At 46.1% G+C, this 62,348-nt stretch overlaps 2 protein-coding genes and 1 long non-coding RNA gene across 3 annotated transcripts; all 3 read left to right on the top strand.

The window, feature by feature from the left end:
• The first annotated feature begins 11,858 nt into the window (after window positions 1–11,858).
• LOC136551293 (FBD-associated F-box protein At4g10400-like) lies at window positions 11,859–13,931 on the top strand. Its single transcript, XM_066542865.1, has 3 exons — window positions 11,859–12,890; window positions 12,978–13,112; window positions 13,247–13,931. The coding sequence occupies exons 1-3, from the start codon at window positions 11,964–11,966 to the stop codon at window positions 13,607–13,609; spliced, it is 1,425 nt and encodes a 474-aa protein (XP_066398962.1). The 5' UTR covers window positions 11,859–11,963; the 3' UTR covers window positions 13,610–13,931.
• A 6,264-nt stretch (window positions 13,932–20,195) lies between these two features.
• LOC136551292 (uncharacterized) lies at window positions 20,196–21,115 on the top strand. The gene is made up of 3 exons (XR_010782522.1): window positions 20,196–20,350; window positions 20,453–20,575; window positions 20,818–21,115. It is a non-coding gene; the product is annotated as an uncharacterized lncRNA (long non-coding RNA).
• A 19,157-nt stretch (window positions 21,116–40,272) lies between these two features.
• On the top strand, window positions 40,273–49,326 carry LOC136549590 (F-box/LRR-repeat protein At3g26922-like). Its single transcript, XM_066540928.1, has 5 exons — window positions 40,273–41,235; window positions 41,323–41,354; window positions 46,342–46,441; window positions 46,580–48,839; window positions 48,935–49,326. The coding sequence occupies exons 1-4, from the start codon at window positions 40,324–40,326 to the stop codon at window positions 46,949–46,951; spliced, it is 1,416 nt and encodes a 471-aa protein (XP_066397025.1). The 5' UTR covers window positions 40,273–40,323; the 3' UTR covers window positions 46,952–48,839; window positions 48,935–49,326.
• Window positions 49,327–62,348: the final 13,022 nt, after the last annotated feature.

The raw sequence follows: 62,348 nt of genomic DNA, 5'->3' as shown, positions 1-62,348 counted from the left end.
ATTGAGCACGCCTTTAAGCTGGCCCGACCTCCCCCAAAGGTAAATGATGCTTCCTTTTAACTGTAGAGTCATGTTGTAACAAGAAATTGACTGTTGTCCCCGTTTTGTGTCTTAGTGTAATGGTCGTGACCGGGCAGCAGTGTTTGTGTCGCCTCCCCCCGGTGTGGATTGGCCGCAAGCTGCCGGCACAGCCGCCCAGACCAGCGCCAGGACCGACGACGTCCACTGGGTAGCACTCGAGGGTGTGGAGGATGCATCGACCAGAGCCGCTGGCAAGTGTACGGCTGCCAACAAACGATGCCAAGCCATCTTCCCCCTGTCAGACGACGAAGCAAAGGATGCGGACATCTTCCGTCTCATCCCTCGAAAGAGGAGAAGATAAATGGGGTCGACAGAGTAGGGTGGCTCCTCTGTGCCAGCAGTGATCGCATCACCGACCACTGCAACATAGAGGACAAGCGAGGGAAACGTCGAGCATCAAACCCCAACGCCTGTACCGGAGGTGGAAAGAGTTCCGGTGGAACCTGTCGAGCACGCGGAGCAGGGGCGGTCGAGGAGACGCTCCTTCGCCACATCATTCCATGCTTCGAAGCTATAAGTATCTATATCTTTGATGTAAGCTTGTAATTTGCATTGGATACTATTATCTTCTGAACTTGTCTTTGATATATTAGGTCGGCGTCCACCGAGAACCCCGACCAGCTAGCCGGGTGTGGCACAACTTCGCCAGCAATGGCGGGACAAACTGCCCAGTAGCCAACCGTGGAGGAGCCAGTAGGAGGAACTCCGCCGGGACCTCAGCAGGCGGACGACCAGACGTCTGTCCTCGAGCGGCTGGTCGAGAAGACAGCCGAGCAGAGTACAAGTGCTTCGAGCACAAACCCTGCTGAGGTGAATACTTTGGCGCCAAGGGAACCGGATCTAGCCGAGGAGTAGTAGCCAGAAGTGGCACAGAGCACTCTTGCCGACGCGACGGCTCGTGGAAAAGCCATGGTGGTCGCGGAGTCTACAGACTCTAGACCAGCGCTACCCCCTGAACAGGAGGCAGAAGAGGAGGAAGTAGAAGAGGTCTTGGGCCATCCCCAAGATAAGCGACAACATGTATATGTGTCGCGCTGGCGGAATGACGAATGGGTTATGCACGAAGAAATCCTAGAGGTCGAAGAGACCCTAAGAGTCGAATGAGCAGCCAAGCGTCTGGTGACAGAAGTCCAGGTATGTTTGGCTCGACCACTTGACCCTGTTATGTAGTCGATCTATCTGACTTAGCTTATTTATGTGCAGGACTTGATGAAGACCGTGAAGTACCGAAAGAGGTGCTTCAACCAGATTGAGGGGATCACGACGAATAATAAAGAACTGGTGGCCGAGGTGGAACACTTGCGCTGCCAACTTGAAACCACCGACCAGAAGAGGACAGAGCTGGAGGCACAGAACCAGAACCTGGTCGGCCAGCTTAATAACAAAGAGCGGGAAAGAATAAGTAAGTTGTCACTTTTATCACAGCAAGTGTGTAACATGTATCGTTGTGTTGTTGGTAGTGACAGCTGTAATGCATGCTTAGAAGCTGAAGTAACCCGCCTTCAAGAGGGGAATAGCTGCGTGACCGTGGAGTGCGGTCGTCTGAAGGAAGACAACGAGAAACTAGCACACAGCTAGTCTCAACTCCAGGACCACACCACCAAAATGAAGGAGGAACTAAAAAGTAAGTATTCCAGATCACCTTTCTCATTCTGTTGCCCACCTTGTCTTGTCGTGTCATTACATTTGATGTCCTGTACTGTGTTCAGTTTTGAAAGTCAATGCCAAGAGGCACCTAGAGGCTGTGATCAAAGAGCGTGACGACTGGAAAGCACGATGCCTCAAGGCCACCGAGGAGCGGGACACGTGGAAGAACCGGTGCCAAGAAGTGGCAACTGGCATTGTCCTCGTCCTCGACCTTATCGACCCGGCGCTCATAGAGGAAGAGCAAAAGACGCCCTAGCTCGGACTGGTCGAAAGATGCAGATAAGCATGGGGATGGTTCCAAGAGTTTGTGAAGGAGGCGGGTGAGTACACGGGTGCCCATGTACTAAGCATGGTATGTGCTCACTGCCCCCTGATCGATCTCAAGCGCCTGGAGGCTAGGTACCCGAAGGAGGTAGACCCAGACAAGGCGGAGGAGCTTCAGACGGCCTAGCTGGACTTGTCGGCAAAGATAATTGGCGATATTAACCTGTGTGGAGGTGGGACAGCACCTGTACAGGGGACACCATCGACAAGTCAGCTAGAAACGTCGTTAGTCGCAAGCCAACCAACGAAGCCTACGGTCTTGACTAGCCAGGCACTGGTGGGGCCATCCCCTTCAGCTTGACTAGCACAAGAGTCCCCGAGACTCGAGTAGGATATCGGAAGCGGCGAGCGGTAAGTGCCACGCGCCCCGACCAGCCAATGTAATAGGCTTAGAGCTGTAGAAGGAGGACATAGTTGTGTTATTGTAAACTTGAGCCTCTTTAGGCAAGCTTGTAATAACGTAACTGTATATCATTATAAGCTTGTTTGCTTTGTATAAAACGTATTTAAGCTTGAAACTTTTGCTTGGTGTAACTAAGTGAGAACATGTTAACGTTCTATTTAGTTGTACCATTTTGCTCGACACATCATCTCGAAAAGTTTGTGCGGCCTTAGTTTGTTGTGTGGTCGAAGTGTGAGGTACGGTGACCTGTGCACATGTAGACACAGACAAGTCAAACCAAGGGGGCCTGCCAATCACCCGTAACATAGAGAGCGGATCCCATGCACGCATTGGGAAGAACCGGAGACAGGTCCTGCTCCAAAAACCGTAGAAGGGGTGGTGGTCGGCTTTTACTGGCTAAGTTAGAATAACCATAAAATTCAAAGTGACACATTAGAGTGGTCGGAGAAATCATAATTGCTTTATTGAAGTAAATCGAAAGTATAAGAGGAGTACATATCTCAGTAGTTAAGCATAGAAACGTCTAAGCTTGTCGATGTGCCACGAGTTTGGTACGTCCGTACCGTCCAGGTGAGCTAACCTGTAAGACGTTGGTCGTGTGACTTCCTTGATCATGAAGGGTCCCTCCCATGGGGTTGCGAGTTTGTGGACACCAGCCTGGTTCGTCTTCCACTTCAGGACTAAGTCCCCAACCACGAAGAAACGCTCTTTAACGTTCTTGTTGTAGTACCTGCGCAAAACAGCAAGGTATTTGGCCGTGCGTACACAAGAATCGAGCCTTTTCTCTTTGGCGCTGTTCACTTCTAGCTCCCGTACTTCATTGACCTTGCCTTCATCGAAGTTCTCTACTCGTGCTGATCGGAAAGCTATATCTGGTGGGATGACTGCCTCAGCGCCGTAAACCATAAAGTATGGTGAGACGCCGGTGTTACGACTGGGCTATGTCCTGAGGCCCTAGACCATAGTTGGTAACTCTTTGAGCCATATTCCGGGAGCTTTGTCATTTTCTCTATACATCCTCTTCTTTAATGCGTCCAAGATCATGCCATTTGCCCGCTCGACTTGTCCATTAGCTCTAGGGTGCGCCACCGAGATGTATTTTACTACTATGCTCCTTTCATCGTAGAAGTCCCAAAAAGCGTTCCTAGTGAACTGAGTACCCAGATCGGTGATGATGCTGTTGGGTACGCCGAAATGGTGGATGACCTGGTCAAGGAACGTAACAGCCTTCTCTGAGGATGCCTGTACCAGAGGCATGTATTCTATCCACTTAGAAAATTTGTCAATCAGCACGAAGACACATGTCAATTTCCTAGGAGCCGGTTTGAAAGGCCCGATCATATCTAGTCCCCAGCATGCGAAGGGCCAAGAGGCTAGAATCGTCTAGATCTCATGTGCTGGTATGTGGATTCTCTTAGCAAAGAACTGACAACCCTCATAGTGGCGGACTAGCTTCTCTGCGTCGGCTACTGCTGACGGCCAATAAAACCCTGCTCGGAAAGCCTTACCGACCAGTGTTCTTGAGGCCGCATGGTTGCCACAGGAGCCAAAGTGGATTTGGTCCAGGAGATGTTTGCCTTCCTCCTGGGTTATACACTTCATCAAGATTTCCTCCTTTGCGTTTTTGCGCCATAACTTGCCATCGACAAGCAGATACTGCTTACTGCGGCGCATCAGACGCTCGTTTTCTATTCGATCAGTATAACCGCTGTCATCTGTTAAGTACTTGATGAAAGGTGTTCTCTAGTCTGGCTCATGAGTGGTCAAAGGCGGCTTGGTTGTGCTCGGTGCTGGAACCGTAGCCACCAATTGCTGGTCTGGAGCTTTGTCGACTGTGGAATCTTCTTCTTCGATGGAAGGCGTGAGCAGGTCATGGACGAATACGCCATGTGGGATTTTGGCTCGGGATGATCCTAACTTTGACAGCGCATCCGCTGCTTGGTTCTTGTCCCGGACCACGTGTATGTACTCGATGCCATAGAACCTGCCTTCCAGCTTTCTTATCGATTTGTAGTATGCGTCCATCTTTTCGCTGGTCGTGTCCCAGTCCTTGTTGAGTTGGTTGATGACCAGAGCCAAGTCTCTGTAGACATAGAGACGTTTAACACCAAGCTCAACTGCAATGCGTAAACCATGCAGGCATGCTTCATATTCGGCGGCGTTATTAGATGCCGGGAAATAAATCCTGAGGACGTACCAGAGCTGCTCCTTGGATGGTGATACAAAAAGAACTGCTGCTCCCACGCCGTCGATGTTGAGAGAGCCATTGAAGTACATCATCCAATATTCATCGGACCCCGAAGAGGTAGGCGTGCTTAAGTCTGTCCACTCAACGATGAAATCGACGAGTGCCTGAGACTTGATTGCAGTACGGCTTGCAAATTCCAAGGAGAAGGGGCATAGCTCCATTGCCCATTTGATGATGCGCCCATTCGCATCCTTATTGCGAATGATGTCCCCCAAGGGGTACTCAGTCATGACCACCACACGATATCCATCGAAGTAATGTCTCAACTTTCAGGATGTTATTAGTATGGCATAGAGCAACTTCTGAATCTGTGGGTACCTAGTCTTGGATTCGTTGAGTACCTCACTGATGAAATAAATTGGCTGCTGTACCTTATAGGCATGGTTCGGCTCATCGCGCTCGACCACCATGCTAGTGGAGACCACCTGATTGGTTGCTACAATGTAAAGTAGGAGAGTTTCGTCTTCTCTGGGAGCAGTGAGGACCGGAGGTGATGTAAGGTATTGTTTTAGCTGCATGAAGGCAACGTCTGCTTCCTCTGACCACTCAAACTTCTCGGATGCTTTGAGCAGTTTGAAAAATGGTAGCCCTTTTTCTCCTAATCTTGATATGAAACGACTGAGAGCAGCCATGCATCTGGTAAGCTTCTGGACATTCTTCACCTTTTTGGGGGGCTTCATGTCTAAGACAGCTTTGACTTTCTCCGGATTAGGGTGTATGCCGTTGTAACTGATGACGTTGCCTAGCAATATACCAGAAGGAACACCAAAGATGCACTTCTTTGGGTTTAACTTCCCATTTGAATGTATTGAGGGCCGCAAAGGTGCGTTTTAGGTTGTCAACAAGGGTATGTGCTTCCTTGGTTTTGACAACTACATCATCCACATAGGCCTCTACAAGGTCGTCTTTTATCTCGTCTGTGAGGCAGGCCTGAATGGCGCGTTGGTATATAGCCTCGGCGTTCTTGAGCCCGAACAACATAGTCATGTAGCAGTAGGCGCCGAAAGGCATGATGAAAGATGTCTTGATCTGATCGTCCTTTTTGAGAGCGATCTTGTGATAACCAGAGTAGCAATCGAGAAAGGAAAGGAGCTCGCAATCGGCGGTTGAATCTACGACCTCGTCTATGCGAGGTAAGTCGAAGGGGTCCTTAGGGCAATGTTTGTTGAGATTAGTATAATCAACACACATTCTCCATTCATTATTCTTTTTGCGTACAAGAACCGGGTTGGCTAACCACTCTAGATGATACACTTCTTTGATAAATCCGGCTGCCAAAAGCCATGTCACTTCTACCCTAATTGCCTCCTTTTTGTCGCGAGCGAATCGTCGTAGCTTCTGCTTGATAGGTTTGGCCTTGCTGTTGACATTCAAGGAGTGTTCGATCAAGTTTCGAGGTACACCGGGCATGTCGGCAGGTTTCCATGTGAACACATCCATGTTGTTCCTCAAGAACTCGATGAGCGTGCTTCCTATTTGGGATCCAGGTTGGCCCCGATAAGGGCCGTTTTGCTGGAATCGCCGTCGACCAGCTGGATCACCTTGTGCTCCTTTGACTTGATGTTCTTGCGTGGAGCCTCAAGCTCTGGGATCTCCAGGTGGTCGGCTGAGGTCTTCCTAGCGTCAAGCATGGTCTCGGCCATGTGAATAGAGAGGTCGTGGGCCTCTACTATTTTGAAGCTGTCATCCTCGCAGGTATAAGTTGCGTATACGTTGCCCCTGAGGGTTAGAACTCCTTTCTCGATAGGCATCTTGAGCACCAGATACCTGTAATGAGGTATGGCCATGAACTTGGTGAGCGATGGTCGACCAAGAATAGCATGGTAGGTGCCGTCGAAGTCAGCGACCACGAAGTTGACGTAGTCGGTGCGGAAGTGGTCCGGAGTCCCAAATTGCACATGTAACATGATCTGCCCGAGAGGTGTAGAGCTCTGTCCGGGGAGAACGCCCCAGAACTGTGCCTCGTATGGCTTGAGGTCCGCCTAGGCTATTTTTAGGGCAGGCAGGCTGTTCTTGAATAGTATATCGATGGAGATGCCGCCGTCGATCAGTACTCTGTTGAACTGAACCTTGTTGATACAAGGATCGAGGACCAGGGGAAAACGTCCTGGTTCAGGTATGGCGGCCCATTGGTCCTTCCTACTGAAGTAGATTTTGCGGTGAGACCACGGAGGGAGCCGCGGATCGGTGAGAAGGTTGTCGGTGTTTGCCACGTTCAAGCAAGTGCGGGCGAGCAGCTTGCGTTCTCGTTTGGTCTCAATGGACACCTTGCCGCCGATGATGGTGTGCACGCGATTGGTTGGCTTGACGTATTTATGACAAGGGTCTGCATCGTCGTCATTGTTATCTTCATTGCGCTGTTCCCCTGCGTCGTTAGGCTTGTCGGACGTATCCGGAGCCTGTTGACGCGTGTAGATAGTCTTGAGGATGCGGCAATTCTCCATGGTATGGTTTGACTTAGGATGGAGCTGGCAAGGCCCCTTCAATGCTTTGGCGTAGTCGTCTTCGTAGTTACGACGTCCACCGCCCTTTTTCACGGTATTGACCTCACCATCGTCTTCCTGAGCACGCTTGCTCCGGTAATCGTCACGGCGGTTGCGTCGCTAATTACATTGGTCGCGGTGGTCATGGGAGTCATTGTGCTGGTTGCAGCGGTCAAAATTGTCGTTTCGACCATGATTGCCGCGGTAATCGTCGTGGTGTGGAGGGTGGTCGGAGCGTGGAACCCTTGCTGCTTCTTCAACAATTATCTTTTTAGCGTCGTCGACGTCCGCATATTTCTTAGCGGTGGCCAAGAGCGCTGTGACTGATTCAGGTCTCTTCCGGAGGAGCTTGTCTCTTAAGGCGTCATGGAAGCGGAGGCCAGTGATGAAAGCCTCGATTGCCTCATTGTCGGAGATTGATAGGACCTTGATGCGCATCTCTGAGAAACGCTGAATGTACTCACGTAGTGGCTCGTCTCTTCGATCTCAGATCCATTGTAGATCATACTTGTTGCCTGGTTGTTCACAAGTAGCGATGAAATTATCGATGAAGGCTTGCTTAAGCTCCTGCCAAGAATCAAAGTAGTTCGCCGGCAAGCTAACCAGCCATTGGTGACCTGCATGACCAACAGCGACTGAGAAGTAGTTAGACATGATGTGCTCGTTAGCCATGGCTGATCTGCACGCGGTTTCGTAGAGCATGACCCATAATTCGGGGTTTTCCTTGTCGTCGTACTTCTAAAGTTTCTCGAGTTTGAAATTCTTGGGCCATATGACTTGGCGAAGGTGTGGAGTAAACTGCTTCAGACCCGGCGGGCCGTGGGTGGTGTCATACTCCATACGACGATGGCTTTCGTAGGATGCTCGATCGTCGGCTCTCTGGTTGATGCGAGCGCGCAGATCGCATCCACCGAGGTAATGGCAGAGATCGTTATTGCCATCACGGCGATCTCGATTGCCATCTGGATTAGCCCTGCGGCCGTGATTATCGTGGCGATTGTCGCGGTTGTCCCGGCGGTCATTGTCCCGACGGCGGTTGTCATTCTGGCCATCATCATGGCCATCGTTGTCGCACGAGACACGTTGGTTGAGTGGCTATGAACGACTTGGGCGCTGACGGCTATGGCTTGACTCGACTGATACGGATGGAGCCCGAGCTTGGTTTGCAATCTCCGCAGTCTAGGCCATAGCAGCCATCAGATAGGCTTGTATTTCGTCATGAACTGCTTGGGTTTCCGGGGTGTTCGGTAGCCGTTGCATTGTTGCCATGGCGATGGCTACGTTGGCACTTGGAGTCCTGAAGACTTGTTTGTCTCCCACCCTGTCGAAAGCATCGTTGAGGTCTCATGGCTAGACCCTTATGCGCCGTGCCTCCTGGTCTGCTTTGGCTTCAATTTGCCGGTGATTAAACTGGTCAATGTTGTGTGCTTCACGTGCAGTCCTTTCTTGTTCTGTTTCGCCAACTGCCGGTGGTTCATCATTGCTGACAACATTGATCAACCCTCCTCGCCTTGGCGGGAAAGACGGGAATTGCGGGAACCCCGGGCGTGATCCGGGATATCCAGATCGTATTCGACGCCTTCATCTCTATGATGCTGGAGCTTGGTGTGGACGGAGGCATCAGATGCGGTGCCAGACGAGGAGTTGGAGTCACCCTCTTGGACCGTGTGGACGGATCCTTCACGATAATCTTCAATCCGGATCATGTTGACGAAGTTGCGTGGCTTCGGCCGAGGTCAGCGCATAAAACACAGATCCGAGCGGCGTTGTAGGTTGTACGCGTAGCTGGAGGCAGTGTTTCATAGGCCATAGGGCTGGATCTGGTGGTTCTCCGTCGAGGCTTCGTACTCGGAGGGTCAGAGACCCATTGCGAAGGTCGGCTGGCGACGAGTGGAGCGCCCCTCAGGAGTAGATATGACCACGAGATCTGTTCCAAGTCGTGTGGGACGACTGGTCCGAGCTGGTCGGGTAGATCTATTGTGGGGAGTGGTTACCTACTCATTAGGTTAACTTTGAATCGTACTTACTAGAGCTAGGGTTTCAGCGAGTTTGGTGCCGACCCGATCGATGGAATCAAGCAGGTCGGTGTTGTCGATCTGCTTCCCTTCATAGCGGGGAAGCGGATGACGGGTTGTTGGCATGGCTAAAGGTGACGTACGCATGGTCGAAGCCAGATGTACCGTGGTCGGAGCCAGATCCATCGTGGTCGAAGCCATATCCATAGTGGTCGGAGCCGTATCTGTAGTGGTCAGAGCCATATCCGTTGTGGTTGGAGCCGTAGCCGATGCAGGTGAAGTAGTGGTCGGCGCGGACTGAATCCACGCCTCCTCCATGGTCATGGCGATGGCATCGTCGGAGCCGGTGGTCCAGGTGATCTGGCCGACGGTGAACGTGAGGCCGTTCGACGTAGCCATGGAGCCGGAGGTGATGACCATCTTGTTTGCTTGGAGAGCAGTACGCACACCCCCTACCTGGCGCGCCACTGTCGACAAAATATGGTCGGCAGTCTACCTAGGGGTATACCCAAGGTAGTAGATTGTTGGCAGATAGATGCGCAAGCCACAAACAAGACGGTGACACAAGACAGACACGAGGTTTTATCCAGGTTCGGCCGCCAAGAAGGCGTAATACCTACGTCCTGCGTCTGATTTGTATTGTTGTATGTCAACGAGAGATGTTTTTTAGAGGGATCCCCTGCCCGCCTTATATAGTCCCGGGGGCAGGGTTACAGATCTGGAAACCAATCCTAGTCAGTTACAATTGCCATATGTGGCCGGATAAGGATTCCTATTCTAACCGACCAGGATCCCGCTTGATCGCCAAATCCGCCTTGACTCCTTGTGCGGGACTCCGATCAGGTTGGCTGGGTCGCACGTCGTCTTTCGGGTGGACCGGACCCATCGATCCGGGCCGGCCCAAGCTTAGCCGTAAGGGTATAGGGGTTAATACCCCCACACATGACGTCGATGACCTCCCTGCGCCTCCTCTGCAGGACCGCATGTACACTGGCGACCTCCTCTGTAGGACCTCGCGTCCTCGGCCACGCGCCGGTGGGCCTTGGCTCGTCCGCGCGGCCCATGAATGGCGCTCGCCAGCAGGGTTACAGCTCAGAGCCGAGGCCGCCTAGAGCGCCGCTCACCATCCCGCCTGGAGTGCCGCTCGGCTAGATCTCGCCAGCCCCGTGGCTGGAGTCGCATCCGCGCGCGCTCGGCTAGATCTCATCGGCAGGGCCAGAGCTCGTCCACACGCCAGCAGGACCGAAGCTTGGCCGCGCGCCGCTGGAGCTCACCTACTCTTCTTCCTCCCCACGCGCGCCTCTTCCTTCGTCCCACTTCTTGTGACTTCGTCCCCTCGATTTTCAGGGGCAAGAATATTCCCTAGTGGGATGATCCCACCCCTCCTTGACTCTCAATCAAACAGCACAAAAGAGGGATCATCCCACGAATCACACACTTAATAGGAGAATTTAGAGGATTCTTGGATTGGGGCCCGTTGCCATCTTTAGCTAGGAGTGGTGGCGGAGACACAGAAGAGGGAGCCAGGGCGAAGGTGTGGTGCTATGGGCCCAAGAGCGCTCTCATACACATCCCGATTCGTGGCGGTGGTAGGTGGAGGAGGAGATGCGGACATTCGGTGTGGTGTGGTGTGGTGTGATTGGATCGTGGGTGATTGGACAAGGTAGGAGAAGAGAAAAAGAAAAAAAAAAGAAAAAAAAGAAAAAACAATAAGGATAATAATATCAATATATTTCACCCTTTGCAACTATCGGAATAAGCTATTTTGCTAAACACCATAGCTCAACCGAGAGTTATTTTAAAGTTAAAGTCAAAAAGAAAGAAAGAATAAGCTGTTTCAGCAATCAGCAGTGAGCTATAAGAGCAAACTTATCGTTCCGACTTGTTTGACCCAATATATAGTTTGGCACCATTGAGGCTCCATTCCCGCTCATCTGCCTCTTCCTTTTTTTTTTGTCTGACACCATCTAAGGGTCCGTTTGGCATGGCTCTGGCTCGTGAAAAAATAGCTCTGGCTCTGGCTCCTATGGAAAAGCAGCTTTTTCTGGGTCTGGCTTATTTTGTACGAAAATGTTTGACAAAACGGCTTCTCCTAGCTTTTTAGAATGTATAGAAGATGTCAATTGTCCATTGTGCCCTTTCATATGTATAGTTCATTGTGCCCTTGCATATGTATAGTGGTTGCATATATGAGTTTTATGTGTGATTGTAGTTGATAATATAATTTATATATGAGGAATGAAATTAGTAGATATACCTTTTTTCTTCGTGTTTTCCCTGATTCTTTCTTTTTCTTCCTTTTTTCATCTTTTATCTTTCCTTCCCCATCCTTTTTCTTCTATTTATTTCTTCCTAATTTATATATGAGCAAGCAATGGCAAGTTTCTCGTAATTTTGGTGAATAGTCAAGGGCACATGCAACTTTTTACTGTTTAGGATAGAGATGAGTCGGGAAAAGCCACTTTCTCTGGCTCATGATTTGCAGTGTAAGCCGAAGAGTGGCTCATGGGTGGCTTTTGGCCTGAAGCCATTTTGAATCGGAGCGTTTGGTAGGGCTCGAGCAAAAGCTGCTCAAGAAGCTGCTCAATGAGCCCTGCCAAAGCCCCCTAAACTTCATTCCCGCTTATCCTCCTCCTAACTCAAAATCGCGTCTAACCCTCGCCCACTCTGCCAGCCGCCGGCCCTGATTCCCCAATCCTTCCGCTCCACACCAGAACCCACGAAGCACGCCCAACCCTCCCCCACTCTGCCAGCCGCCAGCCATGGAGGAGGACGCGGCCAGCACCACCGCCAAGAAGACCAAACCGGATGGAATCGACGGCCAAGGACATCCGAAGATTGGCAGCCCCGCCGGCGACCAAAGCTTCGACTCCATCGATCGCCTCCCTGACGAGGTTCTTGGCAGCATCATCTCCCTCCTCCCCACCAAGGCTGGCGCCCGCACCCAGATCCTCTCCCGCCGGTGGCGCCCTCTCTGGCGCGCGGCGCCTCTCAACCTTGATGCCGGTTGCGACCTCACCTGCCAGGACCGGAAGCAAATCCTCTTCGTCTCCAAGATCCTCTCCGACCACCCGGGCCCCGCACGCCGCTTCGCCCTCCCCGGCATCCGCCTCCGCGACCGCTACGCCAGGATCGACGGCTGGTTGCGCTCCCGGGCCCTCACCGGCCTCCGGGAGATCGATTTTCACTACGAGATCGAGAACCCGCAGCTGCCCTACCCGCTACCGCCGTCCGCGTTACGCTTCGCGCCTACCCTCTGTGTTGCCGACTTTGGGAACTGCGATTTCCCAAGAGAGGTGGCGCCATTGCTCAAGTTTCCCTGCCTCAAGCAGCTCTCCTTGCGTTCCGTCTTCGTGTTGGAGGATGTTCTTCACAGCCTGCTCTGTGGTTGCCCTGTTCTTGAGAGCCTCTTGCTGGATGGGAATTTCGGCTGTGGTTGCCTCCGCATCAACTCGCCCACTCTAAGGAGCATCGGCATCAGTCTTTTTTGCTTAAGGGAGAGAGGAGAAAATCCTATCTTGCTCCAAGTTCTTATTATAGAAGATGCCCCTTGCCTTGAAAGATTGTTACCACTTTACCCAGATGAAGGTCCAGCAACAATTCGGGTCGTGCGGGCGCCAAAACTAGAGATATTGGGCCTGCTGTCCGATGGCATCACTAGACTTGATCTTGGAACCACTGTTTTTCAGGTAGCAGTAGGCTTCAATTCTTCCATCTTGTATTCTGGATTTATATGTGCTAGTGACTAATTTTGCTGTCTCCTGATTCTTGTCCAGAAAATGATTGCCCTAAGCTTGACAACCTTGATTCGCACTGTGAAGGTTCTGGCCCTTGACACTTGGGGGCCTAATCTGGACTCAATTGTTGACTTGCTCAAGTGTTTCCCCTGCTTGCAGAAGCTGTATATCATGGTGAGAATTTGCCTTTGCTTGCTTCATGTGCCAATATGAACAATTGAGACATAATATAATCTAGTGAGCTACTGTGTGACATTGCCGATGGCGTAGTAATTGCTTTCATTTTGTTTTCTTTCTATATTATCCAGTCTCACCTACAGAACGGTAGGAAAAACAAATGGAGCTATAATCCACTGGATCCAATTGAATGCCTTGAGTCTCATCTTAGACAAGTGGTCGTGATGAAGTACTGGGGCATGAGACCTGATGTTGACCTTGCCAAGTTCTTTGTTTTGAATGCAAAAGTCCTAAAGAAAATGGTATTTGGATCCGATAACAACTGCAGTGATAAGTGGATGGCTAATCAATACAGACGGCTTCAACTGGACAACAGAGCTTCTCAAGGTGCTCGATTTATATTCAAAAGAAGTGCTTATTCAACATTCGCATGCAATAGCCACACACACGATTTGTGGAAGGATGATCCCTTTGACAGCCACTTCTGCAGATGATGCATGAAGATTCGATGCCCATTCAGAAGATTATCTTGTCTTTATGTCTGATGCCCAAATTTTAGTTTTCCTGCTCTTATTGATAGCCTTTAATTTGTTCCTTTGCAAGTTGACACTCTTACTGAAGTTACTGCAAATCTGTGCTCTATTGAAGCTGTGAACAGTATCAGTATGTGTGCAAATTCTTGCAACAGCTAACTTTGCCTGTCTGTTTAAGCAGTCAATCTTTTGGAGAAACATATGTACTGTTTTTATGTGGTAACAACCTCAATTCTTGTCTTAGAAGTTTGCTTACAAAAGCATATGTGAAATTCTGGTGCTGGTTTTCATTTATCTGTTGCTTCCTTTTTTTGTGTACACAAAAGTTTACCTTCTCAGCACTTTCAACTAATTAGATTACATTGACCTTATTGACAGAAGATATATATTCTGATGTTGCCTATGTATGAATAGTGAAATATAAGATTGTTAAAATTTTAGATGAACATAATCGGAATAAATTAATGTCAATTTAGAAATATCTATTATCTTTGGATCAAACAGAAGTGTTGCATGCTAATTGTCTGCACTGAAAAGCTGGTATTGTATAACTAAATTACAAAATGGGGTCTTGGACATCACGATTCAAACCACTTATCAAGGATCAGAGAAATAAACTTAAAATCTACAATTGCGTCCTTTCAATGTATAATATTTTGTACCAAGTAACGGATCGTTTTTGAGCTTACAGAATTATTATTACTATTTATAATTGTCATCAGCTGAACATATGCACTGTTTTTGGCAGTGATGTTATGTCAACCATAATGCACAATTTTTTTTGGATACTAATACTGCCAGGGTCAAACTATGTCCATTATTTCTGTTTGTGATTGAGAAATGGTGACCCAAAGTTTACTACCTTCGGGTATTTTGATATCTGCTCTGCACGAGCATTATTTTTCCTGTTCTTTACATTTGTGTCTTGCCCATTCCATTGGGACTATGCTGCTATCTACACCATGATGTTGCTACGCTATCTCTGGCATGATTTTTTAAGGTTCAATAATCTGCCATGTAATGTTTCCATGTGTTCTAGCAGTGTAGGACCCTTCTTTGATATGATTTTACTGCAATGTGGCAAAATTTACAGCTGTTACCTGAGCACAGCTGTTGGTCACTCTGGGCTTGAGTGGAGCCTCCAAGTTGGAGAGTTTCAGGCCTCGAGGACCATTCAGTTCACACAGAAAACAAATTGTGAAGACATGAATCGTGGTCATCATTTTCTTTTCTTTGAAGGTCTGCCGCATGTCTGCATCTTGATCCAAAGCGTCGGTGAAGTACCTACGGACCGACAATCTTGGAGTCCTTGAAAATCTCGCTTGACATTTCTTTGTTCCTCTATTCTAGGATGGCTCTTCGGGCTTTCTTAGGTTATGGTGCTCTTCAGGCTTTCTTAGTCCTCTGGGCTAACCGCAACAATGGTCGTTATCACAAAATCTCTTAAAAATTTCAATATAGAGTGCATTATTATTGCAAATGTACATATATCACCATGTTCCAACAAGTTAGTCGTCACCTAAAGATATCAGGTTATGATAATCCTATTTTTCTGAAGAATTAAGAGTTGATCGGTTCTCAAGTCAAGCACATAGAAATAAATAGTGTTTTTTGTCTATATATATTGCATTTTACTATCACATCTCCTAAATTTGAAGTGCTAGAAATTTAGCTAACATTTAGGTGATTATCGTGAATGCACACTTATAGTGATTAGTTACTGGATTAGAGAAGGTGGAATGCCTGGTATGGTCAAGGCTCAGAGAGTAGGCTGCAGCAAGAAGCACTACAAGAAAAACCGCTTCTAGATACATTTTATCTCCAGGCTAGATACACTCTATTTAATCTCTAGTGAAGAGTATAGACACATTTTACTAAACTGTATCTAGAGCATCTTCACACGGACAACTATAGATACGGTTTGTCAAGTGTATCTAAAAGCCATGATCCACTTTCTAGAGATGGTGAATTGTGTATCTACATCTTCTAGAGACATTTTAAATTTTGTGTCAATCAATGTCATACCTTTTTATGTTTTTCTATTTTTCTTGTATTGCTAATAGTTATGTAGAATTACTTTTTAATAAACACATAATCATATTTACTTTGGACACCATAGTATACAACTCAAAGAAATGCATTCATTTAACTTAATTCTTATACATCAGAATATATTTAAAAAGCTTTGTGCATGTCAGACACTTGCACTTCGTTTCCCAATCTTTGCTTCTTTGTTCGATAGATTTTCTTGACATGATTCCATGGCCCTATATCCACAGATTAAATAAATAAATTCATTGGAAGATCAGAAAAATACACCACCATGCAAACTTCCGGATGAATTTAGAATAAAAGAGTCTTAACTAGAGATAAAGCATGCTGATTCTCTAGCATCTGGATACAACAATACAATGCTTATATTAGTTGCTAACTACTCTGCTTTAGGATCAAATATTCACACTAACAAGAAAGAATGCTCTGTGACACTTACAAAGTTGTGGTGAGAACATTACATGCATATATACTATACATGACGATTGTAGATACCACTGCATAAAACTAAACTGCTCAAAAAAACATAGGAGTGCTTTCTTTATCAGGATAGCATACGTCTTTTATATATTAATGCAAGTGACTTACATGGAAAACAGATGGGATATAAATCACTTCCAGCTTCGTATACGCTGTTCAACTATCAAAACTGATATAAAGACTGAAGTTAGAACTGAATGCCTTGTACAACACTAAAATTTGATGGTGTGGCATGACGTTAGAACCGCATCTGATCTGATTCACGAAGAAGCACTAGCAGCAGCAGACTGTTTTTTCACAAAAAAGTAACCATGGCCTCTCCTATTCCGTTGCTTTTGCTCTGCGATCAAACCACATAGAATCGATCGGATTGGAATACAGGACGCACCGGCCATATCATTACAGGTGACTCTGATATGCTATTACAGGGAATAAAAATAGAGCAAATTGTGTCATGCTTAAAAGCTAAAGCTTCTATGCAGTCTTAGGCCCTGTTTATTTGAGCTTTTGGTCACTTATTAGTACTAGCTTTAGGACTCTCCAAAGTAAAAAAAAAAAAAACTCCTAGAAGCCAAAATCCAGAAGCTCACTAGTGAATTTTGACTTTCGGAAGTTTTTTAGCTTTTGAAAGATACAAAAGCTGAGGTCTAAAAGCTCCCAAAAAGCCTAAACAAATAGGCCTGCCTATTTGACATGGCTCCTCCCCTAGGTGCTCCTCAGAGAAACCAGAGCCGGAGGAAGAAGCCACAAATTGTAACTTCAACTTCTACATAAAAGATGCCCCCGGCTCCTCTTGTGTGCATAAAAAATGGCTCTTCCTCTTGAGTTATTTGGTACGGCTCCTTTGTTTCATGTCGAAGTTGTTGTTGAAGCCAAAAATGAAGTGGGGTTGAGTTAGAGAAGCGGTCACTACACCACAACACTAATATAGCGTCATATGTGTGTCTTTATAAGTTCACTAATACCGTTGAATTGTTGGTCGGTATAGCTGGCCCACAGATCAAGTGTCGGTAAATGTACCTTTTGCGTTGAACTATCTGTCGGTATAAATATTTAGCTGTATAGTTGAACCGTCGGTCGGAATAGATAAACAAAAAGGACGAACCTTCGGTCGGTATAGAGTGGTGCGTGCTCTGGAAAAGAAAAAAAGGCCTGTTCGTGGGAAGATAAAGATGGGCCTTCACGCCAGTAGCCCAACTCAACACCCAACTCCCTCAACCCTAACCCCCATGTCCAGACTCCCCCCTCTCTCTCCCAATCTTCCAAAGTCGCCGCCCTACACTTCTCCTCTCCGTCTCTTCTCTCGCCTCAACACCGCCGCCACCGCCGCCGCCTGTAGATCGAGATTCGCTCAGCGCCACCGCGAAGGATCGAGATCGATCCAGCGCTGCCGCATAGACCTTGAGATCTTGCCGATGTCGTCTACCACTCCTCCCTTCCGAAGGCGACGGCTGCTGGATCCTATAGCCGGGCGGGATTCAAGGATGAACCGGCGGATCCAGGGTGGGCGTCCAGAACCGCGACTTGCCATTTGCTCCTGCTGCTTTGGAGGTACGTGAATCATTCGCGTTCTGCTCCGTCGTGGGCTCTTCTTGTAGGATTGGACCATGGAGACGACATGATTCTTTGGGGCTCAGGTGGGTCCGCCGCCGTCATGTTGGAAGCGCCTGTGGAGCAGTAGCAGCAAGCAGATCTTGGTGCCCTGGCATTGCGGCTGCAGGCGCGAGTCTACAGGCACGGGTGGCAAGCAGATCTTGGTCCCCACGAAAGAAGAATAAACCTTCTCGTGTTTCAACTGCTGACAAAGGTGTCTACTTCATTTATGTGGTATGGTACTTTGCTTATGGTCTGTCTATAAACACAATAGCTTAGTTTAAGATGAGGTCTGAATGAGCCCAGTGTTCCAGTTGTGGAACAACACCCTGAGATTTTTGCACCACATTGGTATTACTGTTTTTCCATTTTATCCATTGACTTGACAACTTCAGATAGAAATAGCAAAGGGCACTCGGTTCTATCATTGCATTGCAAGGGAAGTGATATTGTCCAAGGTTGACATATTTTCTTCCATCACTGCTATCCACATTTGCTAAGCACTAAATTGATGTCTTCTTGCTGATTATTTTTTCTAGGCTTTTAGTATGCATCGCTCTAAATGTGTCACCTTATAGCAGCTAAAGTTCGAGTAAATGGTCTTCTCTTTGACAGAAGAATAGCTCAATACCACAGGTAGTTTATGAGGTCCTTGTTCTCATATAACCATCAGCCAGGGAGACATGGATGTATTGCTAAACAAAATTAAATGACATTTCCATTCTTCAGGATTGTAGTTCATTGCATGGTAACTTTTCGAAAGCAAAAAAAATGCAGTATCTTCAGTCATGTAATAAGAATTGGCTGTTTAATCTGTGAACTATAGAGTTTGTGAGTTGATTATATGATATAAATGCTTAGGTTTAACTTCAATATTCGGAACAACTACCTTCTAGCTACGAAGTATCCTGGGAAGGAGCTTGTGCTACGGTATGGTTCTGCTTCTCTATGTCTTACTGTCATTGCCTTCTCTTAAGCTTCTGATGTGTTGTGTGGTTGCACTCTTTGTGGAAAAAGGCATAATCTGAAATCCACTTGATCTCCTCATGGATAAAACATGGATTTTTTGAATTATTTATATTTCTGACAGTTGAAGGTTACCAAGGCATCACAATCTTCCCAGGGTATGTTTCTGAATTTTACTTTGAGCAAACAGTCAAGTCTTGAATTTTACTTTGAGCAAATAGCCTAGTCTTCTCCAATTTCTTTTTTATCTCCAAATCTGTCTATTACATGTTCTTTAGTAAAGTCATTGAGCTATTATCAGTGAAGTCATTGGGGTACTAGTTCTTGCTGTTTTTGCTAACAGTATACCCCTGTTTAACATAAATCTATTGAAATTGATGATGTCTGTGTATGGTTCATTCGCTGCAACATTTTACAACCTGTTTCTATTGTAATGCCCATATAAGCCGTGAACCACTTTTTGATTTGAAGACCCAGTTGTTTATTCATTTTGTAAGAATTAGTAAACTTCCTAGCGACAAAACGGTGAGCTTGCTAGTACTTATGACAAAACAGTGAGCTTGCTAGTGACAAAACAGTAAACTCCCAGTTTGAGCTGATTGTCTTTCAGTTAGTGATGGTTTTTTAAGTAACCTTAGTTGTATAAACTGCACAGTTGTGATTAGTAACTTTAGGCTTGGATTTCGGCTGCTTGTGTGTTGCTAATGTGCTCGCGCATTTGGTAATTCCTTGAGAGTAGGGACACTGCAATTCCATTTTAACTTGCAGCCCTGGCTGTTATTATTTTTAACTTGCAGTCCACAATTGGTAGTCCTGCAGTTGACTAATCACAACCATAATGTTACTAAAGTGATAAATACATTTTCGTCTCTTGCAAACAGATACAATCAAAAGAATACTTGGCTATTAACTCTATTAACAGCTTCCTTCGTCCAGCGCTTCCCATTCCTTCGTCCAGCGCCTTGCTGATTCCTCTTCTCCCAATGATATGCCACAAGCTCTAGCTAGTTCCTCAATATGAGTGGATGAGTCAGAAATGGGTTTAGGAGGGATAGAAGGTATACCTTTAGGAATAAAAGCAGTTTCCTTCTTCTCCATTATCTTCTGGTTTCTCCTTGTGAGCATTGACTTCCTTCACAGGCTGTGAATTTTTCTTCACCTCTAGGATCTGAACATCTTCCTCAGCTTGTTCATTAAGGTTTTTAGTCCTTGGATTGGCCATCTCTAACACTTCAACATTTGTATCTGGCGTATGATAGATATCATCAGTAGAAAAGAAACCCAGCTTGGATAACTCAACTTCCTGGTTTGATGTCATCCCACTCACTGAACTATTCACCTTTGTAGCAAGAGCTTGATTTTCCTGAACTATGTCAGGCATGATGCATTCTGAAGTGTTTACTTGCTCTTTTTTATTTGAGTCACTCTATTCACAATCTCTAATGCTCCCCTTAGCCGCTTTCTTTCCCGGATAACTTGATGACCCAGGCACCTGAGTATCTGTCCCCCTTGGAGGTGATTTACCAATCTCAAGCCAGCCATGGCTCTCCTAGGATTCAGGATCCTCTTCATCTGTGACCTCATCATCATCTCCACCCAAATCATCACCAGGTTTGTTAGGAGGAAATTTCTCCAATTTATCTGAATAATACCATGAGATCCTTCTCTCTTGTTTGTTGATGAACACCTCTGATGTCCCTCCAATCTTGATAGGATCTTTACAGGACACTTTGACCCATACAGATTTCCATTGTAAAGATGGTAAGTGCACTTCATCAGGATCTCCCACCAATTTAGCCAGTTCCATTACATCAAATTCAGACCTAGCACCAGGAGGTATGCCTACAGCTCTAACCCATACTGTCTGAAGAACTTGGAAAGGAACAGTCAATTCTTGATTGTCTGTGTCTGAATGTAGTTTTACATTTTTGTAGTCAAATATGTATTTTCAATCATTCTGGAAAAATGCACAGGCAAGTGTTTGTTGCTAAAAATGCATTTGCCTTACCGAATTGTTAACATTGTATCGATAGTTTTCAACCAACATCTTATGCATGCTTGTTATTCTTGTGCTACAGAGTAAAGGCCAAATCCCTGGAGATTCTTCGCCTGACCCTTCACATTTCATGAGAAATGGATCCTCCCCTGGATCTAATTTCACAGGGAAACTCGATGATAATCACAACATAGTGACATCTGCAGCTGCATCAGGGGCACAGGATCAGGCAGAAACTGATCACATGGCTAGCGGGTGCTATAGATCAGCAGATACACCAACGAATATTACAAGTATGATCAATGGCTAGTTGCTTTGGATGATGTAACATTTTGTAAAGAACTCCTTGGGCATGTTAGCTGTGAGGTGTGCAAGCCAGACTTGTGTGTTGTGAAGAATACTGTAACCCACCATGACTATTACATGTACCAATTGGCATGAATGAAATCTAAGCTATGTCATTGTGACTCGATTTTGTGTCTCATGTTGAATGTGACCTTGTATGTTTCATGTCTAAAAGAATACTGTAATTTGGTTAATGTGAGATTAATAATGTATTTTTACGTCATGTGATCTATGTGTTGGATTGTTGGTTGGTATAAATCCCTTTAGCCTTGAACTGTTGGACGGTAAAACTACTATATGCCATCAGCCTGTTGGTTGGTATTGCTTCAGCATTTTGTCAGACTATCGGTCGCTAAAAGTATGTCGGTCGCTATAACCCTATCCCGACGCCACTTTCAGCAGCAGCAGTTAAGTGTCGGCATAGATCTATACCGACCGATAGTGCGTCGCTGTATCCACCTATAGCGACCAATGGTGCATCACCATTCTGGGGCTATGGTGTAGTGGGTGATTCTAGGACTCATCTCAATATGGACGTAGGTAACTAGCAAGTTAATGTCAAAGTTGTTGTTGAAGCCAAAACCGAAGTGAGGTTTAAGTTAGAGAAGCGGTGATTCTAAGACTCACCTCAATATGAACGTAGGTAACCAACAAGTTATTGAACCATGGGATAAAATCTTATGTTACTCGTGTGGATTGATTTTGTTCTCTAGCTTTTCATACTTGCATTCAATTCTAGCAACCTAACATAGATTACTTTGATAACATAGACTACTTAGACACTAAGATTATGTAGATTGTTGATTACCCTATGATTGCAGAACACTAGTTAGAGCAGAATTATTAGGGCCTCCTTTGGTTCTAACTTTTTTATCTAGTATATGTGACCTTTGTGGAATTTTACTTGGCTATTCACCCCCTCTAGCCATCATGTAGATCCCAACACATGACACCAATACAAAAGAGGGGTGAGGAGGGTGGCTAACATACCGTGCTACATCACCCAATACAAAAGAGGGGTAAGGAGAGTGGCTAACATACCACGCCACATCACCATTGCCGTCGTTCTTAGCATTGTTCTTAGCAGTGACCGCCATCGCAACTGCACAAGGGCCTAGCATAGCAAAAAGGACCCATGGAAAATGTAGATAGGATATATGACATGTGTGCTAGTGCGCGGGGAGCATGTATTACATAGATTCGAATTAAGCAAGAGACAACACAAGTCTAGAGGTGTTAGAGCGACCCTAGGGAGAGTGGGAGGGAGGAGCAAGGGGAAAGTAGGGCAAAGTTTGTAGGTGACTAGGCAGATGGAACTAGGGCATGTGGCACCGTGAACTGCAAATATGAATGAGATGCCATGAGGAGGGCAACGGAGCTGAGCTGATAGGGCCAAGAATAGGGCAGCGATCCCACAACTGGGAGGTGATCCAATGACCAAAGCACTGTTTGCCTAAATAGTCATTTAGTCAATTTAAATAGTGTTTAAACAATAAATGAAGGCCATTCGTGTCATTTAGGCCCTAAATGGTGAATTAAATGGTTGGAGTGTTTAAACCCGTTTAAACCGTTAAAAACCGTCTAAATAGAATTGAGGTAAACATGATCAAATGAGCCAAATAGGCATTTAACTCACCATTTAGTCAATAGAAGGATTATAACTACCACATTTGGCACCCAATTTTCAATAGCATCATAAGTATATGAGGTGGAATGAGATTTAGTTTTCTTCCAAAAAATAGTCTAGTAGAACAATTATTTGTTTACATACGTATATACATATACTTTCAAGCATGTTTGAGTTTTACATATATAAATATTTTTATATTTTAATGTTACTATACCAAACTGTTTAGGGTGCTTAACTCTATTTAAATACCGTCTAAATGGCCTAAACGCTAAAAACGAGCGATCGACTATTTTACCGTTTAGTGTTTAGAATAGCACTTCCAAAGACTCGTACCATAGTTCAATGAATGTTTTTATGTCAATAGGTCTGGAATGGCCACATGTTTTATGTCTGGAACTAGCCATGTGTAGAGAAACCACAAAATCATGAAAGTCACCACTTTAGGGCGTCCATAAAGGGAAGATAAAAGAGGTACAACCTGTTTACTTGTTGGTTTCAGCCAGGGCTTATCAGCCATGGTATAGTATCACTAGTAGAGAAACGATCTTTGATCCACTTCGAAATTTGGCTGTAGTCCCGGTATTTTTCGCGCCCGGGACTAGAGAAACCTTTAGTCCCGGTTGGTAGCTTCAAGACTAAAGGTCCCTACCCAACGGCTACTGCACCAGGCTTTTGCTAGAGGGGTCCTTTAGTCCCGGTTAGAGCTACCAACCGAGACTAAAGGTTAACTTTTACTCCCGGTTGGTTCCTCCAACCGGGAGTAAAAGTCTACTCCCGGCTGGAGGCTCCCGTCCGAGACTAGAAAGGGACCTTTAGTCCTGGTTTCTGTCTACAACCAGGACTAAAGGTCCCCTCCTATATACCCCTTGTTCCTCCTCGAGCCCGAGCCACTTCGAGCTCAGTGTTCTTGCTTTATCGCCGGCCTCTCTTCTTCCTCATCACCGGTGATCACAAGATTTCTTTCATTCCTCCATCGATTCTTCGGTTCTAAAGGTTACCAACTTTATACTCTCATGTTTTATCAGTAGGTTATTTCATTTTGTGGACTAGATATATGTGGGGTTTTTATGGTCGATTTTTTTTATTTGTAAGCCATTTAAGCTCAAAATCACTTTAAAGTTTGTATATTTGGATGAAGGAAGGTTAAAGTAGTTATTCAAAACTAGTATTGAGCTTTCATTTCTAGCATGCATAGCACACTTCATGGTTTAGAGATATAGAGAATTTTAGAGTTTTTTTATTTTATTTGTTTATAAAATGAGAAATTTATATTATATTAAAAATGAGTATAGAGAGTAGATGAGAACTGCTTCTGGGTCCTCGGCCTCTCATCAGGTTATAAAGCGACTGAGGCCGGACCTTCCTCTCATTGCATGCGGCAAGTGTGAGGAGAAGATTGTGATGGAGTACCGGGTGAGGAAGGAGTGTCCCAACAAGGGCCGTATCTTCTACAAGTGTCCTGATCGCAATGTGACTTATTTTGTCGCATTTTATGATTATGGTTAATTTATACTTATTTTCATGATGATTGTGATTAAAGTTCTAATTTTTTGTTTTAATTTTAGTGGGATGGCACTGGATGTTCAGGCTGGTACTGGGAGGAAGAGTATGTGAACACGTGCAAAACTCTCTTGCATAGGCAGCTACGACGGCTGATGAGGCAGTGATCCTTCGGAAGAAGCCCATAGATGTTGAACAAACACATGATCTGTCTACTTTAGTTGGGATTGGTCGTGAAATCCTTATGCTGCTGAAGTGCATTTTAGCTTTAGTTTTTTTAGTGGTAGTTGGGATTGTCTACATTGTAGCGAGACTTTCATAAATTAATACCTTGTGTGGTGGCATGCATGTCGTATAATTAACTAATTATGTTCTAGGTTTTAATATGGTATGTATGTCATGTAATGCAGATGAGCCGGCATTGGATGTACAATGCTAATCACCGCCCCCAAGAGTTCATTGAGGGCGTGCATTCTTTCTTACGTGTGGCCGAGGCAAACAAACATGATGGTTTCATGTGCTGCCCATGTGCCATATGTAAGAATTTGAAGGAATATGCTAGCTGAAGGAGTCTTCATTCACACTTGTTGAAGTCGGGTTTCATGCTAAACTATATTTGTTGGACGAAGCACGGAGAAACTGGGGTTGTAATGGAAGAAGATGAAGAAGAACAATGGGACGATGATGACATTATTGCTGAATATGGGGCCTTCAATGATACTGCAATGGGAGAAGCTAAAGAAGAGGTAGGGGCAGAAGATGAGCTCGCTGATGATCTTGGTTAGGCCATTCATGACGCACAAAGAGAATATGAAAGTGAAAAAGAGAAGATCAAGTTCGAGCGCATGCTAGAGGATCACAAGAAATTGCTATACCCAACTTGTGATGTGGGACAGAAACAGTTGGGTACCACACTGGAATTGCTGCAATGGAAGGCAAAGAATGGTGTATCTGACAAGGGATTTGGGGAGTTACTGAAAATCCAAAAGAAGATGCTTCCGAAGGATAACGAATTGCCCGCCACTATGTACGAAGCAAAATAGGTAGTCTGCCCTTTGGGATTAGAAATCCAAAAGATACATGCATGTCCTAGTGACTGCATCCTCTACCGTGGCGAGGAGTACGAGAAGTTAGATGCATGCTCGATATGTCATGCATCGTGGTATAAGATCAGGTGAGATGACCCTAGTGATGTTGAGGGCGAACGTCCCACGAAGAAAATCCCTGCCAAGATTATGTGGTATGCTCCTATAATACCATGCTTGAAACATCTATTCAGAAACAAAGACCATGCAAAGTTGTTGCGATGGCACAAAGAAGACCGTAAGGTAGATAATATGTTAAGACACCCTGCTGATGGGTCCCAGTGGAGAGCAATCGATAGAGAATTCCTAAAGTTTACAAATGATGCAAGAAACTTAAGGTTTGCTTTAAGTAGGGATGGTATGAATCCTTTTAGGGAGCAGAGCAGTAGTCATAGTACTTGGCCTGTTACTCTATGTATCTACAACCTTCCTCCCTGGTTATGCATGAAGTATAAGTTTATTATGATGCCAGTGCTCATCCAAGGCCCAAGGAAACCTAGCAATGACACCGATGTGTACCTGAGGCCACTAGTTGAAGAACTTCTACTTTTGTGGAACAGACTAGGTGTACGTGTGTGGGATGAGCACAAACAGGAGCACTTTGACTTGTGAGCATTGTTGTTTGTAACTGTGGCAGAACCTCCTAAGTTATAGGGCACACATGCATCTGTCATAGTCCGACGACCCTTGACATCTATGCATATGTTTCCATAAACTTAAAAAGACTGTCGGGTGTCCTCGGGGAACCCCGAATCATCCACGATTTCCGAGCAGGATCACGTTACAGAGTCATTGCAGTATTACAACATTTATTCATATATCAAAACCAGAGTAAAAATAGCGGAAGTCTTACGGTAACATAGTTTACAAACCAGTTGTTTCAAACCTTACAACTAAGTTCGATAATTATTACAAACCATAGTAGTAGTGGAGTGGCATAATTAATATATACATAACACATAAAATAAACATCCTGCCCAAGGATCACACATTTACTTCTCATCGTCAGAATGAACGATAGTCATGCAGCATGATCCAAAACAGATCTGCTCATGAGGCTCACCTGCAACAAGGGTCAACAAACCCTGAGTACAAAAGTACTCAACAAGACTTATCCAAAATATTAACTGATAACTTAGGAATGCAGGCTCAGGGATTCAATGTATAGCTTTAACAATGATCAAAGTTCTTTTGCGTAAAAGCTCTTTTAACAACATTCTTTATATAGAAAACTTCTTGAGAATTATATACAAAGCTGACACGATCCGCACTAAGATCATGAAACTTCATATCCAACACCTTCACAAGCCTTATTCAAGTTCCGGTTATTAATACTACGATGATGAACAGTGAGTTGAGTCTCCATAATCGAGGAGCAACGACGATTCGAACCGATTAAACCCAGCTAGGAATTCCAGACCACACGACATATGCAGGTCCCCGACCTACATATACCAACCTACCCTCGGATCCTCTAAAATAAGAACGGGTCCGCGCCACCTGAGAATACAGTACTCCACCAATCTAGCCCATTGCCATGTGGGTACACGCTATTCTCGCCATCTCTCCACTCCCAGTGCGCGAGTAGCCCTTCTCGTAATAGAATTGCCAAGTTCAGGCTTACCGGAGTATGTGGTTAGTACTACAAATTCTCACCTCATGCAATTCAACAACGGACATGCCTTAATCGACACAGGCGGAAAGATACCGCTCACAAGACCTCCATGTCTTGTGGCTCACACTCACCGAGTCCGCCCGATCTAGATTTATTACTTCACATTCCCATATCACATGCTAACATAATTAACCAATGTCCCATTTAAAACTTGCAGGTGGCGGGTAGTCACTCGACTTTCATCGTTCTACGCATAGCTAAGCAAAACTAGGCATAAACGAGTTTAAAACTGGTAATATGGTAATTAGGGAATAATAAGGGTGGTAATGCACCAATTAGGCTCTTACTTAACTCCTAATCACTTAATGCAGTAACAGAAAGCAAAAGCGAAATTAATTTATAAAACACAAGGTAGGGTTGTATGCATCCGAGGCTTGCCTTCATTGACGGAAAAGTCCGATTCCTGCGACGTCACACCAGTATTCGATCCGACCTCGACAGACGGAATAACCTCCTCAACAACTTGATTAACTACCATGTGTTCACTTTCGTCCACTACACGTAATAATAATGCCATGTTTAACATGATGCGGAATACGAAATATGATGCTCGATGATGGATACAAAAATTAATAATTTGAATACAACTTTCCTTCGCGGTACAGTTGCAAGTCAAACAAACTAAATCTTTTTCGTAACACATACATCAACTGCGAAGGATCATTAACAACAAATGACCCAAGGTCATCACTCAATCCAAAATTACAAACAAAACCTAAATCACTAAAGGTTACTATTTGCTTTTATGAATTAATTATTTAATTAAAAATTATGAAATAAATCAACTTATTCTAATTGAGCTCAAAATTTTAGTAAATGTTCATTACATGATAACTAAGTGGCAAAACAAATTTCATAATTTTTGGACAAGTAAATAAGTCTAGAAAAATCATGGAATTCCATTTATTAATAAATTGAGCAATTTTTATCACATTCAAAAAGTACTGAAAATCATTATTTCATATTTTTCTTAAATACTTTACATCATAGAGAGGTCACACAAAAATTTTCATAATTGTTGGAGCTCTAAATAAATCTACACAAAAATAACAAAAATAGACACTATTTATTTATTTCAGAAAATAGAAAAATCCATTTTGAACTACACAGTCACTGACATGGTGACCCCACCTGTCATCCCCTTCCTCCCGCTTTGACTACGGCGATGATGGCGCTGACCGGCGATATCTCGACAATGGCGAGATCAACGGCGACGGCGAATGCACTAACATGATCACTACATCACGGCGCACCGATCTGTGGCACAAACGCGACCAATTACTGCCTGGACCGAGCACTATGCCGGCCATGGCGGCTGCGGTGGCATGGCAGTGCTACGCTGGCGAAATAAAGCCGAAAACGGGGAAACAGAGGGCATGGGAAGGTCCAGTAGCTCACCACGAACATGTTGGAGCAAAGAACAAGACCGGATAAGCTACGATGACACGGGTCGACGTTGACAGCGGTCATGGCGGAGCGATCTTCGACGACGGCGATGCTCCGGTAGCTGTGGTGGTCAAAATGAGAAATCAATGGGTCACAAAGCACTACATCTTTGCGGCGAAGCCGAAGCAAGACTCGGCAAGGGCAGGGACTCACCGTAGCGCGCTGGCCACGGCGACGCGGGCTCGACGGTGGGGCTGCCGACCGTGGAGAAGAAACACGATGAGTGGTGGTTCCTAGTGAAATTAAGCTGAATTGATGGGTTGGCTGAGCGCGTAAGGATAAGGCGGAGCTAATGGATGCTTTGCTGCAATAGCAGGGGCACTGGTTCGACGATGAGGGCTCACCAGAGATGATCGGCAACGTCGGGAAAAACAGAGGGCGAAGGAAGAACAACGACGACGGCGTTGGAGCTTTATAGGGCGGCCAAGGAAGCAAGGAGAAGCCACGGCGACGCCTTTCCCATGCCAACGCGAAGCCAAGGCCACCACGCGCGCGCCTGGAACGCCAAAGACGGTCGCCAGCCATGTAGCTTCAGCGGTGAACACTGTTCACAATTTTTACAAGTTTGCCATTCGCTAAAATTCACAAATTACTCTCAAATTTTCATAACAACTCAAAAATCTCCAAAAACAAAAGTTGTTCAAAATCAAAAGTTCTACAACTTTGCTTTTATAACTATCTCCTAATTCGGTCTAGATTTTGAAATGAACTTTTGAATTTGAATAGGGAAATTTAACGAATTACGCCTTTTTGAATTACTCGAAATTTTTCTAAACAACTTGAAAAACTCCAAAGATAAACTTTGCTTAACTTGCCAAGCTCTACACTTTTGCTTCTGGGCCCAACCCCAAAATATACTTAGATTTTGAAATGGATTTTTAGGGTAGAGTTTAAATACTGAAAAGCAGGGTTTTCTCGAAAAATTCAAAACCCAGACAAACTTTGAACTTGAGTCAAACAATACAATTCAACACTCATTACACAAATGTAAACTTGTTTTAGTAAATGCACATCAAAGTTTTCACCAAATGCCAAATGCTTTGCAATGCATATGATGACATGTCAGATTTTAATATTTAAATACCCAAGGTGTTACAGTAACAATCAATGATTGGTCTGCTCTAAGTAATCTTTCAGGACAATCAAACAAGAGATATAATGCATGCATGCACTGTTTCGATGACATTAAAGGTATATTCTTGAAAAAATGTCTAAAGGTCGTGTACCTTGGCCATCATTGATTTCTTCCTACGAATCACCCCCTAAGAAAAAAAGACAAGCATTTTAAAGGTAAGGCAGACCACCAGACCAAGCCGGGCAACTGAACTAGTGAGGATGTACTCAATATGGTCAAGGATGTGAAAGTAGTATTTGGAAAGGCACATGGCAGCGAACCTGTTCCAAACAACGCTAATGGTCATGCACCCATGTGGAAGAAGAAGTCCATATTTTGGGAGCTACCCTATTGGCAAGTCCTAGAGGTCCGTAGTGCGATCTATGTGATGCACCTAACGAAGAATCTTTATGTGAACCTGCTAGGCTTCATGGGTGTGTATGGGAAGCATAAGGACACACTTGAAGCACGACAGGACCTGCGGTGTTTGAAAGAATGAGACGACCTGCATCCAGAGAAGACAGATGATGGATGCCATTACTTAAGTCCTTCTAGCTACACTCTTAGCAAAGAAGAGAAGAAAAGCATGTTTGAATGCCTAGCAAGCATTAAGGTACTATCTGGATTCTCCTCGAATATAAAGGGTATAATAAATGTGCCAGAGAAGAAATTACTAAACTTAAAGTCCCATGACTGCCACGTGCTCATGACACAATTACTTCCTGTTGCATTAAGAGGAATTCTACCTCCAAATGTACGTCTAGCCACCGTGAAGCTATGTGCATTCCTCAATGCAATTTCTCAGAAAGCAATCGATCCAATGGATCTAGCTAAACTACAGAATGATGTGGTTCAATGTCTTGTTAGCTTTGAGTTGGTGTTCCATCCTTCCTTCTTTAATATCATGACACACCTCCTAGTTCACCTGGTCAAGGAGATTAGCATTCTTGGTCCTGTGTTCCTACACAACATGTTCCCCTTTGAGAGGTTCATGGGAGTCCTAAAGAAATATGTTCACAACCGTGCTCGACCAGAAGGAAGCATCACCAAGGGCTATGGAACAGAGGAGGTCATTGAGTTTTGTGTTGACTTTATTCCCGACCTTGACCCGATTGGTGTTCCTGAATCGCAACACGAGGGGAGACTAAGTGGAAAGGGGACACTAGGGAAGAAACCATATATTGGTATGCAGGACAATTATTTTAATAAAGCACACTACATAGTTCTACAAAACTTCTCTTTGGTGGATCCGTATATGGAGACACATAAAGAGTTGCTCCGATCTGAGTTTCTAGGAAAGTCTAAAGCTTGGATTACGCGTCAGCACATGGAAACTTTTAGCGACTGGTTGTGAAAAGAATGTCAGGGTGATGAGAGTATTGATAAGCAACTTTATTTATTGGCTAGGCAGCCATCGTGGCATATCCTCACATACAAAGGGTACAAGATAAATGGGAATACATTTTACACAGTAGCCCAAGATAAAAGGAGCACCAACCAAAACAATGGTGTCCGCATAGATGCCACCGACCCTAATAGAAATAAGCAAACATATTATGGCCGCATAGAGGAGATATGGGAACTAAACTATGAACCTACTTTTAAGGTACCTTTGTTCAAGTGCCAATGGGTAAAGGCGACTGGAGGCGGGGTAGCAGTCGACAACCAGTATGGAATGACAACCGTGGACCTCAACAATATTGGGTACAAAGACGAACCGTTCGTCCTTGTCAAGGATGTGAATCAGGTGTTCTATGTCAAGGACATGTCTACAAAACCAAAGAAAGGGAAAAACAACAACGACCCAATCAATGAGCCAAAGCGCCACATAGTTCTTTTAGGGAGAAGTATCATCATCGGAATTGAAGACAAGTCAGACATATCAGAAGATTATAAAAAGGATGACCGAATTCCACCCTTCACAGTGAACAAAGACCCAAGCATCTAGCTAAATGATGAGGACACTCCATGGTTACGGCATGATCATAACCAAGGGGTATATGTTAAGAAGAAGTTCACTACTGTGCCCGCTTGATATATATAGTGATGTATTAGACCTATTATGTAATAATTGTGACTTTAGATTTTTTTGTCGTGTTTTCATATTTTCTACGGTTTAAATGAATTTTATGCTAGACGGTGGATTTCCCATGGAGAATGTGTGATGAAAAACCAAATGATGAACGTTAATAAGATGTGAAAACTAATTTCCAGTCGAAAAGCAATAGTTTTAATGATTTTAATTAAGTAGTATATTTTTGCATGGTGCAAATTATAATTATTATTTACACTATGTCAAATATTTATACAGTAAAACAAAAGAGTTTAGTTTACAAATTTTTGTTGTGTATAATAATGCAAAACCAAGTCCAAGAATTTTTTTATAATTTTTTTGGATAATATTTTATTTATTAGGCAATTAATAACTCTCTGCATATTTATATAAAAGAAATATATAAAAAAGAAAAAAACTTATGGAAATTGGAGAAAGCCAACTGCAGCTCCCCCTTTACTCCCGGGTGGATCAACCACCCGGGACTAAAGGTGGAGCTTTAGTCCCGAGTGTAGCCACGACCCGGGAGTAAAGGGCATTTTGGCGGGCCACGAAATCTGCAGCTCTCCCTTTACACCCGGGTGGATCAACCACCCGGGACTAAAGGTGGAGCTATAGTTTTCGCGGCCCGCCCAGATGCCCTTTACTCCTGGGTCATGGCTATACCCGGGACTAAAGCTCAGACCTTTAGTCCCGGTTCTAACCATAGTCTGGGACTAAAGAATCTTTAGTCCAGGTTGGTAGATCCAACCGGGACTAAAGGTATCCCTTTATAAACCACGCCCTAGTTCTCTTCCTCTCTGTCTCCATCACGCCGTCACCTCATCTTCTCCACCAGATCGATCCAGCAGTGCCGCCGCTCCCAGGCGACCACCCTAGCCTTGCCTCGTCATGCGCGCATGCTATCACCGGCCCCACGCGCACGCGCTCTTCTTCTCTGGCCGGTCAGCGCGCCTTGCTCGTCCTCGCTGGAGCGTGCGCCATCCTCGTCCTCGGTCCCCACCTCGCTCGTGCTCACCGGAGCGCGTCGAGCCTTCCCCGCGCTGCCTCATCGGAGCTCGCCTGAGCCTTCCCCGCGCGCGCTGCCTCACCGGAGCGCGGCCGAGCCTTCCCCGCGCTGCCTCACCAGAGCGCGCCCGAGCCTTCCCCGCGCTGCCTCACCGAAGCTCGCCCGAGCCTTCCTCGCGCGCGCTGCCTCACCGGAGCTCGGCCGAGCCTTCCCTGCGCTGCCTCACCGAAGCGCGCCCGAGCCTTCCCCGCGCTACCTCACTGTAGCTAGGTACAAATGGAAACCTGGAAACCAAGGAAAGATGTCTGTTCACAAGTTTTAGCTGCTGACATGTTTTGGAAATCAAGGAAAGATTATGCTATTTTCTCTTGTATGTGCCTGTCAGTAGCATTTGTGTCATGTTACATTTGTGTCATGTTACGTTAACCAAAATAATGGACATGATTATGCTATTTTTTGATCTCTTGTATGTGCCTGTTAGTAGCATGAATCGATCATGAATGAACCGTCAAACAAGGCAACCTAAACGACGCTCAGCGCTGGTGAAACCCCATCGGATCGGATCGACAAAGCGGCGGCTTACGTGATCTTAGAATTAATTTTTCCATGAAATGAAAAACTTAGACAATAGTTAGAAAATTGTAGAAAATCCGTACTAGTTGAACTTGCAGACCGTGTTCATCTCGACGAGCATGTGCTCTGTCGAGTGGTAACGGACGTCAAGGAGGAGCTTTGATTCTACGAGAGAGAGCGGCAATGGTCGTGGAAGACCGTGTTCCCTTCCTCGTAGAATCGGAGCTCTTCCTTGGCCAAGTACGGTGCCGTTCGGTGGAGAAATGCTCGCCGAGATGATCATGTAAGCAATGTCAACTAGTACGGATGGTTATTTATTGAAACATATTTTATTTTTTATAGATATATCTAGTGGAGTAACAGCTAGATGGCTGCCCCGAGAGACAACATGGATGAAGAAATGATGAATATTATCAATACCGGCACTCAATTTGCCGATGGTGACCAGCAGGACATAGATGACGAGAGTCAATACCTGGCTCTTGAAGATAACCAAAAAAATGTTGTGCAAGAAAATACTAGCGAGGTATATATATTTATATATATATATATATGAATATTGTATATATATATATATTTGAATATCTATCATCTATTATGTGTACACATGATATTTATTTATTCTTTTTTATACGTAGCCCTCTGGATCGACGACCACAACGGCGAAAAGCAAAAATATTCGAGGCCCGAAAAAGCCATTGGAGGGGCGCTACATAATATAGGAATTCAATATCGAGATAGGCAAACCACTTGGGCCACATGCAAGGAAATTCGTGCAACACTATGGGTACCTTGTAAGGGACAGACTTTCGATTAGTGCCTGCGAATGGAAGCAAAAGATCAACGAGCCTCATGTTAGTTTTGTCTCTGATCTTGATAAGAATTTAATTTGGGATGATATCCTTCAACATTTCACGTTGCAAGCGGATGATTATGATGATATCAACGATGATGAATTGAAGGAGCTAGTTTGAAAGTGGGCTATGAAGAAGATGGCCACACAATTCCAGACTTGGAAGAAATCCCTATACACGAAATACGTCAAGAAGAACCTAACGCCTAATTTCAATACTAGGGGCCCGCTCACGAAGTTGAGGCCCTACTGGAATGATTTTGTACAGTACAAGACATCGGAAGAGGGCGAGGAACGGGTGAGAAGGAACCAAGAGAATGCCCGATATAAGGTATACCACCATGGCATGGGATCTGGTGGCTACACGACTGCCATTCCCAAGTGGGAAAAAATGAAAGCGGACATTCTTGCCAAGGGTATCACACCAGAATCACTCAATTGGCTCAAACGCGTGAAGAATTGGTTTTTCGCTCATGGGGGAAGACTGGACCTAGAGATCAGGAAGTTGGTTCATGGCCCAAAACTCGAAAGAGCAACATAAAGATTTTCTTATGCTCTACAAGCTAAAGCTATTGGTGCGTTCAGGCCTAATAAAGAGAAGGATGAATTGACGTATGCCATCGGGACTGCTGAACACAGTGGCCGAACAAGAGGTTTAGGACGGAACATTTCTTGGGAGCATGGTTTCCCTAACGATAGAGATACCTACAGAAGCCGGCAAAGAAGGAAGGATGAGGAAGCAGCGCAGATCAGCAGGTTGGAGGGATATGTTCATGAGTCACGGGAGGCGTTGCTTCAAGCACAGGAGCGCGAAAAAAAACATGCAAGCTAGAATGCAGGATGAAATCATAAAGCAAGTGCAAATAGCAATGAGTGCCCAAAGACAGGCATCAGATCTAGGAATCAACATTAATATTAGCCCCCCTGATCAGTTGAAAAGCAGCTGCGCTTATACGGAGTTGCCAAATCAAGATGACGTAATGCTACGTTTCTCCGTGGATGACATCACTGCACCGTTTACATCATGTGAGCTACATATTCCAAAAAAGAATGCCACAATTATGGTGGCTCTCAGTGTTTTTTTTCCTCTAGATCCTACCAAGACACCAAGAATCCATAGGGCAATAATACCACATGGATATGTTAGCGTCTCAGTGGATAGAGTTAACAAAGGTTTTAGTGATCTGCCTCTTGACATTCCAGGAGGTGATGGGGAGAAGACTCTAGGAGAAGTAGAGAAGACATTCATACTATGGTGCAAACGCTACATCATTATTCTCGGGGTCTCTAGTCCACCGCCGCTTCCTCAATTGCCAGATAATAGGTGCGGATACTAATTTTCTATTGACATGTATGATTAAAAATAACAATTTCTTATACCTAATTATTCTTTTTTGTACTCACATAGCAGGGTCTCTGCCAACCTAAGTCTAATTATTCAATCTCTAGATCATCATAGTGCTCTGGGCAATCAGGTGGCAACGCCGCCACCGCCGCCACCTAGGGATGAAAATAGTACGGATATTTTCTGACCGTATTCGAAACCGAATCCGTTTAGAGGGGTTGAGATCTGTCCGTATCCAAGTCCAGATATCCAACATCCAATACCATATTCGTATCCGAATACTCAAATCACATATTTATGATGTCAATATCCAATCGTATCCTATCTGACATAGTTGACACTATCCGTATTCGAATCCGAATCCGGATAGAAATATGAAAACAAATGTAATATCGGTGATATCTGTCCATATCCGATCCATTTTCATCCCTACCACCACCTCCAAGGAGGTCTCCAATGCCTCCAAGGAGGTCTCCAACGGCTTCCCCGCCTCCCTTGATGACTAAGAAGAAGCCAACTCCTAAGAGGTTCGCCCCGCAAACAAAGCCGTTGGCCCACCAGCCGGCAAAGAAGAAAGCCCCATCTAATCCAGTTATTCCCCAAAAACTGTCTTATGAAAAAAGTGAAAAGGAATTAAATGCTGCAGTACAAAAAGATATGGACAGTTTCTTTGAAAAAGTGAAAAAGCAACGAGAAGCGAGGGAGAACCCAGAGAAACCGTACTTCTACCTACCTCCAGATCTTCTAAGAAAGAAGGTGGACCAGAAAAAGCGGGAATCTCAAAAGACCCTGCCAAAATCGGACTACGACCGCTCTCTCACCAAGTCATTTGAGGCGGCGTAGAAAAAGACTAGACCAGGGAAAGATGTTGCACAACTCGGACAACAATCACAACAATCAGTCCCCCATCTTGTCGTTCGTAATGAATATGGTTCGAACTTAGACTTAGACGTCGATTTTGAGGAGCTGGCTCGGTTTTACGAGGAAACTGGTTTGGACCTTGCCCAAGTGCTCGCTGAAGGACCATCTGCTCCGAAAATGGATCATTAGAAGAAATTTGAACATGGAAAGAGTCTATACAACCCTGAGGCCTTAAGTGAACTGGGTACGCAAATATATCTACTAAACAAGTGGTACATGGCGGTGTGTGAACGGGGAGAGGCCTTTGTTCCTGTTAGAGTTAGAAACCAACATTACTTCCGTGGCGATGACGTTATATATGTCGAGTTTGTAGAATTACACCAACTATGCCACTTGGACTCTCTCGACAAAAGTCTCATTAGCTGCTATTGTCTGTAAGTGTGATTATTTTTTACTATTAAAGTGTATATATATAAAGCTACATGTATATATATAAATTATATATCCTCACACTATATTTTTATATACGAAGATATGAGATGACAGAACTCAGAAAGAGAAAGGATAATGATGTTGGTTTCGTTGATCCAAATGTCGTATTCAAACACCCTAACCCCCCGCCTCAATGGAAAGCTGAACTCGAGAAAAATCTCATGAGGTTCTTAGTGAACCAACAAAACAAGGACATATTTTTCCCCTACAACTTCAAGTGAGTGTTAAATAATTAATATCGATCATATGGACATTTGTTCAATTATTTGCTTATTAGTTAAGCTAACTCCCATATATATATGTTGACTCTAGTTAATGTCGATCATATTTATGTATAAAAACATATGCAGCAATCACTGGATATTGATGGTTATCGATATGGCCAATAGTCGGTTGAGCATCTTAGACTCGTTAAGAAAAGAGGAAACAGAGTACCAAGACATGATAGATATTATCCAAGGGTAATTTGATCTCTCTAGCAACTATATATACCCCGATCTCTTAACTGCAACAATTATTAAAAGCCAAATTAATTTTTTATTTTATTGGGCTCAGTGTTTAGAAAAATTTCATTGAGGAACACCACATGAAACATTACAAAGCACCACTGGATGTAATCGCATAAAAAGTAAGTACTAGCTACATATATATATATATATATATATATATAATTCAATTAACACCATGCATGCTTTCAATTCACCGGATATTTTTTCTCATAAAAGCGGGTTCTGAGGCAAGAACAGGGGAACAACTACTGCGGATACTATGTTTGCGAGTTCATCATGGCGTACGCAAAAAGAACTCCTGAAGAGATCCTCAAAGTACGTTATATAAATATATTCATATATTCACAATTTCTTTTGTTGCTCTTATATATAAGTAATCACATGACCAGCACATATATATATATATATATATATATATATATATATATATATATATATATATACTAATATTTTTCCTTTAACTTTTATTGAAGACTTTATGGTTGAAGGAAAAAGTCATACGACGTGACCAACTAAAAGCAATTCAAGAGACCATAGCAGGATTTCTTAATGACCAGGTCTTCAACCTCGCCGGCGAGTTCTACAATGACGTCAATGAAACATGGAAGCCAAACCAGATGGAGTGAATTTGTTATCCCAAGAATATGATACAATATACAATGCAAGCTTTATTTGTAATATATATACGTATACATATACGTATTATATGTACATAAAATAACATACAATATATGTATATGCATGTAATATATATGTTAGTTTTATACTTTAGTTTGTACAAAATGTTCGAATATTATAAACGTGTAGAATACGTATATTAATAGCAGCGTAGAATATGTATTCAAAAACCTATTCGAAAACCAAAACGAATCATCAATTGAAAATAGAAACAAAAAAAGGAAACATTTAATCCCGGTTGGTAATACCAACCGGGACTAAAGGGCCGCCCCACGTGGCCAGGCCGGGGGGCCTCTTTAGTCCCGGTTGGTCTCCTTTAGTCCCGGGCGAGAAACCATGCCTAAAGGAGGGGCCTTTAGTTCTGGATTCGTGCTCCCGGTTGGGAAATCAGGACTGAAGGGGTTTCCCAATCGGGAGTAAAGCCCGTTTCTGTACTAATATATTTTTCTCTCATAATAAACCAGCACCAGTTGGGTTTATCAGCCTAGAAACCAACCAGCAAACAGGCTGGTAGTAAGGATTTCTAGCTAACAAGATACACCGCAGAGGTGGTAGTAAGAGCAAATGGAATGCAGCATTAACAGAGAATGCCCAAGATACTTTCCTGTCTCCTCTCTTCTCTTTTACGGGCGTCCTCGTAGCATAAGCAACAACAGTAGAGAACAGGTGCGCACGGGCCGAGCAGCGGTGGCTGTGGTGGCCACGACCATGGGTCCATGGTGCATGCGGATCGAGCAGTGGTAGCGGAGGAGGCCAGGGCCATGTGTGGATCAAGTAGTGTTATTTTACACGCTAAACGATGAGTCACTATAGGTTTAGATGACCGGCTAGACCATTTAAACAATCTGCACTGTAGCAATAAATATACATATAGTATAATTTTTATATAACTTTCTAAGTACAATATGAGACATAAACGTAGTTACATAATTCGATATAGACTATGATCAACAATTATACATACAACCATACACATGACATAGTCACATAGACATCGTTTAAATAGCATCAAAGTCCCTCCCCCTCCCCCTACCCCACCCACATGAAGCCTAGTTTTACCTATCCAAAAAGTTTGTCTAGCACCCAAACTTTCTTGGTTTATCGCTTAAATGACAATTTAAACATATGTTTCTAGTTTACACCTGTTTAGCTACCATTTAATGCTATCATTTAAACCAGTTTGACTATAGAGGCGAGTCTAATGTTTAATCCAGTGGCTAGGACCCAAATTGTACATTGACCCACTGTTTAGCATCTAAACGCATGTAGATGGTTGTTTAGACACGTTTTGACAAACACGGGAACCATGAATTGGCGGCATCTTCGGCCTTGGCCATGGAGGCGTGAGGGTCGAGCTGCCATGGCGACCAAGGCTATGGCTGCACATGGACCAAGCGACAACAAAAGGCCACAACCGCATGTGTGGGATGAGCTAGTGGCAGGGGATCCGCCCAACAGGGAGTTCCCAATGCAAGCTCTAGCGAGACAAGCCATCCCCGTCAAACCGAGTGCTCTGAGATGTAGGGAGCGCCCGTCGAAGCAGACCTTGAGGGGGGATGAAGTGTCGATGTCATGGCAACGAAGGAGACATCCATATGGATGTGGTGATCGAGAGAGAGAGGAAGCAATGAGAAAAGAGAAGCTATCGATGGAGAAAAAATAATTGATACAACTATTTACTATCGACATAGGGCCCACATTCATTACCAAGTAGTCATTATACACTATTCTTGCCCTTACTGATGAAAGGTGGGTTGTTCGGAAACATTAAAAAAATTAAGGCCCTGTTTGGTTGGGACTTAGTTTTTTTAACTTTTCAAAAGCCAAACAGCTTTCATAAGCCAAAAGCTATAGCGAATTTCTAGCCTTCCCCTTCTGTTTTTTTTTTCTTTTGAAAGATCAAAAATTGAGTCCAAAAGGTTCTCAGAAGCTCAAACAAACATGCGATAAATCTGACAAACCTGTTTACATCACTACTTGCCTTTAAAAGTTTTATAGGATAATTAAGTTGAGAAGAGATTTTAAATAGTTGAGATAATGCCGGCCATAGGAAATGCAGGATTGACATAGGTGTACACTAGCTCAGTAATTCTTAGGCATTTTTTTTGGAAAAATAAATACAGAAAAAATAATTCCCGCGCAAATTATTTTGTATGAGAAAATGCTTTTGGGTTTTCGCGCCACCAAAGCCTTCGCGTCTTATGGGCCTGTTCGCTTATCTGAATTCTGAAGAAATCTGAATAATTTAGAGAAATGCTGGATAAATTTATGAGAGAAAAATACTATTCCGGATAAAAAAAATAAACGCATCTGACCGGGTTTAAGGACACGCCAATGGTATGTCAATCAAACCCATCGCTCCCCACTCCCCAATCGCTCACCCAAACCCTCCCCCTCGCCAGCCGCCGCCGCCGCCGCCCATGGAGGCTGCGTCCGCCGCTAAAAAGCGCAAATCCGATCTAGGCCAAGAACCATTGGGGAGTGGCAATGGCGTGAGCGAAAGCAGCCTCGATCTCATCAGCTGGCTCCCCGATGAGGTACTGGGCAGCGTCCTCTCCCTCCTCCCCACTAAGGCCGGCGCCCGCACCCAGATCCTCTCCCGCCGGTGGCGCCCTCTCTGGCGTGCCGCGCCTCTCAACCTAGGTGTCGACAGCGACCTCAGCGGCCAGGACCAGAAGAGAATCATCTTCGTCTCCAAAATCCTCTCCGACCACTCGGGCCCCGCCCGTCGTTTCGCCCTCCCCGGCATCCGCCTCCGCGACCGCTACGCCAAAATCGACAGCTGGTTGCGCTCCCGGGCCCTCACCGGTCTCCGGGAGATCGAGTTTCACTACCAGATCGACAACCCGCAGCTGCCCTACCCGCTACCGCCGTCCGCGTTACGCTTCGCGCCCACCCTGTGTGTTGCCGACTTTGGCTACTGCGATTTCGCAAGAGAGATGGCGCCATTGCTCAAGTTTCTCTGTCTCAAACAGCTCACCTTGAATAACGTCATCGTGTTGGAAGATGCTCTTCACAGCCTGCTCTGTGGTTGCCCTGTTCTTGAGAGCCTCTTGCTGGATGGGAATGTTGGCTTTGGTCGCCTCCGCATTAACTCGCCCACTCTAAGGAGCATTGGCATCATGGCTTCGCCCGATCGGGAGAGAGTAGAAAATCATATCATACTTCAAGATCTTATCATAGAAGATGCCCCTTGCCTTGAAAGATTGTTACCAATTGACCCGGATGATGGTCCGGCAACAATCTGGGTCGTGCGGGCGCGAAAACTAGAGATATTGGGCTTGCTGTCCAATGTCATCACTAAACTTGATCTTGGAACCACTGTTTTTCAGGTACCAGCAGGCTTCAGTTCTTCCGTCTTGTATACTGGATTTATATTTGTTGGTGACTAATTTTGGTGTCTCTTAATTCTTGTCCAGAAAATGATTGCCCTAAGCTTGACAGCCTCGATGCACGACGCCGCCCGCGTCGCTACCCACCCTGGCCTCGATCGCTGAGATGTTGGCCATCATGCAACTTCAGATGACCGCCATGAACAACCACCTGGCGGATCAGGGAGCGCGCCTTTCGGCCCTCGACGGCAGACCGCCGTTCCCTCACTTCGGCTTGCCCTGGTTTGGGGGCGTCCCTCGCCTGCCCGCGTCCTCCTCACCGGTGATCACGGAGATCGCGGCCGCCACTGCGGACTCCTCCGCCTCGGCACCGGTGGCACCGTCCATGCCGCTGTCCCTTCCGGCGCCACCACATCCCCAGCACCCGGCCGCGGCACCGCCGGCTTACCACCAGGCGCCAACGCCACCGCCCGGGGGGGGGGGGGGGGGTGCCGATCATGCAGATCAGGTTTCCGCCCTCCCCGTCGCCAATTCCAGGGTTCGGGGCTGTGGCTCCTATGCCGCTGCCGGCCTCCGCTCACGTGGCCCCATCACAACTGTACCCGCCGCCGCCATCGGAAGGGGAGTCTGCAGTTGTGCCGAAGTACCACAAGATCACCTTCGACACGTACGATGGCCGCGATGATCCCTTGGGGTGGCTCAACAAATGCGAGCAGTTCTTCCTCGGACAGCTCACTCGGGAGGTCGACAAGGTTTGGATGGCCTCATATCACCTGAAGGGAGTCGCCCAGCAGTGGTACCTTGTACTGGAGACCGACATCGGCCGCCCAACGTGGCCGGATTTCCGTCGATACTGCCTGCAGCGCTTCGGCCCTGCCCTCAACACCAACCACCTGGCCGACTTGGCCAGGCTGCCGTTCGGCGCCAACGTGGATGCATACATGGAGGCGTTCCAGGCCAGGGCAGCGCACGCGGGGGACCTCACCACGCTGCAGCGCGCCAAGCTCTTCACAGGTGGACTCCCTGACTACATTCGGGTGGATGTTGAGATGCACCAGCCCCAGAACCTTCAGCACGCCATGTATTTGGCTCGAGCCTTCGAACGTCGCAACGCGCCACAACGTCCGGCCCTTTCCGCTCCCCAGCGGGCCGCACGCCGTCCGGGGGGCGCTCCGGCGACCATGCCAGCTTCCGCGCCGGGAACCACGGCCGACTCCACCAAGGCATTCAAGCGGCTCACACCCGAGGAGATGGCGGAATGCCGAAAGCTCGGCCTCTGCTACAATTGCGACGAGCCGTTCGCGCGCGGGCACAAATGTGCCCGTTTGTTCTACCTGGAGGCTCCCGATTACATCGTGGAGGAGCCGGAGGACCTCGATGACGCGCCGCACCCGGCTGAAGAGGCCCAATTCGACCCGGAAAAGCCGATGATCTCTCTGTCCGCGGCGACGGGCATTCGGGCGCGTGACACCATGCAGCTGCGCGTCAAGATTGGCGCCCATGAGCTCACGGCACTCTTGGACTCAGGGTCGACACACAACTTCATCAACCCTGAGGCAGCACGCAGCGCCGGCCTTCAGTTCTCCGACAGCGCGGGCGCCCACGTCATCGTCGCGAATGGCGACCGCGTCGACTGCCAGGGCCTCGCGCGCGGCGTTCAGCTGCGGATCGGCACCGAGCGGTTCACGGTGGACTGTTTCTCCATTCCCTTGGCGCCGTACGACATGGTCCTCGGCCTCACATGGTTGAGATCGTTGGGGCCCATCCTCTGGGACTTCACCACACTGCGCATGGCGCTCTCCATCCGTGGTCGCTGGGTGGTGTGGACCGGCGTCGGCACGCCGGCCGCGGCGTCCCCGACGGCCCTGTTCACCACAAACCTCTGCATCGACAAGGGCTCCGAGCGCGCCCTCCTCGACCTGCTGCTAGACGCCTACCAGGACGTGTTCGCCGAACCCGAGGGGCTTCCACCGGCCCGGGCGTGCGACCACCACATCCATCTGAAGCCCAACACCGAGCCAGTGGCGGTCCGGCCGTACCGCTACCCCCAACTCCAAAAAGACGAGCTCGAGCGGCAATGCGAGGCGATGCTCCGGCAAGGGACCATCCGGGCCAGCACCTCACCCTTCTCCGCGCCCGTGCTGTTGGTGAAGAAGCAGGACGGCTCGTGGCGTTTCTGTGTCGATTACCGGGCCCTCAATGCGGTCACGGTGAAAGACAGGTTTCCAATCCCGGTCGTCGAGGAGCTACTCGATGAACTACACGGCGCCAAGTTCTTTACTAAGCTGGATTTGCGCTCCGGCTATCATCAGGTGCGGGTTGCTGCTGCAGATGTCCACAAGACGGCGTTCCGGACACACCACGGACACTTTGAGTTCCTGGTGATGCCTTTTGGCTTGTCCAATGCACCGTCCACGTTCCAGGCGCTGATGAACTACGTCCTCAAGCCGTTTCTCCGCCGCTGCGTCCTCGTCTTCTTCGACGACATCCTGATCTACAGCTCCTCATGGACGGAGCATCTCCGACACCTGCGCGCGGTCCTCGACGTTCTCCGCGCGCACCGGCTCCACCTCAAACGGTCCAAGTGCGCGTTCGCCACCTCGGCGGTCCACTACCTCGGCCATGTCATCACTGGGGAGGGGGTGGCTATGGACACGGCCAAGGTGGCAGCTGTGCAGTCCTGGCCGCGCCCTCGCGCCGCGCGCGGCCTACGTGGTTTCCTCGGGCTGGCCGGGTATTACCGGCGGTTCATCAAGGACTACGGGATCATCGTCGCGCCACTGACGCAGCTGCTTCGCAAGGACGCGTTCCAGTGGTCCGACGCGGCTGACACCGCTTTCTCCACCCTCAAGGCTGCCCTCACCGCCGCACCAGTCCTGCACCTGCCGGATTTCACCGCCACATTCGTCGTGGACTGCGACGCCTCCGGATCGGGCTTCGGCGCCGTGCTGCATCAAGATGGCACGCCCATAGCCTTCTTTAGCCGGCCGTTCGCCGCACGCCACCTCAAAGTGGCGGCGTATGAGCGCGAGTTGATCGGGCTTGTTCAGGCGGTGCGCCATTGGAGGCCCTACCTTTGGGGGCGGGCGTTCGTCGTAAGGACGGACCACTACGCCCACAAGTTCATGCTGGACCAGCGCCTATCTACAATTCCGCAACACCAATGGATTAGCAAGTTGTTTGGATATGATTTCAGGGTGGAGTTTCGGCCCGGCCGCTCCAATGTCGTCGCGGACGCTCTCTCCAGGCGGGACGGTGAGGCTCCGCTGCTGTCCGTCCTTTCCAGGGCGCACACGGCCTGTTTTTCAGCCGTCTCGGTGCCTACCTTCCGACTCTTCGACGATTTGCGACGAGAGGTGGACACCGACCCCGCCCTGCGCGCGCGTCGTGACGCCGTGGCCGCCGGCGACCACGGTGACTCCTGGTGCGTCTGCGAAGGGCTGCTGCTGCACAAGGGGCGCGTCTTCGTGCCCAGCTCATCGCTGATCCTCGACGACGTCCTCCAGCTAGCCCACACGGGGGGCCACGAGGGCATCCAGAAGACGCTACTCCGCCTCCGCACGGAGTTCTTCGTGGAGCACGACCGCCGCGTCGTTGGCGACTTCGTGCGGTCCTGCGCGGTGTGCCAGCGGAACAAGACGGAGACGCTACACCCGGCCGGGTTACTGCAGCCCCTGCCGGTGCCATCGCGTGTATGGGCGGACATCTCCCTCGACTTCATAGAAGCCCTGCCCAAGGTCCATGGCAAGAGCGTTCTGCTCACGGTGGTGGACAGGTTCTCGAAGTACGCTCATTTTATTCCACTCGGCCACCCGTACACAGCCTCGTCGGTGGCCCGCGCCTTCTTCCAGGACATCGTTCGGCTACACGGCTTCCCGGAGTCCATCGTCAGCGACCGTGATCCGGTGTTCACGGGTCATGTGTGGCGCGACCTCTTCCGTCACGCCGGCGTCAAGCTCCGCATGAGTTCGGCGTTCCACCCGCAGACAGATGGGCAGTCCGAAGCTGTCAACAAGACCATTACCATGTATCTCCGGTGTCTGACAGGTGATCGCCCGCGTGACTGGCTGGATTGGCTACCATGGGCCGAGTTTTCCTACAACTCAGCCTACCACACGGCGCTCCAGACCTCCCCGTTCCAGGTGGTGTACGGTCGGTCGCCCCCGGACTTGCTGCCCTACACCCCGGGACAGGCGCGCACGGAGGCGGTGGACACCCTGTTCGCCAACCGGGAGGAGTTCCTTGAGGAGGTGCGTGCTCGTCTTCTCCAAGCTCAAGAGCACGCTCGCAGGTTCTACGACGCCAACCACCGTGAGCTCGAGTTCGCCGTCGGCGATTGGGTGCTCCTTAGGATGCTCCACCGCCACACGAAGAATCTGGTACTTGGCGGCCGGGGCAAGCTGGCGCCCAAGTACGCCGGCCCGTTCCAGGTGACCGGCCACATCGGCGAGGTGGCCTATCGTCTTCAGCTTCCCGAGGGCGCACGTATCCACGATGTCTTCCATGTCGGCGTCCTGAAGCCATTCAGGGGTACACCGCCCTCCAGTGCACCGGCCCTGCCTCCTCTTCGCCACGGTCGACCGCTGCAGAGGCCACAACGCGTTCTCCGCTCAGAACTTCGCCGCGGCGTGTGGCACGTCCTCGTCGAATGGGCGGGCATGCCGGTGTCAGAAGCAACTTGGGAGCCGGTACCAGCGTTTCGCGAAGCCCATCCCTCCTTCCAGCTCGAGGACGAGCTGTTTCCCGAGGGGGGGAGAGATGTTATGGTCGGCAAGACGTATGAACGTCGAGCCAGGGACCATCGTGCCTGAGCACGGGCACCATCGGCCAGGGGCCAAGGGTCTATCAGTTTGTTTAGATTTGATTTGGTTACAAGTTTCCTTAATTCTAGCGTCCGGTTGTTGGGTCAGATTGTATAAGAGTCAAACGTTGCAACTTAATAAGATTAGCCTGGGATTGTGTCACCTTGACACCCTTGGGCGCCTGGCACCCTAACCCTATCTCTATTTCCCTCGCTTCCTCCAGAGCAGCCACGGCGTCTCGCCGCCGCCAGCGCCAGAGTCAGCCCCTCCACTCTCCTCCGTACGCATTGCGTAGCAAGACCAGGCGCCATACCATCTTGGCCCTTGAGTCTTGGGGGCCTAATCTGGACTCAGTTGTTGACTTCCTCAAGTGTTTCCCCTGCTTGCAGAAGCTGTATGTCGTGGTGAGTATTTGTCTTTGCCTGCTTCATGTGCCAATATGAACAGTTGAGACATAATATAATCTAGTGAGCCACTTTGTGACATTGCTGACTGCATACCTAGTAACTGCTTTCATATTGTTTTCTTTCTTTATTATCCAGTCTCACCTACAGAAGAGTAGGAAAAATAAACGGAGCTATAATCTACTGGATCCAGTTGAATGCCTTGAGTCTCATCTTAGACAAGTGGTGATGAATTATCGTGGCATGAGACTTGATGTTGACTTTGCCAAGTTCTTTGTTTTGAATGCAAAAGTTCTAAAGAAAATGGTATTTGGATCCGGTTATGCCAACACTACCAATAGTGATAATTGGATGACTAATCAACACAGATGGCTTCAACTGGACAAAAGAGCTTCTCAAGGTGCTCGGTTTAAATTCATAGGTGTTTCTGATTTGATTCCACACGAACACTACAAGAGGACACATGATTTGTGGGTGGATGATCCCTTTGACAGCCACTTCTGCAGATGATGCATGAAGATTCAGTGCCCATTCTGAAGATTGTCTTGTCTTTATGTGTAATGCCCAAAGTTTAGTTTTCCTGCTCTTATTCATAGCCTTTAATTTGTTGCTTTGCAATTTTTGCATATTCTTATTGAAGTTGCAAACAGTATCGGTATGTGTGCAAATTCGTTGCAACAGCTAACTTTACATCCCTGTCTATCTTTTGTAGACATATACTGTTTTTGTGTGGTAACAGCCTCAATTCTTGTCTTAGCAGTTTGCTTACAAAACCCTATGTGGAATTCTGGTGTTGGTTTTCATATACCTGTTGCTTCCTTTTTTGTCTACACAAAAGTTTACCATGTCAGCCCTTTTAATTAATTAGATTCCATGAACCTTATTGACAGATCATATAAAAGTTTGGGGAAATGTAAACTTGTTTTTTATTAATTGCCCCAACATATCTTCGGATATTGCCTATATATGTATAGTTAATTATAAGATTGTTAAAATTTCAAATAAACATCACTTGAATAATTTAATGTCAATTTAGAAGTATCTATTATAAAGGCTTTGTTGTTGTTGTTGTTAGAAGTATCTATTACCTTCAGATCAAACAGAAGCGTTGCATGCTAATCATCTGCACTGAAGAACTGGTATTGTGTTACTAAATTACAACATTGGGTCCTGGACATCATGATTCAAACCACTTAGCAAGGATCACACAAAGAAACTTAATCTGCAATTGTGTCCCTTTCAATGTATAATTTTTTGTACCTAGTAAATAATAATTTATTGTTTTGAGCTAACAGAGTTATAATTATTACTTATATTGTCGTCCAGTTGAGCATTGCACAGTTTTTGGCAGCGATCTTATGTCAACCATAATTCAGATTTTTTTTTTTGGATAAGTTTATGTCTAATGCCCAGAGTTTAGTCTTCCTGCTCTTATTCATAGCGTTTAATTTGTTGCTTTTCAATTTGTTACATAATCTTGTTACTAAAGTAGCAAAGTTACTGCAAATCTGTGATCACTGTATTGGAGTTGCAAACAGTGTCAGTATGTGTGCAATTTTGTTGCAACAGCTAACTTTGCATGCCTGTTTATAGAAGTCAATCTTTTGGGGAAACATATATACTGTTTTATGTGGTAGCAACCGCAATTCTTGTCTTAGCTGTTTGGTTACAAAAGCATATGTGATATTCTGGGGTTAGTTTCATTTATCTGTTGCTTCCTTTTTTTTTGTGTACACAAAACTTTACCTTGTCAGCACTTTTAATTAATTAGATTTCAGTGACTTTATTGAAAGAAGATATAAAAGGTTGGGGAAAAGTAAACTTGTTTTTTATTAATTTCCCCAACATATCTTTGGATGTTTCCTATGTATGAATAGTGAATTATAGGATTGTTAAAATTTCAGATCAACATAATTGGAATAAGTTAGTGTCAATTTATCCTTTGGATCAAACAGAAATGTTGCAAGAGCTGGTATTGTGTAACTAAATTACAGCATGGGTCCTGGACATCGATTCAAACCACTTATCAAGGATCAGAAAAAGAAACTTAAAATCTGTAATTGCGTCCCTTTCAACGTATATTTTTTGTGTGCCTAGTAATGGATCATTTTCCAGCTAACAGTTACAATTATTACTTGTAATTGTCATCCAGTTGAACATGTGCACAGTTTTTGGCAGTGACGTTATTCAGCTCTATACAGCCGGGGTGAAATTATGTCCATTATTTCTGTTTGTGATTGAGAAATGGTGATTCAGAGTTTACTGCCTTGGGAATTTTGATATCTGCTCTGCACGAGCACAATTTGTCCTGTTCATTACATTTGTCCTGCTCATTCCATTCGGATGGACCATGCTGCTATGTGCTATCTACACCATGATGTTGCTATGCTATCTAATGGTATGATTGTTTAAGATTCAATAGTCTGCAATATAATGTTTTCATTTTTTCTAGCAGTGTCTGAGACTTCTCTGATATGGTTTTAGTGATTCTAGGAAATTTACAGCTGCCACCTGAGCACGGCTGTGTTGGTCACTCTGGGCCTGAGTGGAGCCCTCCGAGTTTAAGAGTTTCAGGCCTCGAGGACCATTCAGTTCAAACAGAAAACAAATTGTCAAGATAAGAAACATGGTTCATCATTCTCTATTTCTTCAGTTATAGTACACGGTGACAAAATGCTTCTGGAATGACAATTATATTCCAGGAATATTTAGGGTTATAATAGGAATTGCATCACCTCGTGGGCAATACACTTATCCGCTTTCCTCCTGTTGCCCTGCGCCTCCTTCAGGCTTCCTGGCATGTGTGCGACTTTGAGCTAAAGTGATCTCAGCCCTGAAGAGTCCTGCTCTTCATGACAGCTTTGGAGGTCCGCCGCCTCACTGCACCTTGATCCAAAGCATCGTTGAAGTACTTATGTACTGGTAACCTTGGAGTCCTTGAAAATCCTGCTTGTTCACTTTTTCGTTCCTTTGTTTTCTGATGGCTCTTTGGGCTTTCTTTGAGCGTCTCCAAGAGTTTCCAAAACCCACTTTCAAATTTGATTTTTTTGGCAGGATCAAATAAAACTAGTCTCCAACAACTTCCTATCTTAACTCCCAATCTTTCTGCACTTTAAAAATCGACCTAATCGCGTGGAGAACATGGGAAAGAACAAGGAGTACGAGTGTAGGACAGTGTTTCTGATATAAATGCACAAAAAAGAAATAAAATATAAAAGTGATTGGGGTGATTTAAAATACTTTGGAATTCTTGATAAAAAAATTATCTTCTATATTTTAAGAGCGAGATTTTACAAACGGTTGGAGGAAGCCAATAAATATGCTTCCAACTTTTTGAGTCACTTGAAAAACTTATTAATTGACCAAGTGATTTTTTTTAGAAATTATTGGAGATGCTCTTAGATTGTAATGCCTTTAAAATCGACATAGGACGTGTTTTTGGATCGTTTGCTACTCCAGCTTGCCTTGCATCGCTTGGCAAGGTCAGCCTTGCCAGCGTCAGTGAACGTTTTTGGCTCGCTCTGGTTGGCAAGATAAATCATGGAAAGTGTAGAAACCGAGGTAGCAAGCAAAACAACCAGACATCAATTTTCTTGCGGTAATGCTGGGTACATGGCGTCTGTCTGCCTGGACTGTGCCGATGGTGGGCCGCGACGCAGCCCAGCGACCGCTCATCCGCTCGCCCTCGCCTCCAACCATTCTAAAAAAAAAGAAAAAAACCTTCTTATCCCTTCCGCTCTATCCTCTCCACCATAGCGCCTTGCGGCTGTCACTCCGTCCGTCCCACCTGAACGCAGATGCCACTTTGCCTCGCTGCTGTCGCGTGCCCTATCCGGTGCCGCTCGCTCGCCCCCATTGAGAGCGCTTCTCGCTCCTCCCGTCACGCGTGCTGGTGCCGGTGGTGCTCGCTCTGCCCGTTGCATGCCGCCTGCCCGGCTGAGGCAAGATCGGTGCTGGTAGCGCTGGTGCACGCACGTAGCTGGTGCTAGTGCGCCTGCCCGACGGAGCCAAGCCCGCTGCTGGTGGCGGTGGCGCTCGTGCACCGCCGCTCCCTGCCGGCTCCGACCTCGGCGGCTAGAATCGACTGGCCCTGGCCTTCCCCTCCCCTATGTTGCATATGCATGTTTCATTTGTTTCAGACGTTTTAGATGAATGTTGCAATTGTTTCATTTTGATGTTGCAAAAGTAGATCGGGGGATGTTGCACATGTTGCAAGTGTTTTAGATGCATGTTGCAAGCGTCTGTTCAAAATGTTTCATCTTTTTCTAGATGTATGTTGCAATCGTTTTTGATCTGGACGTTGCATACACACATATGTTGCAATAGTATGTACCAAAATGTTTTAGCTGTTCAGTCTTGTTGCAGCAAGTGACTTCATGTTGCAAGTTGCAAGTGTTATTTTTTAGATGTTTCACGTGTTCCACACACATGTTGCAAGTGCATGTTCTAAGTGTTTCATCTGTTTCAGACATATGTTGCATCAATTTTTTTTCATATTGCAAGTGTTTTATGTTGTTTGGCGGGGGCGAGCCGAGGGGCAGGCGGACGGTGGGCACGGCGTGCGTGTAAGAAAAATGGACCCTAGGCCCAATTACTTTGGATTCTGGTGTTTGATGACCAACACAATCAAATTGGACTAATGAATTTGCAAGTAATTGTTATGTAGTTCAATAGGGTGCAAACATGACTTGGACGAAGGCGACATGATGATCCGATGATCAACACCTTAAGTAAGACCCTAGAAGCACAAGAGAGGATGCAAGATATCAAGCAAAGTCCAAGCACGAAGATAGGAACCAAGTTGGACGCAAGATCGTGAAGAAACGAGCTCCACAGAGGTGATTTGGCGCGGCCCTATGAGGGGTGGACGCATCCGATTAGTTTCTCGGCAACAGCAGTTGTCAGTAGCAGTGACCGGACGCTGAGCGAGACAGTGATCGGACGCATGGACTTCACTATTCATCGTTATGGCAACAACTCAGTGAGGACCGGACGCAGCGGGACTGGATGACCGGATGCACAAAGTGCAGCGTCCGATCATGTCCAGAGAGGTTTCAGAGTGGCGCAAATGCGACTGGACACGTCTGGTTGATGATGACCGGACTCGGCAGTGCATCCGATCTCTACATGCGCGCTCAACGGTCGGAACGACCGGACGCATCCGGTTAGGACGACAGCAGCGTCCGATCTATAGCAGAAAGCTAGGTTTCGTCCCCAACGGCTACTTTTTCTATGGGACTTATAATAAGACCCCCAACCGGCCATTTGATATGCAGAGAGCTGAGAAAACATACCAAGGGTGTTGATACATCACTTTAGTGATCTCCACTTGCATAGTGCTTATTGATACATTCGATGATTAGCGTAGGTGCTTTGTGAAGTGCTTAGGTTAGTTAGACCACCGCTTATGCGCTTGCTCTAGGTTTAGGCCTAGTGTTTAGTGAGGTTTGCACACCTCTTACCACTCCGTGCTTGCGCACATCATTGTTGTACATCGGAAGGGGCTTGTAGTCTTGCGAGATCACACCAACCGTGTTTGTGGTGTGGTCGCCACAGTGTACCGAAGGGAACAAGGCCCGTGGTGGTTTGGCCGGAAGCTTGATAGTGAAGACAGCGGGGAGCGGTCCGGGAGAGGCTTGCCAGAAGGCACACCAGAGACCCACTTGCGCATGGGGAAGGTCCGGGGCTTTCCACGGAGTTACCCGACCGGGAGCTTGGCCCTTTGAAAGCTCTAGTTTGGTTTTGGTGAATTAATGAAACCCTAAGTGCTAACCTAGTTTATCAAGTGATCATAACGTAGGTAGCACATTCCAAGTGGCGAAGCAAATGAAGATCATGACATGATGATGGTGATGCCATGGTGATGATCAAGCGCTTGGACTTGAAAAGAAGAAAGAGAAAAACAAAAGGCTCAAGGCACAGGTATAAATGGTAGGAGCCATTTTATTTTGGTGATCGAGACACTTAGTGAGTGTGATCACATTTAGGATTGATGGCCGTACTATTAAGAGGGGGTGAAACTCGTATCGAGATGCGGTTATCAAAGTGCCACTAGATGCTCTAACTCATTGCATATGCATTTAGAATCTAGTGGAGTGCTAACACCCTTGAAAACATTTGTGAAAATATGCTAACATATGTGCACAAGGTGATACACTTGGTGGTTGGCACATTTGAGCAAGGGTTAGGAACTTCACTGGCGGAGTGTCCACCCATAGAGTGCAGACAGTCCGATGGTGCCACCAGCGCCCTAGACAGAAAAGATGGAGGTCACTATAAGTGACTAGACGCTGGTCTCTGAAGGACCAGCGCGTCTGGTCAGTAGCAGCAGAAAAAGCACAGTGTTAGTCATTGACCGGATGCTGGCATTGAAACGACCAGACGCTGGCTGGCTGCGTCCGGTCACACTAACATGGTCGCACACAGAGGAGTCACCGAGTGACCGAACGCTAGGTGTGTCCGGTCGAGCATGACCGGACACGTCCGGTCGTGAAAAGTCATCTCTGGATGCTTACTGGAAACGACCGGATGCTAGGGTTCAGCATCCGATCACTTTGAGCTGCAGCGTCCGGTCGTCATATGGCCGTTGAGATTGGGCATTCAGTAATTGAAGAGAGGGACACGTGGCACACATCACGTGACGGGACGTTGAGGTCCAGCGTCCGGTCACCTCGTGTTGTGCCTAGTGAAGGGGTACAACGGCTCTATTTCGTGAGGGCTTCTATTTAAGCCCTATAGTCGGCTTAAGCTCACTCTCTTGGCCATTTGCATTGACATAGCAACCATGTGAGCTTAGCCAAAGCCCTCCCACTCATCTCCATCATTGATTCATCATCTTTGTGAGATTGGGAGAGAATCCAAGTGCATTGCTTGAGTGTTTGCATCTAGAGGCACTTGGTGTTCGTGTTTCACTGCAGGATTCACTTGTTACTCTTGGTGGTTGCCGCCACCTAGACGGCTTGGAGCAGCGAGGATCGTCGAGCGGAGAGTGGTGATTGTCTCCGGCTCCGATCGTGGTGATTGTGAGGGGTTCTTGACCTTTCCCCGGTGAAGAGCCAAAAGGTACTCTAGTAGATTTCTCATGGCTTGTGTGATCCTCATCTTATTTTGGTTGTGCGGCACCCTATTGAGGGTTTGGCATGTGATGCCAATTAGCTCGTGAACCTCCAAGTGAGTGAATCGCCACGAGGACTAGCTTGCCAGCAAGTAAGTGAACCTTGGTAAAAAATCATTGTGTTCATCATTTGATTCCGAGGTGATTGGTCTTCATTGTTATTCATTCTTGTGATTGATTGACTCCTTCCTCGACATGGCAGTATGACCTTCTTGCTCACTCTCATTACATTACCGCAAACTAGTTATCAAGCTCTTTAGTGTAGCTAGTTGTGAGAGCTTGTTAGTTTGGTTAGTGTGGCTCTTTAGTTAGCTTTTGAGAGCACACTAACTTAGTGTAGTGTCATAGATATTGTGTGGATAGAAACTATATAAACTTGAATTGTGGTAGGTGGCTTGCTATTTTAGTAGGCTAGCGCAATACTTGCTTCGTCTCATAATTGTCTAACCGGTTTGTTAAGTGTTGTAGAAATTTTTAATAGGCTATTTAGCCCCCCTCTAGCCATTAGGACATTTCACCCTTGCGAGGGATTCCTTACGAGGGGCTCCAACGAGGACTAGGGGAAGCTTGCGCGCTTCTCAATACCTCGATAAAAATACCAGAGTCGTCGACGGGAGTTTGCATATCTCTACCTTATTCTTTAGCTTCCGCATTTACATTGCAATCTTGGTTTGTGCTTTACTTTCCTAGCTTAGTGATAGGCTAGTTGATAGGTTTGGAACCTAGGTTTCATAACTCCTTTTTGCGATAGAGATAGCAACACACTAGCAAAATCGTAGTTGCACATTTAGATAGCTTATCTTTTGCATAGGTTTTTGCTAAGAATAAAAAGATGCCATAGTTTAGAGTTAGAGTTTTAAGTTGCCTAATACACCCTCCTCTTAGGCATCATGGTCCCTTACAGCGCGCACGGGGGTGGGGGGTGTGGGGCTGCAGACGGGGGCACTGGGGGCGGGCAGACGGGTGCTCTGGTGGGGGCACACTGAGTCCTGGCTCTCGAGTGCCGCCCGCACGGAGAGAGAGAGAGGAGCGGGTTTGGGGAATGACTGCCGGGCGTAGATACGGGGGTGTAGTGCACGCGTGGGGTGAGGCGAAGCCAGACAAGGGTGGGGCGGGCTGTGTGGGCATCCTTACGCGAGCGTTCGTCCGGACATCCGAGCCGTAGGCCGTAGCCATGCCGATTTTCTTGACCAGCCTAGCGAAGCAAGCCACGTCAAGATTCCAAACGCACCCTTAGAGACTCAACTTATCACGAGAAGGGGGCAACATTCCTCTGGGCTAAACCCCAACAACGGCGATTATCACAAAATCTCTTAAAGTTTCACTTAGAGTCCATTATTTGCTAATAAAAGTATGTGACCTTGCTCCAACAAGTTTGTCACCTAAAAATATCAGATTATGGAAATCCTATTTTTGAAGAATTAACAGCAATATGTTCTCAAGTGGAGCACGTGGAAATGAATAATGTTTTTTTTGTCTATCTATATTGCATTTACTATCACGTAGATGTTTAGTTGCTGGATTTTGGAAGGAGAATTGTCGGGTATCCTCAAGGCTTAGAGAGTAGGCTTCAGCAAGAAGCACTATAAAGAAAAAGCCCTTCTAGATACATTTTATCTCTAGGGCTAGATACACTTCATTTAATCTTTAGCGAAGTATATACACGGTTTACTAAGACATGATCCGCTTTCTAGAGGTGAAGATATTTTAAATTTTGTGTCAATCAATGTCATACCTTCTTGTATTGCTAATAATTATGTGTAATTTCTTTTTAATAGACACATTGCCCTGTTCGCTTGGCTGATAAGCTATGACTGAAAGTACTGTTGACTAATTTGTTATGAGAGAAAAATACTATTTATTGGCTGAAAAAATACGGCTTATAAGTCAAGTGAACATGACGATAATCATATTTACTTTGGATACCATAGTATAGAACACAGAAATGCATTCATTTACCTTAATTCTTATACACTAGAACATATTTAAAAAGTTTTGTGCATGCCATTTACTTGCACTTCACTTCTCAATCTTTGTTTCTTTGTTCACTACATTTTCTTGACATGATTCCATGATCCTATCCCTACAGGTTAAACAAATAAATTCATTGGATAAGAGATATGAAAGATACACGACCAATCAAATTCCCATGATGAATTTAGAATAGAAAGGTCTTAACTAGAGATAGAAGTAAGGTTTTTTTTTCAGTGATCGTGACGCCATAAAGTATGCTAATTCTCTAGCATCTGGATACAATAATACAAAGCTTACGCTTATATTAGTACTTATACACTGCTCTAGGATCAAATATTCGCACTAACAAGAAATAATGCTCTGTGACACTTACAAAGTTGTGGACTGTGATGTAACATTACATGCATAATATACATGACGATAATAGATACCACTGTTCTGCATAAAACTAAACTGCTCAAAAAGCATAGTAGTGTTTTGTTTATCAGGATAGCATACGTCTTTTATATATTAATGCAAGTGACTTACATGGAAAACAGATGGGATATAAATCACTTCCAGCTTCGTATACGCTGTTCAACTATCAAAACTGATATGAAGACTGAAGTTAGAACTGAATGCCTTGTACAACACTAAAATTTGATGGTGTGGCATGACGTTAGAACCGCATCTGATCTGATTCACGAAGCACTAGCAGCAGCAGACTGTTTTTTCACAAAAAAGTAACCATGGCCTCTCCTATTCCGTTGCTTTTGCTCTGCGATCAAACCACATAGAATCGATCGGATTGGAATACAGGACGCACCCGCCATATCATTACAGGTGACTCTGATATGCTATTACAGGGAATAAAAATAGAGCAAATTGTGTCATGCACTAGTGGAGACATGAGATCTAGTCCCGGTTGAGAACTAGCTCTACTCCCGGTTTCTCAACCGGGATTAGTAATCCGGGAGTAAAGGTTGGGACCTTTAGTCCCGGGCACATAACCGGGACTAAAGGTTCATCCCTAGGAGAAAAAATAAACGAAATACTAGGGAGACCTCTCTTGCGGTGCATGAGATTCAAACTCAGGACCTTTCTCCTTGCGCATAAACTCCTTACCAACTCAGCTGTACACCACATGTGATAGAGTCCTGGACACTCTGCTTTTGAATTGACCCATGGGGTACCTTTAGTCCCGGGTGAAAGACCTTTAATCCGGGTTGGTGATACCAACCGGGACTAAAAGGTCACCCTTTAGTCCCGGTTGGTAGCTTCAACCGGGACTAATTCTCCCTCTACTCCTAGACGTAAAAACTATCGAGACTAAAGCCCAAAATCGAAGTAGATGAAAGGTCATTTCTCTACTAGTGATGCTTAAAAGCTAAAGCTTCTATGCAGTCTTAGGCCCTGTTTATCTGAGCTTTTGGTCACTTATTAGTACTAGCTTTAGGACTCTCCAAAGTTAAAAAAAACTCCCGGAAGCCAAAATCCAGAAGCTCACTAGCGAATTTTGACTTTCGAAAGCTTTTTGGCTTTTGAAAGATCCAAAAGCTCCCAAAAAGCCTAAACAAGCCTATTTGACATGGCTCCTCCCCTAGGTGCTTCTCAGAGGAGCCAGAGCCGGAGGAAGAAGCCACAAATTGTAACTTCAGTTTCTACATAAAACATGGATCTGGCTCCTCTTGTGTGCATAAAAATGGTTCTTCCTCTTGAGTTATTTGGTATGCCTCCTTTGATTCATGTCGAAGTTGTTGTTGAAGCCAAAAACGAAGTGGGGTTGAGTTAGAGAAGCGTGATTCTAGGACACATCTCAATATGGACGTAGGTAACTAGCAAGTAACTGTCGAAGTTGCTGAAGCCAAAACCGAAGTGAGGTATGAGTTAGAGAAGCAGTGATTATAAGACTCACCTCAATATGGACGTAGTTAACCAGCAAGTTACTCAACCATTGATAAAATCTTATATTACACGTGTGGACTGATTTCGTTCTCTAGCTTTTCGTACTTGCATTCAATTCTAGCAACCTAACATAGATTACTTTGATAACATAGATTACTTAGACACTAAGCTTGTGTAGATTGTTGATTACCCTATGATTGCAGAACACTAGCTAGCAGCAGAATTATTAGGGCCTGAGCAGAATTATTAGGGCCTCTTTTGGTTCTAACCTTTTTACCTAGTATATGTGACCTTTGTAGAATTTTACTTGGCTATTCACCCCCTCTAGCCATCATATAGATCCCAACACATGGCACCAATACAAAAGAGGGGTGAGGAGGGTGGCTAACTGTTGGGGTTATAATCCCTAGGTGTCTCAAGGCACCGATTAACTAGAAGGCCGAGCGGCCCACGACGCATCGGCTAGTGAAGACCCGAACGACCGAGGCCCAGCTAAGCCAAGCAGAATAGGCCTGACGCCAAGGCCAGGGTCGGCCGTGACCCCTCCTTTTGTCTTAGCCAGAGATGCACGACCTCTCACTGCCACGCCCCCTAGGAGGAACGGGGAGAGGTCGAGCCCAGCCAAACATGCCCGCTCTGACAGTAGTAGGCATGCCACTCTGATTCCGCAAGGACTGAGGGAACTGCAGTCACCTTGGTCCGGTCAGACGCCACCTCTGCGCCATGCAGCTCAAACAAGACAACACCGCCCAAGGCAGTGACGATCGGTACAAAAACCACTGTCCAGATACAACCTGACGAGACGCCTGTATGATTCTACCCACTACGGGATGGGATCCACGACGAAGGCCTTGATTTAGAGGCCATCCAGATCGATGGGAGCCACGACCCCAACTATCGGGATCGTGGCCCTTATCTCCTCAAGCCCACAGGGCGATCGACGACTAGGGGGCGACTACCAACTCCTGTATGACGCCCCTCAAAAACCAGGAGGCGATGACGAAGACCACGGTGGAGACCACGTCGCACAGGACGACTGGCGAACCACCACTGTGCCTACAGTGTCGCCACGGCCGGCATAGTAGCACCACGTCACACCATGGCGCAGCGTGGCCATAGAACCATGGTGACAACCACGCCCAGACATGCACCACAAGATGGCATAGCTTGCAAGCCAAAAGCTAGGCCCTCCCTCAGGCTCCCGACCCTTCGGTCAGGAGAACCTTCCTCTTTGTACACGCCCTGGCCCCGAACTCTATATAAGGGCAGCCAGGGCACCCATATGAGTGATCTGAGTCTGATTCAACTCTCATTCACTCATTCATACACCGTAGAAGGGCTCTAGAAGCTTCCCTTTGGGCAGCCCATCTCCTAGCTCTAGCTCTCCTACCTCTTCCACCATTCTTGCACCCCCTTTTATAAGAACTTTAGAGCATTCAAGCGAGGAACATGCACTTGATCATCTCTGAGAATGGACATAGGGCTCTGGCCTGAACCAGTATAAATCCTCATGTCTTTTGGATGCTACCATCGTCTTCCTAGAGCAGTGCGGCAATCGTATAAGTTTACTAGTCCGATTTACAAAACACTGATAGTTGGCATGCTAGGTAGGGGACAGTTGTGCACTCTCATTGTTGAGAAGGAAGTGATGGCTCCCTGCACCTATGTCGGGCCTACTCTTGGCATAGCCCCCGGTGGCCGCATCTGCTTTGGAAGCCTCGAGTTCACTGATGACCACGGGCCAGCTCCTGTTGACGGTCTTATCCCCGATCAAGCCCTGCGCTTCGAGGACCTAGACTTCTTAGATGGCCACTTGGGTCAGCTATGGCTCAGTAAAGAGAATGTGGCTCTGCCACACATCTCGATGCCTGATCACAAACCAGCCCGAGCCAGTCCTGCGATCGTTGACTCTGATGCGCTAGCATGCAGAATCGATGCCTATCTCGGGGAGAATCCTGAGCTAGAGCTGAGCCGACGCGTTTTCTATGTGTTGGTGAACGCTTTTGCTCAACTCTTTGGAAGCGGACCCCTACCGCCAAAGGCCAAATTCTGGAACCCCAGTACCGCACTGCCCTCCAAAATGAGGGACACAATCGCTCTCTTCGAGCGGGAGCTAGCCAGGCGCAATGGCCGTTCGATGATGCTAGATTCCTCTAGGTTTGTGGGGATGATGGAGCGGGATCTAGAGTCCATCTATGACCTCCTACAGGCGACCCCTGAGAACACGGACTACGAGTCCGATTATGAGGGTACTATCCGCTAAGAGAATGCAACATGTTGCATCTCTCGGAGGATGGGGCTGCACTAGCAGAGGACACAAAGGACGACGCCTATTCGATTCCACGCACCCCCGAAGAACAGGCCGAGTATGACTAGGGATGCCTAGAATGAGCCAGGGTCCATTGTTGATGGTAGTTAACATTCATCACAAATCATCAATATACCTTGCATAAATGACTAAAATGGATCATCAACATAGACTTAGGGGTTTTAATTGACAATTTCTACGAGTTTTGGTGAATCTATGTTTCCACCAGGATTTAATCAAAAAACCGCCAAGAATGACCTATTCGTCAAAGGAAATCATGGAATTCTACAGCAAAACCAACGAGGGAAGACTCTAAAAGACTCTAGAAGGCAAATCACCGAAGAAGGCAAATCTAGTTTGTGGGACTAGCCGGCCCCATTGTTAAGCCGATCGGCCTATGGGCCACCCATGTCAGTCTCCTATTGCTATGTTGGTTCTCCACCACCTCAAGGATCACATCTATGCCGTCCTTTTAAGTCGGGTTGATCCGAGGGTCCAGGATGCTTCATGGACCCTATGTATACCTGCCTATACCCCCCCTCCAGAGGGCAATGCGTTTGATCCTAAGAGCCTGAGGGCCAAAAACCCTAATTCATATGTCCACCAGGATCAGAGCTAGCAATTAAGAGAAGATTAGTCCTCATTAGGATCTAGTATTGTATTAGAGAGAGAGAGAGTGAGAGGAAAGAGTTTTGGAGGAGTCCCGGCCTATTAGTGCTCTCTCTATGGCTTGTATCCTATCGAAATCAAGTTCTTCTTGAGCTTGCTTCTAAGATTTCTGTGGTAATCGACTTCTAATTCAAGTAAGCATCTTGTTCATATTGTTCTTTAGGTTTGCGACTCTCTTTTGAGTACTTTAATCCTTGTAGATCCTGGATTAAAGTAGTATTCATAGTGTAAGCATGGTGCTTAGACTCGGTTACTCGTGGATGTACACTACTTTCTAGATCGGTGGTTGCTCGCGAGGGTGACTCTTATAGCCTCGTTGAATCCTTTGTAGTCCACCTCCCATCAGTAGGCCTAGCAGGATTTTGTTACCATAGAAAACATACTCTACCTGTGTTTTCTTTAGTAATTTCCCTAGAATTGAACAATAGAAGACAAAGCTTACCGAAGTTAGAACTAGAAGACTTTAGCAATCTCCTCCACGCTCCTATTATGTAGCCTTGATTGTGAAGTTGGGTAAAGTTAGATTTGGTTATTCTCACATATTTTCCTCGAGTTCGATATAAAACTAGGTACTCCTGGTGAAGTGCTACATCAGTATAATATCAGTGCGCTTGTAGATTATTCTATGTGCATTAATTTACACCAACAAGCATTTCTGGCGCCGTTGCCGGGGAAACGGTTGTTGATTTAACTTTGAATCTAGCTTATCCTTGTATCATTATTCTTTTATCTTTTTATTCTTTTACCTTGGATTTAGAATCCACCCCTATCTACCAATATGCCACACCTACGAGTGCACGCATAGAGCCACTAGAATCTTCAAAGCCTATCCTAACACCTGGCTATGAGCTACGCCCGTGTTTAATCAACATGGTTGAGGATCAATCCTTTTTGGGCGAAGATGATGAAAATCCCTATTCCCACTTAGATGAATTTGTGCAAACCTGTGCATTCCTACGCATAGTAGGCATGTCAAATGAAACCTTACGATGGAAGCTCTTTCCTTTCTCTTTGACGGGAAAAGCTAAATGTTGGTACAAGCTCATCATAGGGAGTAGACAAGGAGATTGGGAAGCCTTGTGCTCTAGCTTTTGCTTGCATTTCTTTCCCATCTCTAGAGTAGCCAGGCTTTGTTCAGAGGTTCTATCTTTTAAATTGGAAGAAAAAGAATCTCTAGGCATCGCTTGGAAATGTTTTAATGCTCTCATTAATACTGGCCCTAACCTTGCCATTCAAGACCCCATTCTTCTTTAACACTTTTATATGGATCTTCATAGGAAAAACTCAAAACGTCTTGATACAGGCTCAGGAGGCTCGTTCCTCCATGTTTCTGCTAATTTGGGGAGAAGCATTCTTACTAAAATCCTAGAGAACACCCCTAAAGAAGTAAAAAAGAATCTGCTAGAAGAGGAATCCCAGATAGCTGAACCAGAATTGTTGCCTAATCCATTATGAGATTTAGCTATCCCAAATCCTGAACAACCAAAAAAGGAGGAAACTCTAGTTTCGGATTTTATGCTTAAATTCGAGGATGAACTTTTTGATGAATACAGAGATACCTCAAATTATCATACCATGAGGAAACCCCAGAAGCCTAGGAAATCATCATCCTATGAAGAAAATCTTGACCCTTCTGAGGAAGCTTTCCTTAAGAAGACTACGAAAGAGCTAGTGTCTATTATAAGCAATAAATGGTTAGAAGAATCAGAGCTTTCCTCTGATGTAATTTGTTTAGATTCACCTTCTATTTCCATTCATTGCCAAATCAACAAAGCTCCTTTCGATGCTCTTTATAATCCAGTTGTGGGTGTTAATATCATGGCTGCATCTTTTGCTCATGATTTATTGGAACACATGCCATTAACCCCAACAACAAAGTTATTGAAAAATCTTTTAGGACACATTCTCCCAAGTTTGGGAATTCTGTATGTCCTCCCTATGTAGGTAAAGGTAACCAT

This window comes from Miscanthus floridulus, chromosome 4 (assembly GCF_019320115.1).
Source record: "Miscanthus floridulus cultivar M001 chromosome 4, ASM1932011v1, whole genome shotgun sequence".
NCBI lineage: Eukaryota > Viridiplantae > Streptophyta > Magnoliopsida > Poales > Poaceae > Miscanthus > Miscanthus floridulus.
This window is presented reverse-complemented; position numbering and strand designations above follow the sequence as displayed.

Coding starts and splice junctions, on each gene's coding strand:
- LOC136549590 (XM_066540928.1), top strand. CDS start 40,324: ATGGAGGCTGCGTCCGCCGCTAAAAAGCGCAAATCCGATCTAGGCCAA. Junction 41,355..46,341: donor CTAAGCTTGACAGCCTCGAT/GCACGACGCCGC, acceptor TAGCAAGACCAG/GCGCCATACCATCTTGGCCC. Junction 46,442..46,579: donor TGCAGAAGCTGTATGTCGTG/GTGAGTATTTGT, acceptor TTTATTATCCAG/TCTCACCTACAGAAGAGTAG.
- LOC136551293 (XM_066542865.1), top strand. CDS start 11,964: ATGGAGGAGGACGCGGCCAGCACCACCGCCAAGAAGACCAAACCGGAT. Junction 12,891..12,977: donor TTGGAACCACTGTTTTTCAG/GTAGCAGTAGGC, acceptor ATTCTTGTCCAG/AAAATGATTGCCCTAAGCTT. Junction 13,113..13,246: donor TGCAGAAGCTGTATATCATG/GTGAGAATTTGC, acceptor TATATTATCCAG/TCTCACCTACAGAACGGTAG.